At 40.1% G+C, this 60,948-nt stretch overlaps 3 protein-coding genes and 2 long non-coding RNA genes across 6 annotated transcripts; 4 read left to right on the top strand and 1 right to left on the bottom strand.

The window, feature by feature from the left end:
• The first annotated feature begins 9,110 nt into the window (after window positions 1–9,110).
• slitrk5b (SLIT and NTRK-like family, member 5b) lies at window positions 9,111–15,405 on the top strand. The gene is made up of 2 exons (XM_085384142.1): window positions 9,111–9,303; window positions 9,763–15,405. The coding sequence occupies exon 2, from the start codon at window positions 9,818–9,820 to the stop codon at window positions 12,416–12,418; it is 2,601 nt and encodes an 866-aa protein (XP_085240268.1). The 5' UTR covers window positions 9,111–9,303; window positions 9,763–9,817; the 3' UTR covers window positions 12,419–15,405.
• A 13,143-nt stretch (window positions 15,406–28,548) lies between these two features.
• LOC146651079 (paraneoplastic antigen Ma3 homolog) lies at window positions 28,549–29,379 on the top strand. Its single transcript, XM_085384504.1, has one exon. The coding sequence runs from the start codon at window positions 28,549–28,551 to the stop codon at window positions 29,377–29,379; it is 831 nt and encodes a 276-aa protein (XP_085240630.1).
• Window positions 29,380–34,174: 4,795 nt separating this feature from the next.
• LOC146651080 (uncharacterized) lies at window positions 34,175–35,587 on the top strand. 2 transcript variants are annotated; one of them, XR_014908023.1, is made up of 3 exons: window positions 34,188–34,612; window positions 34,705–34,768; window positions 35,071–35,587. It is a non-coding gene; the product is annotated as an uncharacterized LOC146651080 (long non-coding RNA). The 2 variants fall into 2 exon arrangements; XR_014908022.1 differs by having other exon boundaries at window positions 34,175–34,768.
• Window positions 35,588–48,815: 13,228 nt separating this feature from the next.
• Window positions 48,816–53,645, bottom strand: fastkd5 (FAST kinase domains 5). The gene is made up of 2 exons (XM_085385412.1): window positions 53,530–53,645; window positions 48,816–53,033 (listed from the first exon to the last, which is right to left on the bottom strand). Exon 2 carries the CDS (start codon window positions 53,019–53,021, stop codon window positions 50,601–50,603), a length of 2,421 nt encoding a protein of 806 aa, XP_085241538.1. The 5' UTR covers window positions 53,022–53,033; window positions 53,530–53,645; the 3' UTR covers window positions 48,816–50,600.
• A 3,026-nt stretch (window positions 53,646–56,671) lies between these two features.
• LOC146651082 (uncharacterized) lies at window positions 56,672–60,470 on the top strand. Its single transcript, XR_014908032.1, has 2 exons — window positions 56,672–56,969; window positions 59,054–60,470. It is a non-coding gene; the product is annotated as an uncharacterized LOC146651082 (long non-coding RNA).
• The last annotated feature ends 478 nt before the right edge of the window (window positions 60,471–60,948 follow it).

The following is a 60,948-nucleotide window of genomic DNA, read 5'->3' on the forward strand; positions in this document are numbered from 1 at the left end:
CCAGCTGTTTTTCCGTGTTACCTGGGTCGAGTTCTCTGTGCTGGGAGAACAAAAAAGACCAAAAAAACCCAACAAGATTTACGGCAATTTCAAACTCCAACAACATGAAATTCTCATTAAATCAACCATAAAAAAAGATCAAGACAAGATCACAGCCTCCGAGTTGATAATAATAATCACAGATTTGATGTTCCTGTGAAAGCATATTTCCATTCAATTTGCACGCTATTAGATTTATTGTCTATTTTGAACACTCATTACTTCCCTTCTCCCTCCCCTTCTCTCTCCCTCTCTCCCCGCCTGTCTTGTTGTGTGTCTTCGTCTCTCCCTTTCTCTTCCCCTCTGGTGGTAAGTTCAATAATTATCCCATTATTCTTTGAAGTCTTTGTAAAATCCAAGGCTCCCAAACAATCCTTCAACATGTGAATACATGGTCCTTTTAAGTATTCGGGGTCCTACGAGGTAGCCGACAGCTGGAATGCTCCCGCTTTCAAATTCCAACAGGTCAAAATAAACCCCCAAAGAACGTGGCTTTAAAGAAGGAAATGTGTGGAACATGTCGCTTCTCGGAGCTTAACTCATACACTTCTTCTCTGAGCTAAGGTGTGCACCGAGGCCGGATTTAAACTGCCAGAAATTATCTCTGAACTTAAAGCATTGTGTGCCAATTGAATCCTCATAACACCACCATTGCTTACTGGGGCGACCACGCAAACACTCACAGATGCCTCAAGGTAACTACATGCAAACTCTATAGAGCTCAGTTCTCAGATGAACAGACTGAGCTTTCCAAGAGAGCTTAGTACCATTTTCTTAATGACTTAATTGGGTGATAATATGTTAAAAATTTTAATTTGTCTCTATTTTAGGAAAACCTTGAGTTCCATTGCCGGCTGCAGATCCTCGCACATGTGCAAGCACGCACACACAGACGCGAGTTATTATCCACTCATCCTTTGAATTTGCAATTATGTATGCACAGAGTGTCACACAGAGAAATCAGGAAAAATGAATATACCGGCACATGTTCCTATTTCCACGTATATCCAGATGAAATATTGATTATTAATGGCAGCAAGAAACCTGGGCTATTAAGCAGAGTAACATTCCACAAACACACTTTCTCACTTTAATTGAGTAGAGACATTAATACGTCAGTGATGTACAAATGTCTGGGTCCTATCTGCCACTAGGTATTACTCTGGGTTACTGCCTAAGGCGATACAAATATGAGCTGAAAATGAAAGCAGCTCTATAACTGTTTGGATGGTGGATGGTCTGATAAACGTGATAGAAATACTCATGCAGTTCGTGTCGTCTCAGCCAGTGCTCTTCCCTGTTTTATTGCTAAATCCGCATGGGAGCAAGAGAGGTGATGGTCAACTGAATGATCATCGTTGGTGCGGAACATGGGACATCACACCAAGGAACAGCAACACATGTTGATACATGCATGCAAACGCATGCTCACAGTCTTAAATATACAGCAATGCACTATTAGACAGCATGCATGCAAACACATGCTGTGAGGTAATTATCATGTGTAAACAAATGAACGCCACACAATCTTTCCCATCGCTAAATGAATGCAAAAATGAGTGAAAGACATGCAACCCCATAACTTATTTAATACAGTGCAGTACAAGTTGGATGCTATCATGACTGCAAATGATCACGCAAAAGATGTGAGCAGAAGCTGTCATTAAAGGCACAATGTGTGTTACCGTGGCAACATCATAGAGACCGCCATCTTTTTAATGGCGTGGTTAGGAACAATCGACACTGCACCCAATCCCCATGTGAATTAAAGGCACATAGCTAAATAAAGCTCAAGTACCCCGCTGCCACACTTTTACAATCCACTGTTTGTCTCTTCTCTTTAGGGAATTCTGTAACAACCTGTTTCTGTGGGGGGAAAGTAGGCAAAGTGTCAACACTCCACAATCAACGTAGCTCCCTGTTAGCTGGGATTTCATTTTAAAATAATCACTGAACAAAAAGAAAAGAAAAAGAAAAAGCAAATGATGAAACTGGTAAATTTTGATTGTCACACTACTACTTGACGGTAATTGTTCGACACAATGATGTCTCTTTTCACTCCTTCACTGACTGATTTAACGCAATCACAAAGGTGACATCTTGTTTCCCTCATTTGCAGTTTCATGCAGTGTCCTTACTCTAGCTTGGTTAAATGTCTGAGTCTAACTCTTCACACTTTGCCATTTTGTACCACAATGACCTCTCTGGCCAAAGTAATTACCTCAGCTCTTGAGTCGTCCAAGTCATAGATAAAGCCCCACAGTGATATTTCTGCATCAGATTAGCAGATTGGCTTTTGCAGGCTTCTGTGACTTACAGAACAGTTGTTCATTCTAGACTAACGTGGTGCTTTCTGCTTGTTTGTTTATTCATTAGCATTTGATCTGTCAGCTGAAGAAGAGTTGTCTTTGGTTTACAGCAGTCTTGTCAGCATGAGCAACCGAGATCAGGTGAATGTAGTATTTAATTAAGACGTGGGTAGGAAGCCTTCCTGGTATCTGCGTACATACAGACACCACACAGCAATTGACCTTAGTGAACATGTCAAGACTTTATCTTGCTCCCATCAGCTCCCAGCAGGAGTTGTGAAGACAGTGAATAGCTTTGCTGCAAGGCAGCTTTTTCATTTCCACAAACAGAGGATTTTTTAAGTGTTTGTTTTGGATGTTATTTTTCAGTCAAGTGAGGCAACATTATTTTATGCTTCTTGTCATAGTGTTTCCAAAATTCCTAAATGCTAATTAGTGTGAGTCATGTTTTTTTTTTCCTGCACAGTCAAATTATCTTTCGCCATGCCTTACTTCAAAATATGTGTGGCAGACTGAAATTAAATGAAATGCATGAAGTTATTTTTAAAAAATGAAAATCAAATTAAGAGTATTTCCACAAGCTTTGCTGCTAATATCTGTCAGATTGAAAGGAAGGAATCACTGCAAACGCTAACTGCATTGTGCTCTTATTGATCAGTCAGTAACCATCACTCTAAAAAGCAAATCAAAATATCAAGACATGCATTTAGACATTTAATGCCATGGCAGTTTCTGAGCTCCCTCCGTCTGCACTCAATTAATTTTGATATTGCCGTTGTCTTTCATATTCATCAAAACTTGTTTTATCATTGGTGTCACACATATTTAATGTTTATAGCAAAGAACAACAAAGGAAGCGCGAAACAGTTCTTTCCTAAGCCAACAGTGACACCTTGAGGCTTTTCATAAAACTACAGCTGGTTTTAGATTGATCGGTTTAGATGGATTGAGGATTATCTCTCATAGTATGATAACATAAACACTCAAATGAAGAGCAATATTTGATGGGAGTAAGAGCATGGTTGCAAGCAAGAAGCAGAAATCAAAATGTAACAAATCAAGAAAAATAAAATAGCTGGTTGGACACAATTAACACAAAAATCCTAAAATCTTAAAATTGTTCCTATAAATTAAACAGTGTAATGAGGGATATTATAGCTTTTCTCTTCTGAACCAAGACAGTAAAATTAATTATCTGTTTGATCTCAATTGCTCCCATTGAGCCTGACATTACTTCAGACAAGGACACAAGTGACAAATAAAAGGTCAAATCCGAGCTCTTGAACAACACTCAGGGGATTTCATGGTTTTGTTATGCTGTTTTGGGTATTTCAACTTGGATCCACTTAACCCCTTAAAGGTGGCACTTGGTAACATATTATCATGCACAGTAAGAGTGAAACAGCATACTTCTTTACATTACAGTAATCTGCATTTCATACCATTCTCATACATAATCATTACACAGCAGCACGGGATGAACCCCTCTGCACTGATGTGTCTTTTCTGTAGCTGATGTTGCAAATGTTATGAAATGAACTATGAACCAGTATAAAAATAACAAACACACGACATGCACAAACTAAAAGCACTTGATGTGTGCATTGTTGCCTGTGAGGCTCCCAGTCATACGTTGGTTCCTTAAAACTTTATGACCCACTGCTTCAGACACAAGGGTCACCGCAAATCAATACAAAGCTGAGTCCTTTATCCTGTGAAGAAATATTCCTACCCTGGTGTATATGCTCTGTTCAAGGATGACACTGTCCCCCACACAGAGAGAGCAGAGTGGTGCTCTGAACAGTTTGATGAATATGAAAAAAAGGATGGAAATCATATGGTACTGACTTCACACTCATCGCATTTGTTAGATGATGCTTTTGGACATAGTTGAATATTTCCTTTGATGGGTTTTTTTTTGTATGTTTGTTTGTTTGTTTTTTCCCTAGTCAACTATCAATTGTAGAGCTAGATTATGAGAATGCAATAACAGCAATGACGTTAGCGCATTTTAGAGAACTGGGAGGGTAATAAACGAGGCTGTGTCACTGCATGATTCTGCTAACATATATGGATGTGTATGAATTGCAGTGTCATTAATCAGCAGGAAAGATCCATGGTTTGTTGAGCTATTTATATGCCGCCTCTTATTATTTCAACTGCACTTCTCAAATTTGACCAAGAGGTGGGGCTATAGCAGCTAGAAAAGAAAAAAATAATAATATTTTGGTCCTGATTTTGTTTCTAGTCATGATCAGCAGTATCTATGCTGATATTCGTGGAAAGTCACTGGAGCATTTCCAAGCTGCAGCTTATTCTTTCTTTCCCCCTATGATTTCATCAGTGGGGCCTTAAACTCAGTGATGAGCCCCACTGAGGGCTTAAATGGGTATGCTTATTTAGAATCAATATTCAGCTACCAACAGACCATTGATGCAAAAAGGTTAGATGCAACTGCTGACATATTTTGACTTTAAAAAACATAGAGTGAGTCCAGAAAAAACAAATGCGATGAAATAAAAGAAGGAGTAGAATATGCGGTAGATGAAAAATGAAAAGATAAAAAGAAAAACCATCATTAAGATTTTTACAATTTCAATTTTTATAAACATCATATGACGGATGTGTGCTAAAACAAAATAGTCAATAAAGTAAATCTAAGGATATAGTACATTAGAGCGGATATCATGGATGGTAATAAAAAGATCATTAGATCATTAGAGCAAATGCGGTAATTATGTAAATTGTTTAGAACAGCGGGGATGAAAAATGTGGTGTAGTATGCCTTTTATAAATGGAGCTGCCTGCCACATACGCAGCTGCCCTGGGTGCCTTGGGAACCATGTAGAAGGTTAGAGGTGTCATCCATGATGGCTGATAATGTGGCCAACATTCTCAGCCCACCCCCACCCCACCTCAAGAGAGATCAGAGATACCCTTGGAGGCATGTACACAGACTGCCTGTTGTTAAGAGTGCTTGTAGCCAGAGATGTTTTTTCATGCCCCTACAAACACGCTCACATTTTCTGCTCCAATCTGTCCTTAGTCTGTCTTCCTCCTGTACTAATTATTACTCCCATTGTCTCCGTCATTTAGTTGATCATTTAGTTCATTATCTACTTGGTGATGCAGCATGTCAGGCTGTTTGCGACATCATCATCTTGAAGTCTGAATTTTCTCGTGAAGTGTTTAAGGTGGCCTCTCAAAGTTCCATTTGTCCAGCTCTTTCCCAGCAAGCCCTCCAACCTGAACAGCCGTATAGGTAATTTGTCCCTATCCTCATTGACTAAATTGCTTGTGGAGTTGCAAGTGATTAACATGTCAGGTCTCCTGTAAGTATATTGCTTTACTCCATAAATAACTAACAAGCCCTTTTTGTTGCATTCTATATCCCTGCTGGCACAGCATGCCTGGGAAAGGTATACTACACTATAATTACTTCACAGGTTCTCAAGAATATCATTATTGTTAACCTTATTTCTCCCTAATTTCATTTAAATTTACAAGTGGAATACGCTATTGCTATCCAACTTACACTCATTGGCTGCTTCTTTAGGTAAGTAACTAATATTTATTTATAAGGAATCTTTCACAGACAAGCGGACACAAATGGAGACACAAAATAAAGTAAAATAAATAAATATAATCAAGTCATCCATACTATACAACAACAAGTTAATATAAAGAATAAATTAAAGTCAGTAAACATATTTTAAAAAAGCCTAGCTAACCAAAAAAGTTTTTAACTTTTTTCTTTAGTCAGCAAAGTCAGCTGAACATAACAGAAGTGGAACATTATTCCAGAGTCTTAGTGCAACAGAATAAAAAGCTCTGTCCCCCCAGTTTTCAGTCTCGTACATGGGACAATCGGCAGACTCTGAGCCTGTTATTGAAGGGTACTAGCAGAAACGTGTTTGGTAAGAAGTTAGAACAGTCTGGAGCCTGGCTACTTGAGAATTTTAAAGGAACTCTAAAATCTGTAATTCACATTTTTAATACTTATTGGACCTCAATTTGCCCTCAGAACTGCTTTAATTCTTTCTGACATAGTTGAACAAGGTGCTGGAAATATTCCTCATTTTGTCCAAGTTGACATGATAGCATGAATCAGTTGCTGCAGATTTTTCAGCTGCACATCCATGATCCCAATCTCCTGTTTCAGCACATCTCAAAGGTGCTGTTTTGGACTGAGATCATTGTCGTGCTCAAGAAATGAGTCTGATAAGATTTAAGGTTTTGGGTTCTTAGCTGACAAGAGTGGACTGCTACTGTAACCCATCTGTTACACTGTTGTATTGCTCTTCTGCATAACTTACTGTTGCCCTCCGATCAGTTCAAAGCAGTCCACTCAATCTCTTATTGCCAAATTTAAAAAAAAAACACACACACAAAAAAAAAAACAAGGACTTTTTGATCAGAGAACTGCTTCCCACTTGAAATTTTTCATTTTGCGAACCTTTCTCTGTAAACCCTCAACATGGAAAATCCCAGTACAGTAGATCAGCAGTTTCTGAAATGCTCAAACCAGCCCATCTGGATCCAAAAATCATGCTAATTTCAAAGTCACTTAAATCACCTTCTTTCCCTATTCTGATGCTCAGTTTGAACTTGTTTGCCTTGATCTGCTATACTTGCATAACAATCCTGAAAAAAAGTCAGTGTTGTTTAGCTGTTTGTAATGTAACGTCCCTTCTGTTGTAACAAAGGCCTGTCAGAGTCCTGACAGAAACGCTTCTGCCAGACAAAGGCAGAACATTTCACTGGGATACCGAATGTTCTTGTATGCTCCAGCTGGACACAGATGACAAAGTATGGTGCTCCATCTGTAAGGAACATACATCAGAAGCACTACCCATCGTGCTCTGTGGCACGGCGCCAACTCTGTTTGTGTATTTCTGACCTTGGAGCACATACACATTGTTAGTCATCATCCTTTTCTTCCAGTTATTTGTAATGCTGATTCTCTGTGTATGTGCATGTGTGTGTGTGTGTGTGCCTGTGTGTGTGCCTGTGTGTGTGCCTGTGTGTGTGCGTGTGTGTTTGGAGGGGGAGAGGGTGCAAGGGGCGAACACTGTTTTCTGCTCCCAGTTGGTGAAGATTATGTTCAGTGTCATGGAAGACTTGGAGAGATATTAAATGAGCCTCATATCATGTGGTGTGTGTGCCTCGTGCTCCCTCTACACATTGTGACCATGGACAGAAATTAATTATCATAGTGCAAGGAGTGTAAACATATGCGTGAACATAAACAAAATGCAAATACACAAAGTCACATTCATTTGAAAGTATATTGAATATATGGCTTTTTTAGTGTAATATGATGTAAGTCAGCTGCACAATACATCAATTAACATAAATGCTAATTTATTCAGAAATAGTGGTATAATGATGGGGTTTAGCTAATGCTGAGGGCCTAGCCTCGGATAAGGAGAAAACCTCTGAAGGCAGAGGAAACAGACGCACAAATGAATTGCACGAACACTGAATGCAGCCTTCATACTCTTTAATATGAGCCACAGGCACTGTCCCTGATGTGCCTGCTCTCCTCCCATGTGAGCAAGAGCCAAGTGGGGAGGATGATGGATATAGCTCCATGAGGATACAGCAGTATGCAATGATAGTTGACATGTTTCCACATGAATGGCACTGCATCAGGTTGAGAAGGCCATGACAGGTCTTTTTCTTTATCCTGTGCATTATCTCTAAACTAACATGAAATTTTGCACGCACCATGTGCCACCAGTTCAGATGCTACATCTGATAAATTAAAATGAGAGAAATGAATAATTCACTCTTAATTATAGCGGTGTGAGAACTCGTTCCAGAACTGTTTGGTTTTCATTAAAGCTAGGTGAAAACACAGTCAGTGAGGACAATGACTCATGCTCTGTGTGACTCATAGTTTGCCATTCAGCTTTCACCAAACAGAGTAAGTATCACATCAAATTTAAGAATAATTTAAGAATAATGATATATTTTTTAATTTTCAAGCTCTCTACTGGCAGGTGTGGGATCATAGTTACATATCCCAAAAGTGGCAAAGTCCCAGTGTGTTCATGCAGTGATGGCCAATGGCATGGTTTTTATTAAGACTGCTCTGCACAGATCACATAAGCACTTCATTGGTGTTTCAAAGAGCTGAAATGGGATTACTGTGATAGTTCATTCATGCTGTGACCTGAATTTTGCCAAAATATTTTAAAGCATAAAAATCTAACAGCCCCGTACCTCTCACTGACAGAAGTGATATGGACAGAAAGCTGATCAGTCGAGCACTTTGCAAGACACCCTGTGTCTTCATCAACCGCGTCTCCGGGTGTGATGTCCAAATATAGCAGCTGGGACGTCAGAGGGAAAACTAACACAGTGTTTTTGGAAAGCCACCTGCCATTATGGGATTGACAGATTATGAAAAGCTGATGTAACTTGGCATCCCGGTGAGGGTTTTGTTCTGAGCATGAATAACAAAAAAACGGTTTGAACACGGGGCCACGCCTAGCGCGGTGACATCGTTTGTTTTATATATTTAGATTTTTTTCTTTATTTTTTTTCTTTGGAACATCTTTTAGGTCAACATCTTTTGGGGGCTGTATCTCGGTATAATGCTCCAGTGAGCTGATTCCTTGTGCATGAAATGACTTGACATCCTCCCGACCACCGAGTGCGACTCAGTGCGCGTGTGCCTGAGCGTCCACGGAGGGAGAGAGAGAGGGAGGGGGAGAGAGAGAATAAGCAACTTTGTGACCAAGCATAGCTGTGTCTACAGGAACAGCGTGGGTCGGGAAAAAAAATAATTTGACAGTTATGGTTGATCAGCGTTTCTTTCATCCCGCATTAGTGACGACGAACGTGCTCGCGTACAATAGCGCCCGTTTCCTATTTCGTTTTGACGGATTAAAAATAAAAGACGCGCCGAAATACCCAGCGAGCCTACATCTTCATCAATGTGCGCGAGGTATGTATTTCCTACCAAGAGTTACACAGAAATTATGAAGGCTATCTTATCTCAGGCAAGGCGCTGTCATACAGAATTTCTGCTAATCTTCTGTAATTTGCAAAGCTTTGCATTTAAATCGGCAGCCTATTTAACAGCACTTCAGGTCTTAACAAGCAAGTATGATATGGGTTCCCCCCTCGCAGTGGATTTAGACTATTGTTTGTGCTTATGTCTTCCTTTGACCTTGCTTTTTTGTTGTTTGACATAGCTTGAAGGAGTTTCTTTCTTTCCTTCTTTTTTTCCTCTTTTCTTTTTCTTTTTTTCTTTAGCCGTTTTAAATCAGCAGGCACAAAGACAGAAGTTACCTCTGGGTAACAGCAATCAAAGCTTTGACTCATGCCGACTAGAGCTCTCTTGTTTAGAAGTTGCTTTCATCGCAGCCCGCCTGTTTTACATCATCCTGTCTTTTATTTCTAGATGACATTGAGGATACCTTAGCAGGACTGTGAGCTTGGCCGTCATTTGCAGGAAAATGCATCTTTGGATTCCATATGTTTTGCTGAGTGCAACGTCAGTGTGCACTGTTGAGATGTTGAGCCATTATGGAGAAATATGTCAAGGACTATGTGCCTGTGAGGAGAGAGAAGGGGTGCTTACAGTGAGCTGTGAAAACAGAGGAATTGAAAGTCTCTCAGACATAAGCCCAGTGTACTTCTCCCAGTATCATCTGCTGCTTACTGGAAATCTTTTGAAAAAGCTATCCACCAATGATTTCGCTGAGTACAAAGGACTTACAATATTACATCTGGGAAATAATGAAATATCTGATCTTGAAGCAGGAGCTTTTAATGGACTGCAGGAATTAAAACGATTACATCTCAACAATAACAAAATTGATGCCTTGAAGGAAGAGTTTTTCTTTGGCCTTGATAGTCTGGAATATCTACAACTTGATTATAATTATATCACTCATATTGTGTCAAATGCCTTCAGCAGACTTCGACATTTGGAGGTCCTGATTCTAAATGACAATTTAATATCTGCCCTGCCCGTAAACATTTTCACGCATGTACCATTGACCCACTTAGACTTAAGGGGAAATCAGCTCAAAGTACTTCCCTACACAGGTCTGCTGGAGCACATGAACAGTGTTGTGGAGTTGCAGCTAGAGGAGAATCCGTGGAACTGTTCCTGTGAGTTGATTGCTCTTAAAACCTGGCTCGAGAGCATATCATACACAGCTTTAGTTGGGGATGTTGTCTGTGAGTTCCCTTTTCGGCTTCACGGGAGAGACCTTGATGAAGTTTCAAAACAAGAGTTGTGCCCGAGGAGAGCCATTGCTGAATATGAGATGCCACCCCTGCCGCATTTGAGCACCGATGCATACTATAGAACCACGCCAGCTCTTACAGCCTCCTTCGCTTCATCTGGGTTCGCACGGTCCTCATCAAGACCCACTAAGGGACCTCGACAGTCAGCCAAATTAAAATCAAGACCCACAGCTCGCATTTCGTCCAATAAACCACAAAATTATGGCCAAATTATTTCATATCAGACCAAATCCCCTGTGCCTTTAGATTGCCCAACAGCCTGCACATGCAATCTTCAAATTTCAGACCTTGGCCTGAACGTGAACTGTCAGGAGCGAAAGATCGAGCAGATCTCCGACTTAAATCCCAAACCTTACAATCCCAAAAAGATGTATTACACTGGGAATTACATCACTGTGGTTCGCAGATCAGACTTTATTGATGCAACTGGATTAGACTTGCTTCATCTTGGTAACAATCGAATAGCCCAAGTACATGACAGAGCTTTTGCTGATTTGGCAAATCTTAGAAGACTATACCTTAATGGTAATTTAATAGATCATCTTCCAGCTGATATATTTTATGGATTAGATAGCCTGCAGTTCTTGTATTTAGAATATAATGTAATTAAAGAGGTTACATCTGACACCTTTCAGCATGTACCTAAGCTTCAGCTTTTATTTCTAAACAATAACCTACTGAAAACTTTACCAGAGGGAACGTTTACTGGCCTGACGTTAGCCAGACTAAATCTTCGCAACAACCATCTTCGATATCTGCCAGTCAGGGGTGTGCTAGATCAGCTTACAGCACTGGTACAAGTTGATTTGTTTGAGAATCCCTGGGATTGCTCATGTAGCATACTGGAGTTGAAGATGTGGCTGGAGCAGCTCAGCACGGGCACAGTTGTAAACAATGTCATCTGTGGATCTCCTAAGAAACTAGCTGGAGAGGATATGAGATACATTAAGACGACTAATTTCTGCCCTAATAACTCTGATATACTTGCCTCCATGATTCCACCGTCTGAAGAATCTTTTCCTGGAAGCACTATCACCATAGAAACATCCTTGGGCTCTGACACTCAGTACAGCACCATTCCTTTATCTGTGATGATTCTTGCCCTTCTCCTCATGTTCATTATGTCTGTGTTTGTGGCTGCAGGGCTGTTTGTGGCAATGAAAAAGAGACGTCAAAAGAGTCAAAATGAGCAGAATAACTCAATGAATGCTTGCATTAGCTCTCTCAACATGGAATATGGCCTTTACAAAAAAGGATCCATCCCCAAAGTCAGGACCTCCAGCGGACATGTGTACGAGTACATCCCACCTCCTACAGAATCTTCATGCAGAACCACTGCTCACACCCCAGCGGACAATAAATCAGTGGACGGATTTAGAGACTTTGATGAGTTGAGTGGCGCTTTTCTGGGTAACTCGGATGAAGAGCCAGCCAGTAATGTAATAAGCTCAGAATACAGTGCCACCACTCCAGAGCCTCTTAACAAGCCCTCCACCCCTCACCAAAATGACCCGTGCTTCTACAGGGATGTGCTTGAGCCTGACAAGCACGCACGCTACAGCAATACATTGCCATGCAGACATACAGCACATTCATCAAATCAGTATGCCACAGACTTTGATGCGAGGCATCAGTATGTTCCCCCTGAAAGAATACAACAGACAATACTGTATTGTACTTCGCCAAGTACTGTTTATGTGGAGCCGAACAGGAGTGAGTACTGGGAACTGAAAGCAAAGCTTCACATTGACCCAGATTACCTGGAGGTTCTTGAAAAACGAACTACATTCACACAGTTTTAAGAGACTTGGACGGATTTCTGTGATGTATCTATTTTAATCAGGACTCGTAACATGTCCTAAAAAATAGGCATAATTATTTTCTCAACTTTAGTACAGTGCATTGGGAGTTACAGCGTGCACTTCTCGGAGTCATGCCTAACAGAAGTGAGCAAGAAAAGACAACACGCTTCATTTTAAATGATCACTTAACACTTTATCCCTGTTTTGTTTAACAGTTTGGTTTAATTTTAAAAATATAAAGAAGAAAGCACAGATTCAGGGCTCATATGACTCATCTCTATCCTGGAGCTGTATCATTGACAACAATGTGAGACTGAGCTTTAACTCCCAAATTAGCTTCATTTTATGAGTGCTAATGAACCGTGCAGACGACATGTACTTGTCCCAAAATAAACCAGGTTTTTTGTCACAGATACATGTATTGCTGCCAGTTCTGCCTTTTCAAATTTATTCAAAATTAAACACGTGCATAGGACTAAAACAAATTTGTCCTGCAAATAGATTTATAGCCATGAAGTTGACCTTTTAGGTAGACAAAAGTCACTTAAGCACTGAGCCAGACCCATTTAGCTATGCAGTCCTCGAGGAGTCACAGCTCGGAGGTGATAATATTTAATGCATTAGATCATGGAATAAATTCTAAAGTAATGTTTCAAACCACAGATTATGAGACTCATAAATCGCAGCTCACTTGTTGGGAGGTTCTAAAGAGAATAATCACAATAATTCATATCCTACAAATGTATTGAACTGAACCAGTACAGTGAAATCCCTCAAAGACTACCTATCTCCAGCCTGACAGCACTAAGTGATTATGATCATGAAAGCATGTTGGGCTGGAGTTAAATTTAATGCATTGTAATTGTGCTCAAAAATGTTGTAACTAAAACATTATACTCATAACTGTATTCAGGTGTATTGTAAAGGAAAGAAAATGAGCTTTAACTGCCAATGTTTGTCATGTGTTACAAATGTGTGCAAACAGTGTGTCTGGCATTTTACATAAACACACGCTTACACCTTCATCTGTTACGTACGTGTACCACTACCAAAGCAGTCCACAAAGAATAACATATAGTTTACATCAAAACACAGTCCTGTGAAATATTGAACCTATAATAACTCTTTACTGTAATTGTCAGAATGTGTCTACTGTAGTATCCCAGTTACAACACATTTGAGTGAATTTACAATACAATGAGATATATCTGCAAAGTATTCTATCTGAAACTCAGTTCAGATTTTTCAGTGTTTTGGCCTTAGGCTCATACATTATAAACATTTGAGTAACTTCAAATTCTTATGCAAACAAATACGGTTATCGAGCTTTTTGTCAGTTATTTGGTTTATTATGTTTTATTTTATATAAAAAAAGAATGCACTATGACTTTTACAGGTCAAAAATGATGTCACTTTCTGAAATGCACAATGTAGTAGTGTGCATATAGCCATAGAAATAGATTTAATAATTTCATACATAAAGATTACATCTGTCAAAAACTCTTGCACTGCACTATGCATAGATATGGATTATCCTTAGACAATCTCTGCAAACCTGCCCACTGCTCACCCCTCCGTCACCAAAAGCATCCATAAACACAAAATTTAATAATACTATCACATCCCATAACTCCTCATTTGGAATTCAGCACACATGAATATTCAGAGGTACTTTTGTGCCACATTTTGGATAATTCATTTATTCGCAAAAGTAATATATTTTTAATTACATGTGTTTTTAGGGGAATACTGAGTGGATTTGCTTGGCATTGTTTGTCTCATTTGTTCGGTTCGGGGTCGCAAGAAATTAGACAGTTTTTCTGCAATTAGCAGTCTCTGCTTGTCTCTTTCTTAGGGAGGGATTGATGGTTAGTGTAACAACTGTGTAAAAATCTGCAAGTGCTTTAGCATTATTAGACTGAAAATCACAACAAATGAATGCAGCGATTGAATGGATAAAATGCATAAAATTTTGAATGCTCTAAAGGAAGCTAAACACATCATGTAGGCATAACGCCACCTAACCAGTTTCTGGGTCAATAGCGAATGCCTAGAAATGTGACTTTCCCTGCAAACATGCAGCAAATTCACATCATATGCAGTATTATGCACTGAACCTGTCATTTTAATTCAGCTAATTACAGGACATGGTGTTTCTGGACCTGGTCTGCATGTCACCAAATATTACACTGCAGTATTAGTCATGCTGTTTACCATGCTGTTTACAGTCTGGGTTTGTTGCCTTTCACGTGTTCAGTCATTTTGTGATTCTTTTGTCACCTGACCTGTCTCTGTGCTTTAGAAATTCAGCAGAACAAATGAACTGAAGTCTGCACAGAAAATAAAAAAGCATGTACCTACACAGCAGGTTTGTTTTTAAAGACTACATTGCTGTGAGTCAGTGTTGAAAACAATGTAAAACTGCAGACATGCACAGACTGATCCACAAAAAATGTTTGTGTTGTGAACAGTGGCTGGCATTTAATTGATTGTGTTTCAACTTTTTTTTTACACGTGTCAGTTTTTACATCCCAAACTAATGCGACAAAAGAGTGGATAATCCAGTATTAAAAGGAAAATGTATTGTGTGGGAGATTCCATACTTTATTTTATTTATATATATATTTTTGGTTTATTTATTTTTTTACAGAATCTTGCAAAAAAGAAACTGCATAATCGAACAACAGGATCTGCTGTATATAACAGAAATTTGTAATCTGTTTTCTCTTGTTCAGATTTTTGTAATCCTTGACCAAATGCAGATTTTTTTGTCACATGTAAGACTACAAATATTGATCATCCAAAATTGTGTTAAATTGAAATGTGACTGTCCTGTGTATATGTGCAAATGTTCAGTTCGCAAAGAAGACACGGTGAAGTCAGTGTCTTATTCGATTGTGTTTGTTTTTCATATGAAACAGTGATTTCCTGTGTAAACCTTTGATTTGTAAATAGAACACTTCATCAGCCTTTTCATGCAAACTTGCATCTTTTTTTGAAAAGCAAAAACCTGGTCTCTTCTTGCAAAAACACAGTACAACTAGGAATATGTGGGGTAAATATATCTACAATGTGCTGTTTCTTTAGTTGCTAGCTAATGAATAAAACATATGCATTCATTTGATACACTCGTGTTTGTTTTCCCTTCACCCTTTAAACCATGTTCTTTGCAGCAAATGTCATAGTGCACACAGAGGAGAGAAAGTGTTGCGCAAAGCTATTGGCAGTTTTTTTTCCCTTTTTTTCTCTTCTTGCTAAAATTGTTATATCTAATTCAAATGTCTCGATCAAGAGGTGTCATAGTTTCATTCGGACAAATTGGAAATAACGAGAAGGCTATGTTATATAATCAACACCAAGATGGAATATTTATTACTTCACAATGCCTTAGGATTACTCAGTCACATTCAAAGCTATTTAAACTAACTGCTTAAATGATCAATTATGCCATCTATAAATGCTTATCAGATGCCCCAAAGGATTATGACAGCTGCACAAATAGCAGTGCCAAAATAAGCCTTTGGTGCTATTGCAAAACTAGAGTTTCTTGTACATGTTTGACTACAAAATGTTTGACACTGAGCTTCTCGCAGCAGCAAAAAATGTATTTGTTGTGTTGCCGCCGTTGTGTTTAATGCTAAAAAAAAGAAATTCTTACAGTAACTGCAATATGAACACATCTGCATCCCTATACTAGCAGAGAAACTATACACTTTGCAGAAATAGCTTTCTGGAAGCCCAGTATCCATGGAAACATCCAATTACCTGACACAGAAAAACAATCTAGAGCAAGAGGTACAATGTCAGCACAGAGTTGAACACATTTGTAACTCAAAGAGTTGAGATTTAAGTGAATTGTGTCTTGCGCACATCTCTAAATTGCACACCTTTGTGCATATAGACAAAAGGTGATTTGTAGGATACATGTGCTGCTGCATTATATTTAACCATAACTGACAGACAAAAAATGTGACTGAAAACTGTCAGTTCTAATAAGACGAGTAACAACAGATCAGCGTTTGACTGACGCCATTTGTCAGACTGATGGTGTTATGTTTCTTAGCTGCTTGAAGACTCCAGTTTTTGTGAGGCAGGGGGAAATTAGGGCAGATCTACATTATGTAAGCTTGAAGAGATGTGTCAGGCACTGTGAAGGCAGCATATGACTGTAAGCATTCACCAAAGGAAAAACCTTTGCTATCTTCCATCAGGGAAGCAAACTTGATAGGAAACTGATTCAGAGCTCCTTTTTCTTTGATGGTGAAGATTTGAATCTCTCACCTTTTGTGTGGTTTTCAGTTGTTGCTCTCATTCTGTGTTTCTGTCCCAGAAGATTTTTCAGTCTTATTTGCAGCAATGCTCCTTTTCTCTCTAACACACACTTTGTATGTCTGTGCGTGGATTGGAATGTGTGTGTCTAGGCGCATAAATTATTGACTCAGAGTGTATTCATGCTTGCCTCAAGGACTTTAGCCTACCAACGTGGCAATACCTTTTTCCTCTCTTTTCATCTTTCAGCATTTTTGTCTAGAAAAAAAAGCTTCACACAACTCACCACCAAACTAAAGGTCTTTAGAAATAATTGATGTATTCCTTCTCGAACATAAACTGCCATTTATCTATGTCCAATGTGCTGTTTAATAATGTATGCCAGGGTAATGTCCGTTTTAGACTGACTTCTAAAGAAATGGCATGCTGTTGGTGGGATAAGGTGATATTTACAAGCCCAGATTTTGCTTGGTATTGCAAGTATATTTGCAACAACTGGAAACAGTATGTCTGAGACAGGCTAATATTTATGAGGGTTTATCCAGGCTTACGACTGCCAACCTAAGAAAAGTGACAAAATCCTCCCTCATCCTCCCATTAATAGTATTCACACTAAACAGAAGAGTGATATTTTACATCAAGAGAAGAGAAAAGCTTTGGCAATGGGCGAGCTAAAATCCGGTCCTGTGAAAACAGTGAATTTATGTTTTTAGGAGGTTTTCATAGCTCTTGAATTCTAACAATGCCAGACTTGCTGGCTGTATGCATAATATAATTCTCTGAGATTTCCTGCCAAAACAAAACAAATTAAAATTAATGCACTTTTTAAATGTGGGTTCCTCTGACTATCGTGTTTTTCTCCTTCAATCCCAAGCATACTGCATACTTCTGCTGCCTGCAGAGTGGCTCATCTCACATTAACCTCTGTCTGTGCCCCGATATTCAACCACTTCTTTTTTTCCAGCCCCTTCTCCTCTTGGCTCTTCATTGCATCAAGGGCATGTCCTCCTCTATATCTTGGCCTGAAGTGCTGCTGTAATTGCTATAAGAGAATGGCATGCTTGTTGACCTGTAATTTATAGCAACAACACACAAGCCATTGAGAATATCCCTTATTATGTAATGAAGTATGTCACTATACTGAAACATCTTCTTTTTGTTTGTTGGTTTCGTGATACATTTATTTAAATGCAGCACACCAGCATGAGCCACTACAAGAACGTCTCCCAGTGATTTGAAAAAGATGTGACCTGAAAGGGCCCTGTTCGTGTATCCTCCTTCAGTTGAGGAGAAGGAGAGACATAAACCTCACAGTGAAAAAGCATCCGTGTCTGAACAATGGTAATGTTCTTAAGATCAGACACTTGCTTCTACAGAAGCCATTCAAACAAAACTGTAGGGCAAGATTATGCATTTTATTTACAGTCTGGTCTGCTTTAAATGGAAAACACACATTCTCTCAGCTAAAGCGGTTTGTAATCATATTTATGATTATTTTATACAGTCTCTTCTAGATGTGTCACACTTCCAAAATTTAAAATGTCAAGATAAATCTGACTTGGCTGTGAAACTGCTCAATGGAGCTCTATGATGCGTGAGTGGACTATTATAGATTGTCCATGTACTGTGGCACTCTGAATTTAAATGCAGATGTACTTCTTCACTGCTGCATATTTCCCTCTTCTCCTTCCTGACCATGCCATCGAGTCAAATAGACAGCTGGGGGAAGTAGCTCACCCTTGCCTTTAAATGTGTGATTGTTTAGTTTGTTTTGATGAGTAACAGTGAATCAGATCAAACATTTTTAACGTTGAAAAGACTAAGGCCTCTCACGTACCGTATGCCTTTTGCATATTTCTCCTTGGACAGAAAAACATCACATTAAAAAGTGCACTTAATAACTGTGTGTAATATTACTCCAGTTATGCATTCTTTCTAATAGGCTAACATTCAATCCATAATTAAACCCTTAATGCAAACCTTCAAGTGGAACATTTTGTACCAGATTTATAAAGTGATAACAGCTAAACATTAGAAAATTAGTGTCACAAGGCTGTGCTCAGATTTTAATCTCTTTAAATGATGAATTCCCACTGAGATGCTTCTCTTTTGCAACAGAACTGTTAAATCATCACTGGATTTTTCTTTTTTATTATGCATAATGTCAAGGTTTTGTGGACAATTCAAAAGAGACTTGATCTGCAGTATGAAGGCTGGGTACATTATCAGCTGGTACAAAGGCCTCTTATCTCACCATTATGCTTAGAGGTACAGCACAAGTAGCCTGGGTAATGAACTGACTTTTGTGGTTTATCTTCCATTTATTTGGTGTTATCTTTGACATAGTTTGATGTTGTTTCATTATAACCGAGCCACAAACCCAAAGCAATATAAGCAAGGGCAATATAAGAGCTAATCTTCATTCAAATTCCAATATTTTTGCCGTGGAAAAGGGTCAAGTACAACGAGCTGCTGTTCCTGTTGAGTAACACTGCAGCTGAATAGACACTACAAGTCACAACTAAAAGTGTTGGGACGCTAAGATTTAAATGAAAATAATACAATAATTTGTAAACCTCATACACCCATATTTTGTTCAGAGTGAAAAACAGAAAATATGTCAGCTGTTTACTGTAATACATTGTGCTATTAAATGGAAAATATTAACTCAGCTTGAATTTGGCAGCAGCACACCACAAAAATATTAAGATGGGAGGAGGGGGGGGGGGGGGGGGGTAAAGAAGTAACAGCTGGAGGAACATTTTACAGTTAATTAGTTAAGTTAATTGGTAACAGGTCAATTACATGATTAGGTATAAAAATAGCATCTTCACTTCTGTCACTGCATGAAAAACAGGAATGATTCTGCATGGGAATCACTACATGGGCTCACGAACACTTCCAGAAATCATTGTCAGTGAGCACGGTTCACCATGCCATCCACAAATGCAGGTTAAAGCTCTGTCATGCAATGAAAAAACATATGTGATCCAGAAAAGCAACTTCATCTCTGGGACAAAGCTTGTTTAAGATTTATTGAAGCCAAGTGGAAACTGTTCAGTGATCAGACAAATTGAATTTTGAAATTCTTTTTGGAAAGCATGAACATGATGTGCTCTGGACTATATATATATATATATATATATATATATATATATATATATATATATATATATATACATATATCGAAGAATCCATAGGTCCGTCCGAATGACAGCAATATCAGGAAGAAGGAACACGAGAAGCTGGAGAAATACCAAGGGCTCAGAGAAGAGCTCGAGAGGATGTGGAGGGTGAAGGTAACGGTGGTCCCCGTGGTAATCGGAGCACTAGGTGCGGTGACTCCCAAGCTAGGCGAGTGGCTCCAGCAGATCCCGGGAATAACATCGGAGATCTCTGTCCAGAAGAGCGCAGTCCTGGGAACAGCTAAGATACTGCGCAGGACCCTCAAGCTCCCAGGCCTCTGGTAGAGGACCCGAGCTTGAAGGATAAACCGCCCGCAGGGGCGTGCTGGGTGTTTTTTTTTTATATATATATATACAGGTTTTAGAGCAGCTCTCTTCTCGGTTACCTCTTTTTCACAGAAACCCCTGCATATTGCAGCAAGACAAAAGCACATGCTGCATGGCTTTGTGGTTGAAGAGTCTGGGTGCTGGCCTGCCTGCAGTCCGGGCCTTTTACCAGTTGAAAATATTTGGTACATCACGAAATGCAAAATATGCAATGAAGACCCAGGATTGTTGAACAGCACACCATTCCTCTCCCAGAACTCCATCATCTGGTCTCTGCACTTCCAGACTTCTACAGAGTGTTGTTAAAAGAAGTTGGGATGCTACAGAGTGGTGAACATGGCCCTCACTCAAATCTCTGGAGACCTGCTGCTGCCATCAAATTCAAAATGAGCTTTTTTTATTTGTTTTTTTCTTCAGTGTGAACATTTGCCATGTTTTCTTTGTTCTTGTCACGGTTCTGGGTCAATTTTGACCCAGCTTTTTCTGTTTCTATTTTGTTTTTCTAAACATATGATTTGTTGGGGTTTTGAGTTGTGTTTTTGCATTTAGGGTTATTCTTGGTTTTGTTCCTTTTACATTACTTGGTGTTCTGGCCTTTAGTTCAAGTCACTGTCGTCTCTGTTTCATGTGTTATATTCTTTCAGTCAGCCTTCTGGAGTGTAGTCTGCATTTTTGTGATTTGTTTCATGCTTACTGTTTTATTTTGTAGGATTGTGTCTTATGTCAGTGTGTCCAGCTTTGCTCCTCCTGTCTTGTTAGTCCTATTTCTCCCAGCTGTGTCTCCCTCCTGTTGCCCATTCCCTGATTACCACCCTGTGTAAATTAGCCCCGTGTTTTCCTGTGCTCACTGTCACGTCGTACCATCAGACTTGCCTGTGTGTTTCAGTCTCTAGTGATTCAGTGTCAGTTCATGTTTTGTTTTGTCACCAGCAATAAAGCTGAGGTTTTTGAGTTTCAATTTAGTGTCTGAATCCTGCATTTGGATCCACCTCTCCATCCACCTGCACACAGAGCCCTGACAGTTCTGATGTAAATGAATTATTGCTTTGATATTTGGAAATCACTCCAATCTGTTTTTATCAACTTTTTGCACAGCATCCATATTTAAATTGTGGTTGGACATATAATGTACACATAATCCCAATTTCTAAGTCATGTTTGTTCAACATTGCATTTCTAATTTTTTATGCATAATATCGAGGTTTTGTGGACTCACAGAGCAAACTTGATATACAGCATGAAAAAAGGAAAAGAAAAAAAAGTATGGCACACAGCAGCAATTAACAGCCTCCTATCTCAGCAGTGTGCTTAAAGGTAGAGCACAAGTAGCTGTAGATTTGGGTTCAAGGGTAGTAAAATGACTTGCGTAGAGCATCTTTGCTTTATCTGGTACAAATTGCATGGATGAGGGGGCTTCCTGAATCTTTTACAGAGTCATGTCTTCTTTAATTATAACCAAGCTGTAAAGTGAAATCAGGCAATATAAGGATGGGTCATATAAGAGCTAATAAGTACTGAAACTGCAATATTTTGCTCTGGCACAGGGTCAAATAATGCTACACCCACTGATCTTGCTCAAGGACACTGCAGTTGACTAGACACTATGGGTGACAGGAGAACCTACTGTGGCCTTCATCTCCACATGTTCTTTTGGCATCTGGTTCAGTAATTTCACAGCACGAGGCATGGCTTAAAAAAACTGCAACATAACCCCTGGCATGTCAGACACAGGCTAGTGTCCACTTAGATCACTGTTCTCTTCAAGTTGTTTCATAGAAAAAAATGTAAACACCTTCTAGATATTATTCTGTTTTCATCTCTTTTTTTATCCATGTGTTGCAGTTTCTGAGCTATTTGTACTTAACCTGACTTGGTACGAAATGTAAGAGCAATTCAAGCACCAACGTTTAATTAGGTGTCACCGTTATTTTAATCATCATCATATTTTTGCGAACAGCATTTCTCAGTGCATTTCGGTCACTGAGAAAGGCGTATTTATGTGAGTGCCACGAACACCGCAATAAAGTTGGTGGCTGAGATGCTTTTATATTTAAACTTGAAGATAATTTTTTAAACAGTGTATAGTTCAAGGCATACTACTCAAAACTCTCGTGACAGGCTTATGGTGTACTGTGGTTCCTAAAAGCACTTTTCTATGTTTCTGTCTCTCTTCCCTCTGAGTATCCTGTGGGATTTACAACAAGCTACAATGGATCCAGACAGATGGCAAGGTGGGGGTGTTGGGTAACCATCTACTGAACCCCAGGGAGTACTGCCATATACAAGCTGTCAAACAAATGTCTTCACTCAGAATTTTATTTGTTGTACTATAATGAGATCCTGAATTTGATGTTAATTTTGCACAATTGCGCAGACATCCAAAAGAAAGTGAATGCAGTGTTATTGCCTTATTGTGTGCTCTTGTTAAGAACTTTGTGAATATACTCCCTTATTAATTATTTTCTTGTTGTGCCAGCAGCATTTTCATATCGTCTATGAATGCATCAGGGCAACAAGGCCATCAGGAATTTCCATAAAGTAAAGAAGCAAATAGGTCATGAATAACATTAATATTCAAAAAGAAGCACTTCAAAGAGTACTAACCCAGTGCCTCAGCATTAACTACATTTGACCATTCATATCTTCCCTCATTAACCACCCTGAGAAGCTTTATTTGCTGAAGGCTGTGTACTGTAGGCTGGTGGCAAGTGCATCAAAACAGTTCTTTCAAGTTTCTCCTTTGTGTTAAGTATCGTGCAGCTACACAGCTCTTAACAAGTCAAAAGACTGAGAAGGCCTTCTGAAAGCATGTGTCAGCTCTGCTAATACTGATGAAGCTCATAACAATTTATGTAAGACACAACTTCAGTCGTTCACTGTTGACTGGATAATTGACAGGCTATTGTTGGTTGACTGCCAAGATTTCCCAAGAGATGTGTCAAATTTGTCCAGTCAACCACTAAAAGACTTCACATATTTTGACAAGGATTGTTTCTTTTTTTTTTGACAAAAGAGTATGCTTTTAGAATACTTGGAAAGATGTCATAAGAACACAAAACCTAAACAAACAGCAGCCCGGAAGTGTGTCATGCTCTTTTGTGAATAACTTTTTTAACAGTATGTGCTTTCAACCTCAACTTTATATTCTCACATTCAAAACTCCATCATCTTAGTAAATCTTAAAGGCTCTCATTTGTTAAATGTTTATTATGTATATTTGCTTTCTTTTTTCAGTAATATGAGTGTCTATCTGTACCATTACTCTCATATTATCACTTCCGCTCCAGCCTAGAGTGAAAATGTGGATATTTAAATGATAATAATGAATACTTTTGAAAAGGCTGGTGTTATTGTTTTCTAGGTTGCAATGTTAGTGTTATAAATCCTTCAGTCTACCCCTTCTCTAATATTTTTCACACATCCATGGTCCTCAGATGATGGATCCTAATGAACTGTGTGGTTTTTGTGTGTGTGTGCAGTTTTTGCCCCCAGAGTACAGGTTTTAAATTGACATTTGTGGATTTATTGACTCTAACAGCCTCAACAGACAGCCAATAACTTTCATACGACACCTTTGTAACAATTATAGCTAACGGATGTATTTTGTGTTGTGTTGCGCAATCATTTACACTTTACCTGTTAAACACTGACATGTTAGCATTGTCACTGTGTGCATTTTTCAGTAGCATTTGCCGTAAAACACAGCCATATAAAGATTATCACAGTTACAGACTCCAAGTCTTGTTCTAACATGTAGTGTTTGCAGAGTGGAGAATTGCTACTGAAAAATGTTTCTTATCTGAGTAGTGCTTTTGAACAGCATTAACCCTGACATCTATTTCTCCAAGCAGAGCTTGATTATAAGGAGCACCTGTAGCCGATAAATCTGTCTTGACTTTTTGGTCTTATTCTGGTTGCTGATGGCAGTGATGGTTGCAGGTATGTGGAAAATGGATTTAAAGTGTTTAGAGTACATTTAGAAGCTCTCTTGCTGTTACAGTCTAATCCTTATGTTTGTGAATCTGATTTTTCATTCTCTTTGTGACTGTCTTTAGCTGCTAAATGCCTGCCTGTGGTTAGCAGGATCACAGCATTAAGTTTGGGACTAGTCAGGTGGACCCAGGAAAACAATTCTTTTTCTACTCTTTATAGATTTCCCCTGCTGCTGTCTTGTTTAGACCTTGTTTATTGTATTTCACCTTTATTGTGTTTTAACTTGATTCTTGTATTTGTATTGGCCAAAATACAACCACGCAAGTGTTTTGTATTTTAAACTGAGTTTCCCTGTCTTGTTTTGTTTATTTGGCTTTATTGGAGCTCTCAGTTTGTCTTTATCTACTTTTTCCTATTATTACCATAGAGGGCAATGTTGTTGGAACGCTGGTCATATTTAGTGAGGTCCCCTTCCTACTGGGCACTCTGTGCAAATTGTCTTCTCAAGTGGCCCACAATTAGTTGTATTTATATAGACAGACAGACAGACAGACAGACAGACAGACAGACAGACAGATAGATAATAAGGGTTCTTTTCCTGGGGTGCAGTTCCCGAGGCAGTATTATTGGTCTTTCATTTTTTGTTACTGTTACTTATTACTGTAACAAGTAACAGTAACAAAACAACTGAAAGACCAATAATACCATTGCCTCGTGTGAGGCTACACGACACTGAAATGATTGTTCACATGAAACAACAAAAGAAAAAGCAAGCAAAAAATAACTGGGCTATTACAAAAAAAATGACACATAGCTGAGGTTAGCACTAAAATGGGTAAAAGCGCATTAAGAGAGAACATTGACAATCCCTGCTGAATCCTGAACACAGCTGGATCTGCAACTGCAGCATCAGCGAACAGCAACTGAGGTGACTGCAAGCCTGACACCACACATCCAAAAAACACATAAAAATCAGGACAATGTTAAGAAGAATTCAAAAGGATGTGAACTGTAGTTTAAAAAAAAACATTTTTTGAACACTTTAATTAAAAGGCCTTAAGATTACATGTCTCCCAAGGCAAGTTTGTGGACTCTAGATAGACCCTTTGAAAATATAGTAGATTTGTATTGCTGCACACATAAAGTAGTAGGCAGGAAAATTGATATTTGCATACACTTTGGAACATCAAATCCACCTGCTGCAGCTGAGACCATTTTGTTTGGTCAGAAGACATGCTGTTTTATGTCGATACCACATTCAGCTTCTCTGAATGGCAAACAAATTAAAATGCAATCATTTTAAACAGCTGTTGTAATTATTAAAGCAAAACCTCGGCAATGTGAGACAACAAATCAATCCCTACACTAGTTTACAATATGAAACCCATAAGAGCTTGGGTAAATTATTTAAAGGCACTATTTTAGATCTCACAATGTCTGTTAATAATTCATCACATATCCTGCATACTTGAAAACACCTGAGTTTGTGTGGGGCTTTACATGCATATTCAAAATTCCAGATTTGACACAGAAATGCAGCTAAAAACAGAAGACAAATGTCTTTCTTGTCACTGGATGTGATGAGCATCTTGTGCGGTGAATGAATCGAGGCCTCAGATGAGCAGATTACTGAACTAAATTCCCTCCTCCTCTTCTCTTGAGTGTTTGCGGTGCCGATAGCAATTGCAATCTTGATGGGTTCTTGTTCCCACAGCGAGATTTCTCCCACTAGTTTTAATACAGTTAAACTCCCCACCTAGCCACTGGCTACCAGATCAAAGCAACATTCATTCAGAGGAAAACAGTCAAGCGTGGAAAGTAGCTGCTGTAGAAACACACACCACTTCTTTTACAGTACGCACTTGTAACCCACATAAAATGGGGGTACCACTTTAAGGACTGATATGAGGAGAGATGGACAGCCTGCCCAACCAATCGAAATGCACAGGTCCCAGTATGTTTTGACCAATGGGAGAGCAGTCTGCCGCTGTATGTCCCACCTACGTGCTCTGTGTTTGCTGCTATGTGTGGAGGTAGTCGCGTGCTGGCAGGAGAAAAGAGAGACTGAAGCTTTTGAGCTGGGAAAAAAGTATTAGATATAAGTTGCAACCAACTGTGTTGCACATAAGTTCACTGGTTATCAGCTACCTTTCATGTTAAAAGTAGCCACAGTGAGTAAGCAGGCAAATGCTGCATTTTTCTGGTGACTTTAAAAAGTACCGCGTGGAGCTAAACTGTTAGCCTTTGTTAGCTCTGGTTGCTATCAACTGCCTGGAAGTTCATCTCAATCTGCTTCCAGAAGCAAGGTAACACTTGAAGCGCAACTTATGTTTATTTTTCCTTCATGTCATATTACGGTTATTAAAGAGAAAACAACATGTCCTGTTACGTTATTTAGAGCCCTGCATTTTCCGACCGAGAGACACTATGCCATTGTCTTCGGCCGTGATGCGCTGAGATCGGTGAGCACATGTTGTATGTCTCAGTTAGTTCACGTCTGTTTCACATTTTATCGTTGAGAAACTGAATTAATCTCAATTGTTTGATTAATAATTGCCACATATGCGACATATATGCATATGCACTGACTTTACTTGGTTTAATGCATAGTTTGTGTAAGAGAGATGTTTTATTTTTGCAAAATTGAGTATTTTTATTGCAAATTTATGTTGAATGTGATTTAAACAAAATCCTAAGTTGTGAATTATAGCTAGAACAGCATAATTAATATTTGAATTGCTCTTCTGACCCTGTCTGTTGACAGGTCAGGTTTTTTTTTGTATGCTGAATTGTTCCTGAGGTGGATTCCTCCAGTGAAATAGGATTCCTCCGGTGAAATAGATGGCGAGCCTTCCCACCTGGACTTAGAGAGACTGAGATTCGCTTCTTTTCCACTTGATGATCTGCTGCACCTTGCGGTGTGGAATTTTTTGGACTTTACCCCTTGGACATTTTTTATTTGGGACTTTAAATAATGAGCTGTTGTGTAGAGCATTCTCCACATGTGAAAAGAGTGTGAGATTTTCATTTGAATGTACATTGGATTTGTGTAATCTGTTTCTATAAGAGTTAAGGAGTCAGGTTACTAGGGTGCACCCGAGCATTGAAACCCGAACATTGAAAACCAAAAATAACACTTGGCCAAGTCATTGCTTAGTAGTTTGTGTTTTACTTTTCTTTTAATTTTTGTAAGTTTCCTTTCTACCATTGTAAAGTGTCTTTAACCTGTGCTTGTCAACCTTATGGTTTATGTCACTAAAGTTGGCTGGTTCTTTTGAGTTACATTCTTGTCTCTGTGTCTCATTTGAACACACCCCTGTGCTCCTATAGTCGAGCCTATTGGCCCATTGATATATTCTTTTCAACAATTCCCCTTACTGTGTTACAGTGAGAGCTTTGGCGAGCCAGCCAGGAGCATGGTTGTGTGTGTTTAAGTGCTAGACAATTTGTGTGTGGTGTTTAAAAGTGCTTAATCTGAGCTACAACTTCTAGAGAGAAAATGGATGTTGTACTAAGTGAATCCGTCAGAATTCCCAATTCTGTAGTTGTTAGTGGGCTCACAGGATCAGAGACTGATGAGGAAGTGTCCACTTTCCTCCAAAAATATGGTTCCATCAACCGTTACTTTCGTCTAGACAATCCTGAGTCAGATTACCATAAGCACATGATCATCGAGTTTACACATGAGACTGCCATGCACACATTGGAGCCACTGTTACCTCTGCGGCTTCCAAGTACAACCCAAGCAGGCATCGTGTATGAGTTAAAGGCCTTAGGAAGTGTTTACTCCCTTGATGCCAGAAACAAAGCCACTAAAATGTACATGGAACAGCTCCGTGAAATTGCCAAACTGAGTGGAAATTCATTAGAGGAGATGTTAAAGGAAGAACTTAAAAATCTGGTTTCATCGGCAGGAAGTGCTATTTCCCAGTCATCTCAAACTGGTCCAGAATCCTCAACTGTACAGAGCCCACTTCCACAGAAAGACTTAACCAGCAAGGGAGACGTTTCATTTTCTGAGGACCCTCAATCAGGTGTACCTCTAGACTCCACAGTTTTGACATCACCAAATAACGCAAGTAAATCTCTTACCTCTCCCAATTTCAGTGAAAACCTGACTGATTTCAGCCCCTCACAGACTCTTCCAGCTTCTTCTGGGGCCGCTTCTAGCCCCATAATTGATGTTAATCCAACTGCTGTTCAGCGAGTAGTTGTTGAGCATGTAGTGCGCAGCAATGAGAGCTCACCCCAGTTCGCATCATCTGGTAGACTCAGGGCTTATTCGGGCAAGAGCCCACGTCCTAGCCATGAGGCAGATTATGATACGTGGCGAGCTAGTGTTGAAATCCTTATTAGAGATCCTTCTGTGTCTGATCTGCACTGCACACATCGTATACTTGACAGTCTGCTTCCGAGATGATTAAACATCTGAGTCCACAGTCTAGACCCTCTGCCTATCTTGAGTTGCTTGACTCTGCCTACGGAACAGTCGAAGATGGTGATGAGCTGCATGCTAGGTTCATGAGCACATTTCAAAATGATGGAGAGAGAGCTTCTGTTTTCCTGCAGAGGCTGCACACTGCATTAAGTAGAGCCATGAGACGTGGTGGTGTGTCCGCTCATGATTTTAACCAACAGCTCTTAAAGCAGTTCATTCGAGGTTGTTGGGAGAATGCACTAATAATCGATCTTCAGCTAGAACAAAAAAAAGAAAACCCACCTTCCTTTGCAGAGCTGCTGCTTCTTCTTAGGACAGAAGAAGATAAACAGGCTGCAAAACTGAGCCGCATGAGGCAGCATTTTAGTCATGCTAAGTCTGCCCAAAACTCTAGAAAGCAGCACGCCACGTCACACGTGCAACTCGCTCACACCACCAATAATCTGGTGGACAAATCTGATCTTGAGACGCTAAAGCAACAAGTTGCTGACCTCAGCATTCAGCTTAACAGTCTTGTATCTGAGAATCATAAGACGAAACAACCTAAGCAGCAAAAAGCGAGGTCCGTCACACCTGACACCCACGGTGTGAAACCAAAAGTGGCCAGTCAGCATCCCTCCACATTTAAAGCTAACAGTAGACCACGTCCATGGTACTGTTTCCAGTGTGGGGAGGATGGCCATGTCGTCTCAGTTTGTGATAAAGCGCCAAACCCTTCCCTTGTAGCAGCTAAGAAAAGACAGCTGAAAGAAAAACAGGCTGCTTGGGAAGCCTCTAATGCTTCTCGAAGTGAGGCACATTTAAACTGAAGCCTACTCCCATAGAGGGACATATGGGAGTGGAGTCTTGCAATGTCAGTCCCAAAATCCTGAAACCTGCCATTAAAAACATTAAAGTGGAAGGATCAAAATTTCCACATGGCCTTGTAGGAACTAAGACCACAGCTCAAGTAACTATTGCAGGAAGAGACACAAACTGTCTTTTGGACACGGGTTCACAAGTCACAACTGTACCCCAGTCTTTTTATGAAGAACATCTTGCAGATCTGATCATTCATCCCTTAAATGAGTTGCTTGAAGTGGAGGGTGCCAATGGCCAGTCTGTCTCTTACTTAGGATATGTTGAGCTTACCATCACCTTTCCTAAAGAGTTTGTAGGCTCTGATATTGATGTTCACACTCTGGCCTTGGTTATCCCCCATCTCCGCTCTACAACCCATGAGCAGGTACTCATAGGCACAAACACCCTTGATGCCCTCTATGCTAATTACCAGAAGCTTTCACCCTTTCAGCCTTTGTTTAATGGGTATCAAGCAGTTCTCCAAATACTTGAGATGCGACAAAGAAACTTTAACTCTGGTAGCCTTGGTTGTGCAAAACTGACAGGTAAGATGCCTGCAGTCGTTCCTGCAGGACAGACTGTTGTCCTGGAGGCCTCTGTCAATGTAAATCCCGTGAACATGCAAAGAGATGTTGTCCTTGAACATCCTTCAGCCTCTTCACTACCAAATGGCTTGCTAGTTTCAGCAATTGCAGTCACTTTACCACGCAAACGTCAGTGTCTTCTCCCTGTCGTAGTGAGAAATGAAACCAACCATGACATTGTCATACCCCCCAAAACACCTTTGGCAGATGTTAATGCTATCTTGCAAGTGCTACACAAAGAGCAAACTGTCAGAGAACCAGACTGCTCTAAATTTCAAGCTAAGTCTTCCTCAGAACTGAGCTTTGATTTTGGAGATTCGCCCTTACCCACTGAATGGAAGGAGCGAGTTACAAACATGTTAAACGACATGCCAAATGTCTTCTCTCAGAACGAATTGGACTTTGGACACACTGACAAAGTCAAACACCATATCAAACTCAGTGATGCGACACCCTTTAAACAGAGAGCACGTCCCATACACCCCAATGATGTGGATGCTGTGAGACAACATCTACAGGAACTCCTTGATTCTGGTGTTATACGAGAATCTGAGTCCCCGTTTGCTTCCCCCATTGTTGTCGTTCGTAAAAAGAATGGCTCTGTTCGTCTGTGTGTAGACTACAGAAAGCTGAACCTGCAGACCATCAAAGACGCTTATGCCCTTCCAAAATTGGAAGATGCATTCAGTGCTCTTGCAGGTTCTAAGTGGTTTTCGGTCCTAGACCTCAAGTCTGGATACTACCAGGTCGAGATGGAGGAAGCGGACAAGAATAAGACCGCATTTGTTTGCCCACTTGGATTTTGGGAATTTAATAGGATGCCCCAGGGGATCACAAATGCGCCTTCGACGTTCCAGAGATTGATGGAGAAGTGTGTAGGAGATATGAATCTCAAAGAGGTTCTGGTGTTCATTGATGACCTGATTGTCTTCTCATCATCCCTGGAGGAACATGAACAGCGTTTGAAACATGTCCTGCAACGACTGATGTCATATGGCTTGAAACTGGCACCAGAAAAGTGCAAATTCTTTCAGACCTCGGTAAAATACCTTGGTCACATTGTTTCCGCAAGAGGAGTAGAGACTGACCCTGACAAAGTTGAGGCCTTAAAGACCTGGCCTATCCCCACAAATCTTAAGGAACTTCAGTCCTTTTTAGGATTTGCTGGATATTATCGAAGGTTTATTCAGGGCTACTCTATCATTGTCAGACCACTTAACGAACTAACCTCGGGCTACCCACCAATTAGGAAGCGGAACAACAAGCCAAGGACACACGCAAATTCAGAGTATCGCAACCCAAAGGAACCTTTTGGTCAGCGTTGGACACCTCAATGTCAGGAGGCCTTTGACCAAATAATAGCAAAGCTAACCTCCGCTCCAATCTTGGGATTTGCAGACCCCCAGCTTCCATATGTTTTACATACGGACGCCAGTACCATTGGCCTTGGTGCTGCCTTATATCAGGTACAAGATGGACAGTCCAGGGTCATAGCTTTTGCAAGTCGTGGTCTTTCAAAGAGTGAGAGAAAGTACCCAGCCCATAAGCTGGAGTTTTTGGCCCTTAAGTGGGCAGTCACGGAAAAATTCTCTGACTACCTATATGGTACAGACTTTGTAGTAGTGACTGACAGCAACCCTCTTACATACATTTTGACCTCTGCAAAGCTTGATGCAACAGGGTATAGGTGGCTGTCCAGTCTTTCCACCTATTCATTTAGTCTTCAGTACAGAGCGGGAAAACAAAATCTGGATGCTGATGCGCTCTCGCGCCGTCCTCACAGTCCACCAGAGGATGATTATGCATCTAAGAAGGAGAGTGAGAGAATCCGGCAGTTCACACTGTACCACCTGAGCAACCCTGAGAGTCCAGAGACTGTTCCCTTGGATGTAATTCAGGCTATTTGTGAGCGCCATATGGTCACCTCAGCCGTAGCTAATGTTGGATCCACCACTTCTGGGTTGACCTTAGTTGAATCCCTCACTCACCAGTCCACAGCTATTCCTGACTGCTTCCAACAGGAGCAAGTGGATGGGCTTCCCATTGCCCACTCAATTTCTGAGGAGGAGTTGAGGCAAAAGCAGACATTGGACCCTGCTATCAATGCAGTGATTGTACTCTTGGAGACTGGCGAAACTCCACCTCCCAGCCTTAGGTTAGAGCTACCAGAACTTCCCCTGTTACTCAGAGAGTTAAATCGGCTTGAAATACAGAACGGAGTGCTCTACCGTAAGCGGCAAGATGGTCCCAACACCTCATATCAGCTTGTGCTCCCTGAGGAGCTAAGAGCCACAGCACTTACAAGCCTTCATCATGATATGGGCCATCTTGGAGTCGAACGAACAGTAGACTTGGCAAGGGCCAGATTTTATTGGCCGAAAATGCACATGACCATAGAAAAAATGGTCAAATCTTGTGAGCGATGTATTCGTCGAAAAACGCCTCCAGAGAAAGCTGCTCCATTGATAAACATTAAGACCTGCAGACCTCTCGAACTAGTGTGCATTGACTTTTTATCAATAGAGCCAGATCGCTCAAACACGAAAGATGTATTGGTCATAACTGACCATTTCACAAAGTATGCTGTGGCAGTGCCAACTCCAAATCAACGAGCACAGACTGTAGCAAAGTGTCTCTGGGACAACTTCATTGTCCATTATGGTTTTCCCGAAAAGCTTCTTAGTGATCAGGGTCCTGACTTTGAATCAAAGACCATCAAGGAACTCTGTGAACTTACTGGCATGAAGAAAGTGCGTACAACCCCCTACCACCCTAGAGGGAATCCGGTTGAGAGATTCAACCGCACTCTTCTCCAGATGCTTGGGACACTGGATCGGTCAGATAAACTCCACTGGAGAGACTTCGTCAAGTCTCTGGTACATGCTTATAATTGTACGAAGAGTGACGTGACTGGATTTTCCCCCTATGAATTGATGTTTGGGAGGCAACCAAGACTGCCCATTGACTTAATCTTTAGGTTGCCCACTAATGCTACTAAGCAGACTCATTCCCAGTACGTCGGTAACCTAAAATCTCGTTTGGAAGAAAGCTACCGGATTGCCACCAATAATGCACAAAAGAATGCAGGTCGCAACAAAGCCAGATTTGACCGACGAGTGGTTGAATCAACATTGCAGAGTGGAGACAGAGTTCTTGTACGAAATGTGAAGCTGCGTGGAAAACATAAGCTGGCAGATAAGTGGGAAACGGATGTTTATATTGTCCTTAAGCGAGCTGGAGAAATGCCGGTCTACACAGTTAAACCTGAGGGTAAAGATGGACCTGTGCGAACTCTACATCGTGACTTGCTTCTCCCATGTGGATTTCTGTCAGCAGCTGCAGAACCCGAGACAGTCAAAACCCATCCAAACAGGAGACCCAGAACAAGGCAGTGTTCCGTTGTCGAGGGTGAAGATGAAATTCCCTCTGATATGGATGATGTATCTGATTGGACATTTCGCCCTCTCATTACATCAAAGTCCGATGTATATGTCCCAGTACATGAAACTCACAAGTTGAGTAAACCTCCTTGTGTGGTCAGACAATCAGCAGAACCAGAGGTGCCTACAGTTTCACTTCCACCTGATCCTCCTGCCACTAAATCCCTTGTAGAGGAAGGTGAAGGAATGATTCAGGATGTACCTGACCGTGACAACTCACCTGAACGTGACAACTCACCTGACCGTGACAACTCACCTGACCGTGACAACTCACCTGAACGTGACAACTCACCTGAAGCAAACATACTGCATGGGCTTGACTCAGCCAAAGGACTTCCTCAAAGTTCAGAATTGCAGCAGTCTGAGGAAGCTCCTCAAGATGATGGGATGAGCTCTGATGCAGCATGTGAAGAAGGATTAAGTGATGTGAACAGACCTGTTACTGAACAGCCTGAACCTGTGATGATCCAGAATAATGGACTTCAAGATGCTGAGCCATCTCTTCGTCGTTCTAACAGATTGCAAGCAAAGCCCAAGAGACTGCATTATGTGACACTTGGGAATCCTCTGATAACGGTGGTGAATTCTCTTTTTCAAGGCCTAAGTGAGGCATTGACTAGCTCTTTAAATGGATTTGAAGATCCAACTAGTAATTATGTTGGAAAGGTCGGAGCAGTGTAACTCAGTGCTACCCTGCAGATGCCCAGGGACGGGCATACCATCAAGAGGGGAGGGTGTAACCCACATAAAATGGGGGTACCACTTTAAGGACTGATATGAGGAGAGATGGACAGCCTGCCCAACCAATCGAAATGCACAGGTCCCAGTATGTTTTGACCAATGGGAGAGCAGTCTGCCGCTGTATGTCCCACCTACGTGCTCTGTGTTTGCTGCTATGTGTGGAGGTAGTCGCGTGCTGGCAGGAGAAAAGAGAGACTGAAGCTTTTGAGCTGGAAAAAAAGTATTAGATATAAGTTGCAACCAACTGTGTTGCACATAAGTTCACTGGTTATCAGCTACCTTTCATGTTAAAAGTAGCCACAGTGAGTAAGCAGGCAAATGCTGCATTTTTCTGGTGACTTTAAAAAGTACCACGTGGAGCTAAACTGTTAGCCTTTGTTAGCTCTGGTTGCTATCAACTGCCTGGAAGTTCATCTCAATCTGCTTCCAGAAGCAAGGTAACACTTGAAGCGCAACTTATGTTTATTTTTCCTTCATGTCGTATTACGGTTATTAAAGAGAAAACAACATGTCCTGTTACGTTATTTAGAGCCCTGCATTTTCCGACCGAGAGACACTATGCCATTGTCTTCGGCCGTGATGCGCTGAGATCGGTGAGCACATGTTGTATGTCTCAGTTAGTTCACGTCTGTTTCACATTTTATCGTTGAGAAACTGAATTAATCTCAATTGTTTGATTAATAATTGCCACATATGCGACATATATGCATATGCACTGACTTTACTTGGTTTAATGCATAGTTTGTGTAAGAGAGATGTTTTATTTTTGCAAAATTGAGTATTTTTATTGCAAATTTATGTTGAATGTGATTTAAACAAAATCCTAAGTTGTGAATTATAGCTAGAACAGCATAATTAATATTTGAATTGCTCTTCTGACCCTGTCTGTTGACAGGTCAGGTTTTTTTTGTATGCTGAATTGTTCCTGAGGTGGATTCCTCCAGTGAAATAGGATTCCTCCGGTGAAATAGATGGCGAGCCTTCCCACCTGGACTTAGAGAGACTGAGATTCGCTTCTTTTCCACTTGATGATCTGCTGCACCTTGCGGTGTGGAATTTTTTGGACTTTACCCCTTGGACATTTTTTATTTGGGACTTTAAATAATGAGCTGTTGTGTAGAGCATTCTCCACATGTGAAAAGAGTGTGAGATTTTCATTTGAATGTACATTGGATTTGTGTAATCTGTTTCTATAAGAGTTAAGGAGTCAGGTTACTAGGGTGCACCCGAGCATTGAAACCCGAACATTGAAAACCAAAAATAACACTTGGCCAAGTCATTGCTTAGTAGTTTGTGTTTTACTTTTCTTTTAATTTTTGTAAGTTTCCTTTCTACCATTGTAAAGTGTCTTTAACCTGTGCTTGTCAACCTTATGGTTTATGTCACTAAAGTTGGCTGGTTCTTTTGAGTTACATTCTTGTCTCTGTGTCTCATTTGAACACACCCCTGTGCTCCTATAGTCGAGCCTATTGGCCCATTGATATATTCTTTTCAACAATTCCCCTTACTGTGTTACACACTACATTTTATAATTAGAACAGAGGATATTAACTACATTAATCAAGGTAATCCTGTGCTCAACCAGCACCTGCTGGGATGATTGAAGATTGGAAGCAGCAGGTTTTGTACACCTTGCTGTTTAAAGGGTAATAATGGATCTGTATCACTGAAATACTGGGTGGTATAACTTAAATTCAGGTACTGCAGAGGAAAAAGAAGAACATGGAAAAGAAAAAAGTAGCAGTTTCTCTGGATCAAATATTTCAAAACTGGAAATATATAATGTAGTATAGGTTCCTATAGGGTACAGTGGAGGAAACAGAATTGAATTGCATGGCTCTAGGTGTGAATGTGAGTGTGACTGGTTGTGTGTCTCTCTGTGTTAGCCATGCAACAGACTATCGACCTGTCCAGGGTGGAACCTGCCTGAGTTTAGGAAGATGGATGGACATTTCACTCCTTCATTATTCTTAAATACAGTGCTATGGAGGGCTCCTAGTGCTGTTCACAGAGTAAAAAAAAACACCATATTAAACTAACATAATCATTTTAAAGGAACTAGTAATTTGTGCTTTGATTCAGAACAGTAAGGTAATATTAAGTTGGGCTTTCCCCTTGTTTTGCACTTTCACCACATTGGAATACTATTTATTCTTCCTAAGCTTCAGTTTTGTGTGTCATTACTAAACCCTGAAGGCTACTCAGACCACATCTCTGTTATGCTAATTCCAGCATACAGACCACTCGTCAGGCGATCAAAACCGGTTCTGAAGCAGGTGAAAACCTGGCCAGCAGGAGTCATCTCTGCTCTTCAGGACTGTTTTGAGAGCACTGACTGGAACATGTTTAGAGAGGCTGCAACTTACGGCGACTTCACTGACTTGGAGGAGTACACATCATCAGTGTCCAGCTATATCAACAAGTGCACCGATGACGTCACTGTCTCCAAGATCATCATCTCACGACCCAACCAGAAACCGTGGATTACTGCGTAAGTGCGTGCACTTCTAAGGACCCGAGACTCTGCCTTCAAAGAGGGAGATAAGGTGGCGCTTAGAAGAGCGAGGGCTGAACTTTCTCGGGCCATCAGAGAGGCGAAGCGCGCACATGCCCAGAGAATCCACAACCACTTTAAGGACAGCGGCGACACACGACGCATGTGGCAGGGCTTACAAGCCATCGCTAACTACAGGACGACACCACCTGCCTGTGACAGTGACGGCTCCCTCCCAGATGTGCTTAACAACTTCTATGCTCGGTTCGACAGGCAGAACGACGTGGCGGCAAGGAAGACCACCCCTCCTCCGAACGACCAGGTCCTGTGTCTCACTACAGCTGAGGTGAGGAAAACTCTACACAGAGTCAATCCACGTAAAGCTGCTGGACCAGACAACATCCCAGGCAGAGTGCTCAGAGAATGTGCTGATCAGCTGGCAAATGTTCTCACCGACATCTTCAACATCTCTCTGAGCAGTGCCGTTGTCCCCACGTGCTTCAAGGCCACCACCATCGTCCCCGTGCCCAAGAAGTCTTCTGTGTCCTGTCTCAATGACTACCGCCCTATTGCACTTACACCCACCATCATGAAGTGCTTCGAACGGCTCGTCATGAGACACATCAAGACCCTGCTGCCCCCCTCACTGGACCCAATGCAATTTGCATACCGCCATAACCGCTCAACGGACGACGCCATCTCCACTGCACTCCATCTTGCCCTGACACACTTGGACAAGAAGGACTCACACGTCCGAATGCTGTACATAGATTTCAGCTCAGCATTTAACACGATCATCCCCCAACAACTGATCGGAAAGCTGAGCCTGTTAGGCCTGAACACCTCCCTCTGCAACTGGATCCTGGACTTTCTGACCGGAAGGCCTCAGTCAGTACGGATCGGGAACTGCACCTCCAGCACCACCACACTGAGCACTGGGGCCCCACAAGGCTGTGTGCTCAGTCCTCTGCTGTTCACACTGCTGACTCATGACTGTGTAGCAACACACAGTTCAAATCACATCATTAAATTCGCTGATGACACGACCGTGGTGGGTCTCATTAGCAAGAACGACGAGTCAGCGTACAGAGAGGAAGTGCAGAGACTAACGGACTGGTGTAAGGACAACAACCTGTCTCTGAATGTTGACAAGACAAAAGAGATGGTTGTTGACTTTAGGAGGACACGAGGCGACCACTCACCGCTGAGCATCAACGGCTCCTCTGTGGAGATCGTTGACAGCACCAAATTCCTGGGTGTACACCTGGAGAAGGACCTCGGCTGGTCCCTCAACACCAGCTCCCTGCACAAGAAAGCCCAACAGCGTCTCTTCTTTCTGAGAAGACTGAGAAAGGCCCGGCTTCCACCACCGATCCTGACCACCTTCTATAGAGGAACTATTGAGAGTATCCTGAGCGGCTGCATCACTGTCTGGTTTGGGAGCTGTGCCATATCAGACCGCAAGACCCTACAGCGGATAGTGGGAACAGCAGAGAAGATCATCGGGGTCTCTCTACCCTCTATTGAGGACATCTACACCACACGCTGCATTCGCAAAGCCACCAGCATTGTGGCTGATCGGACACACCCTTCTCACACACTCTTTACACTCCTGCCATCTGAAAAAAGGTACCGAAGCATTCGGGCACGCACATCCAGACTGTGCAACAGCTTTTTTCCACAAGCCATCCGTCTCCTCAGCAAAAAGGGACTGACTGATAAACACGCACACACACACATACACTAACATTATCACTCAGCTTAACTCAAATACCTCAAAACATTGAGACTGGACTGACTAACCAACACAAAGCGCAAACACACTGACCTACACCACCAAACCATCGCACACACCAACCTGTAAATGCTCTTTTGCACAATATTATTACTAGATATATTATATATATATATTTTTTTTTTTTTTGCACTAACTTGTCTTGTAGCACCTTGGTTCCTGGAGGAACGTTGTTTCGCCTCACTGTGTATTTTTAAACTGTATATGGTTGAAGTGACAATAAAGTTGAACTTGAACTTGAACTTGAACTTGAGGTGCTGATTTAAAAGAAAAATGATAAACCTCTGAATGTATTGATTTATTTATTATTTTTTGTCAATTGCTTAAATATATACAATATAGTTCAATCTTTAAATATAACATGTTTTTTAATAATTAAAAAAAGCTTTATGTTAAATGAATGAACTGCATTTTGCATGCATGTGTTTCTGCCCCTCTCATAAAACCTGAACTTTTCTGTTCGTGGTGGCAACATCAAATATTGACATTGTGCATTTACCACACTGACATCCTTGGAAATCTGACATCTCCTGTATAATTAAGTTGTCCAGATTAAAGCAGGAATGGATCCTAATCAGCAGCAGGATATGTTGATAAGCATTAAAGACAGAAGCTTGAAAACATCTGATCAAAAGGTCCAGCAGCGTATCAATCCTTAAGAATGACGTCAGTAACTGGATTGGCATGCAGTCAAATCTATTTTAAAAAACTGGCTTTACAGGTGATTTTATAAAGTTGCATTGGCTTGGTGAACGTGCAGAGAGTAAGGGAACAAAAAGAAAAGTGACTCCCCCCCTCCCCCCCATTCTGACAGAAAAAATGTCTGTGCAATACAAGACAGCTTTGGAATAGAACCTGACATTTATAGCTAACCTAAAATTATTTTTTCAATCTCTTTTTTGAATGTAAATCTTCCTTTTTTATGTTTTGTTGTTGTGTCGTGACACCTGTCCCCCTCTTTTGCTATATCCTCTTATTTACTGCTCACTTTGGCCTTTTTGCTGACTGACCACTCATTTTATTCATTATTTATTTTCCAGTACGACAGTAACATTCTGGCACCCACTGTTGCACCGCAGGAAAAAAAATTGTCCTTCTTGCACACCACTTCATTCAAAACGCCCATTAGTCATTTCTTGCCATCAGGCGATAAGGTGGATATAATTCAGGAAGGAAGCAACTTGTTTTTGATTTAACTGAGGCTACCCTTTAACGGAGCTGCACCGACAATACAATACACTCTCACACTTTACATCCTCTATTTCTCACAACGTCAAGGTCATGAAACGGAAAGGCTCTTCAATAATGTGCAGCAGAGCACAATGTTTTGCAGTTGTCAAAGCAATGTGAATGCGCTACAATGTACAACTCATCACTTATTTATGAATAGAAGTTGGAACACTGGAAAGATTTTAAATTCCACTATCCCTTTCATCAACTGTCTACGGCAGCATACTTCTTGATGATATAATGCAAGCAAGGACAGAATTCATTAACCAGCCGCGGTGGGTGTAGCGTTTTCAAGTGTGTGTTTATTAGTGTGCTGCTCTGTCTCTGTAATTACCCCCCTTGCACATCTCAATACCTGATCCCTCAGTGTTAAAGATAATATAATTAATCATTACGCAATTGTTAGCGCATCACTTTAAATGTGTCTATTAGGGTTACTGGGGTATAATTACATGCTAAAATATGAATTTCCATCAAGCAGAAGATTGTTTCCTTATGCTTAAAAGCATGCGGACAAGTTTAATTTCCTCTCAAAGGTTGCATGTTCATTAATCTGTGGTAGACCACTAAAGAATAATATACCTGTGCATTGCATGAGACAGATAACCGTGATGCTTTTGTGATGTTGTAATTCTATCCTCATGCAAACACAAGTTGAAGTCCAAACAGCTCATCCATTGAAGCCGAGAACAGAGAAAAGGGTTTTATATCACAGACATGTAGGATTAAACTTTCAGGGTTCTATGTTTGCTTCAGTTCATGATGTTGCAACATTTCATCATCACTATGTAGCATTTCCCCCTTCTATTTATGACAGCATTAATATTTACAGTCACAGTGATTATCGCTAGTTGTACATCCCCCTCTCTGCCTCTGTATCCTCTGTAATCCCTTTCCTTTTGTCTCTTGTTTTGTTTCCCTGCACTGCTTTTTCTCTCTCTCTATGTGAGTCATAGCCATGGGACTCCCTTCAACTTTCCCTATTACTGTTAGTGGGGGAACTGTGCCCTGAGGTCTTCCTGCCAAAAACCTTTTTAAATGTTTTTTTTTTTCAAATAATATTTAAAACTTTTCACTTTTTAAATTATATTCTCTACCAGTTTTTAGAATGGTATCTTTTACACAGCAATTGTGCAGCATTCTTAACTAACTTATAAAAATTAAAATTAAAAATTCTAATATACTAATCTACTACACTACTGACAGGACATTTTTAGGCAGCTCCCAATGATAATAATGATGCTGCCATTCATATAGTGGATTGCATTTATATATATATATATTAATAAAACAAGCATGGTTAATAAATTGCTCTTAGCATCACGGGTTTTATGCCATAAATAATTTTTAAGAACATAAATAATAGCATATGCTGCTAGCAAACATGTTCAATCCATTACATCTCTGCAAACATTAATTCAACTGAATACGTATTGCAATGTTTCTTTCAAAAGCAATCAAATTACTTGGATGGCTCATTGTAGTTTCTAAGAATAATTCAGGAAAATAATTGCAGATTCAATTTAATGGGTTGGTTTGTCAGTGGACCCTTTAGTTAGCAAGCCTGAGGCAAAGGCCCCATCATGTGTCCCAGAATTTCCCAAAGCAAGTTAAAGAACTATTTGCAGCAAAGCAGATGAGAAACATGCACGGAATGATTTCTGCTTCTTAACCACACAGAGGCAGTGCACCAAAACATCAAGCAAATAAAGTAAACATTTTACAGTACACACAGTGGAAAAACTAGACTGCCACACACCTGGACCAAAAGCAAAGTGGCAAGAAAGCTGCCTTTACAAGCACTTCGCAACAGTGGGAAGGAAAAACTGCCTTTTAACAGAAAGAACTCAGGCTCAGAGAGGTGAAGCCTTCTGTTGTGACTCCTTAGGGACAAAGACAAATAATACTAAAATGCATTATCATTGCAACAGTTACTACAGTCATTTTTAAGTGTGCTAAGATGAACTTTAAAAATACTTAAAAAAAAAAAGAGTCAAACCTTCCAAGTGCTCTTGGCAGAAAACACTGACAGAAAACTTCTCCCATGTATCTTGATTCTCATTAACTCATCAACGGCAGTATATCTAACTCAGCATTTCAGTCACTCTCTGCTTCTTCCTGGCTAAGTGATAGAAACTGCAGGTCTTTCTGCTTGTCTTGATTCATTTTCTTCTGTTCTTTTTTTTTTCTTTTTACATTTGAACAATTCTGTTAGATTACTCCACCACCTCACCTGCCAGTCCAGCCAAGCTTCTCCACATAGTGACAGCTTCTGTCCTCTTCCCAAGTCTCAGTTCTTCTGCTCCTCTTCCTTCCTTGTCATGGTGACTCCTGCCACCACCATCAGCCCTGTGAGCTCTGCCAGTCCCGTTTCATCTTCAACTCAGCCACCTTAAATATACTGGGTCCAGAAATTGTCACTGACTTCAACACACATGACATAAATGGAGTTCAAGTTTGTCAAAAAGATAAATGGCACACAAGCTTTTGGGTGTCAGCATTCATTATATTTTGGCGACAAAGTGCCTTCAGTATTTCAGCATTTATTTAAAACTGTAAATTGTAAAATGTATACCTCTTCAGTCAAAGTGCCCAAATGGGACACCAGAAATGTCACATTTAGAAGCAGTAATGGTGATAAATGCACTGGCTAGTTAAACAGATGGCATGTGAATGGTATATGATTCCTTCACATCCTTTATCTGAATCCTTTACGTGGCAACTTTGAACCAACTCACAACAACAGAGTGAGCCCTGGAAACAACAAGATTTTCAAAATGAGAGCATTGCTGCAAAGTTCAAGAGTTTCAACTTGAATGTGTATGATACCGTAGTGATGAGCAGTATTTGGAAGGACATTTTGCACATAAATAATTAATTGGTAATTTCATTGACTTTTGATGGTGTGCCAGGTCGAATATTGAGGGATTGTGCAGGACAGCTGGCTGGGATCTTCACCAGGATTTTCAACAAATCCCTCGCACAGGCGACTGTCCCACTCTGCCTGAAGTCCTCCACCATAGTCCCCTTGCCTAAGAAGCCCCACATCACCGGCCTGAATGACTACAGACCGGTGGCACTCACCCCAGTGGTAATGAAATGCTTTGAGAAGCTGGTCCGCAGACACATCACAGCAGCCCTGCCCCGCAGCCTGGATCCACACCAGTTTGCCTACAGAGCAAACCGATCCACGGAAGACGCTGTAGCCACAGCACTCCATGCTGCATTAACTCACCTGGAAGAGCATGGTAGCTATGTGCGGATGCTCTTCGTGGATTACTGCTCAGCTTTTAACACCATCCTTCCACACAAACTGGTGGCCAAGCTACAAGACCTGGGGCTTCCATACAGCACCTGCATGTGGATCAATAGCTTCCTCTCGGGCCGTAGACAGAGAGTCAGAGTTGGCCATCACACATCCTCAGCCCTGAGCCTCAGCACTGGCTCACCCCAGGGCTGTGTGCTCAGTCCACTGCTCTACTCTCTCTACACACACGACTGCACTCCTCGCCACCACAGCAACATCTTTGTGAAATTTGCAGATGACACCACGGTGGTGGGGCTCATTTCCAAGGGAGACGAGTCTACGTACAGAGACGAGGTGGAGCAGCTGACGTCATGGTGTAAGGCCAATAACCTCCTCCTCAACACTTCAAAAACCAAAGAACTCATAATAGACTTCAGAAGGAAAAAGGCAGAGATCCAACCACTATTCATAAATGGGGACTGTGTAGAAAGGGTGGCAAGCTTCCGCTTCCTGGGAGTCAATATAGAGGAGAACCTTTCCTGGAGTGTGAACACCTCCGAGCTGCTGAAAAAGGCCCAACAGAGACTGTACTTCCTGAGAATTCTCAGGAGGAATAACATCACACAGAGACTGCTGGTGTCCTTCTACAGAGCCACCATTGAGAGTGTTCTAACTTACTGCATATGCATCTGGTACACTAGCTGCACAGGGGCTCAGAGGAAAGCACTCCAAGGGATCATTAACACCGCCCAAAAGATCACTGGCTGCCCTCTCCCCACACTGGAAGTTCTACACAACGCCCACTGTTTTAAAAAGGCCCAAAACATCATAAAAGACACCTCACATCCTGGCCACTCCCTGTTCGAACTGTTGCCCTCAGGCAGACGGTACAGGGCAATCAGAGCAAGGACTAATAGACTCAAACACATCTGTTATCCAACTGCAATAACACATCTGAATACTACAAAAAAATGTCCATCACGCCACTCTTGTGTTAATCTATGCACGGTCTGAAGCATGTGTGTGGGAATGTATGTGAATGTTTTACTGTTATATCTTATTAGTATTTTAAGTATTCTATCTATTTTATTTATTGAATTTTATTGTTTTATTTATATTTTGATATTGCTAGGGATGATGCAATGATCGGGGACCATTCTTAATTTCGTTGTTCTCATGACAATGACAATAAAGTTTCTGATTCTGATTCTGAACATCTCTCAAGGACTTTGATACTTAAAACCTGCAAGTGATCTTTATCCTTGTGTATAAGCTGTTGGTGCACTGAGCTTTTGCTTAATGCGCCCAAAGTAAGGGTGTCATTGATTCGTGCCAAAATTGCAACTCCTGTTCTGTTTGTTGCAGCTGTTTCTCTTCTCACCTTCACCCATCCTGCACGATAAGCAGCCTGAATCCTGATATGTGTCAGGCTGAAGTTTCAGTGCTGTGACTCAGCTTTTGTTGAAAGTTTTTAGGCCCTGTTAATTGAAAGAGAATAAGTGAACCCATATAACCACGTAAAAAAAATACATCAGTCTTTTAATTCAATGTGAAGCTTATAAGCTCTTGGATTTGTAGATATTGCTTAAGGCTTTATGATTTCATTGTTCAAAAGCAACAAATGAAAATGTCTTTTACCTTGTGGCAGTTAAAGAACTCACAAAATCTGGTGTTCCAAACGAATATTTTTTTAATTGACTCAATTGGCTTTAATGCTTTTTTTGTTCATTATTCACACGGCAGTTATCTATGTTTTATATTAACAATAAAAATAAAAGGCTACATGTAATATAAAAGATGTCACACCAATAGATAATTATAACCAGTCTCCAGTTCCCCTCAGGTCAAAGGAAATTTTTTGGATCTCTCAGCTCACTGACTGCTCTCCTCACCCTTGGTTCCTGCAGCAACAGTCATCTGTGCACTACCTGCTTCGTGCCAAAAGGCAGACAGGCATACTTGGTAACAAGCTGCTGAATATATGATGACTTAGGAGCATGTGTGGTTCCAAGACTATTTTTATTTCTAGAGGAACTTGAACAAACCATGAGCTGCATGCTTTTTTGATAAAAAAAGACACCGGCTTTTGTCACATCATTCACAAAATATAGGCTATGTCTATCACTTTGTTGTAATCATTTGTGTGTGGGTAGCCAATTTTACACCCATAAAGTGGCAATCTTCATCAGTGTTTACATAAATGGTATTAAAATGGGGATTTGAAATCGCTTTATTAACAAAACAAAAAAAACTTTCAGGGCCGTTGCAGTGCAGTAAACCAAAACTGACCTTGAAATTCTTTGTGACGTGCCAGCCAGAATTTGCATGATTACGAAGTTTTATAATGCCATGACCCCTTTGCAAATTCCATGGTGCGACTGTATTACAGTGACTCTGCTGTACAGTTCCACTGACTTTGTGAGCTTGCATCAATCCTGCTTTGGGCTGTAATGATCTGTGTGACCAAGTGATGAGTGTAGAGGGACAGCGTTGTGCTTATGCAACTCTGTTTGCGCAAGTGTCATCTTGAACTTATCTTTCACAGGGAGGAAGACAAATAATATTAATTAGCATTGAAACAAAGAACCATTTTCCCCCAGTACCTTATGCTTTTACAAGCTTGCTAAAAATAGTCCCTGCTGTATGATCAAGGAGATTTTAATTGCAACATCATATGCTTTAATTACAGGAGTTTTTCATTTGCAAATGTTTATTCCCGATGAACTTTTGAACTGAATAACCAAGCTGCATATTATCATTGTTTTGCTTCTCTTATTCAACTGTTTCCTTGTAAAGGCCCTTCTAGTCATGATGGATCTTTTCTTGGGCTACTTGCAATCTTTTTCTTTGGAAAGGAACAACTAACTGCTACCACCATACATGAGAAACTGACCTAATAGAAATCGTAGCATCCCAGAGCTTTGTCATGTCAAAGGCTGAAACAGAATAGTATCACCTCTTGTTTAGTGATTATTTTTCTCTGTCCATGTGAAACTAAAGCAGAGATGGGAAATATACATTTTACCAGAGGGCCATACTGACATAGCTAAAGTAAAATTAGAGCCACACATTGTGTAACAGAGCATAACATGGAATATAGCTACAATGACGATATAAAACAATGTTGAACAACATAAAAACCATCCATCTATATCAGCAATTAAATTAGGCTACATCTTGTCAGTTCTCTGACTGCTACACAGGTGGATGAGAAAAACAGTGGAGTGGATTTGAGTATAGCCTCATTCATTAGCCTCAGGATTTCTTATCATAATCAGGCTTCTTATAGATTTTTTGGAGGGTTGTTTTGCTTCAGTTTTAGAATATTCCTGGGGACGATTTAAGATGGTCCGTGGGCCAGTGCTGGCTCGTGCAATTGCATGGATTAAAGCTTGTATAGCCCATGAAAAACATTCTCTTTATTTTCTTAGGGATAAAAACGAAATAAATAAATAAAAATAAAGAGAAAATAAAGAAAATTACACCACACATCAAACAAAATTCACCGTGTTCTTCAGGCGAAAACATTTATCTCCTAATAAATGTGGAGCCAAGCAGCAAACCCTCACCTCGTTCACTTTTTTTTAAGGTCTATCAATAGCAGCTGAGACGAGGGGGGAATGCAAACACTCCCTATCAGCCATGTTCCTGAAGCAGTTGGTTAAGCGCAGTCTATGTGTTTGGAATCTTAAAGGCAAGGAGCCACACGTGCTATTGAACACTGAAGAGGTCAGAAAGGAAGTGACAGTGAGAGAGAGTGATACAGAAACACTTAAGACACAGGCAGTATTTAGTCCTTTCAAAACTGTGATGGGGATCATTTGACATAACGCCGCAGGGGAAATCATTTGCATATATCTGGTTAATCCACACCTATTCCCCTCACTTGACAATGTCAAGGAGCCAATTCAAGACTCGAGTCTATGAAATAGATTTCTCCCTTGGCTAGTAACTGTAAGGTAATTCATCAATTTTTAAAGAATATGTGACACTAGGATTTGTCTGTTTATACTGAAAGGTAAATTAAGGAATTATAGCAGACAGAGAGTACTATGCCTATGTTGAGATAAGTTAAGAAATGTTGATGGAGCTTAGGCTACTTTCAGACTGCAATGGATTAGGTTGAGAAAAGGAAAAGAATTGAAATGCAAATAAGACGGGATTACTGAGAGAGCATTCACTCTACCAGAGCCTCCTCGATTAACTGCTGAAATACTGGTTGCATTTGAAAAGTGTCTAAGCCTAATGATTATTCTCTCTTTACTTACTTTTGTTTATAGCAGGGTAATGACTCAATAAATATCTTGTTATTGGTGAGATATGAAGAAAGAAATAGGAGAATTTTTATCACTTTGCTTTGACTGTTACTCAGAATTCATTGTGCATAATCATCCAATCTAAGATGATAATAATTGTACTTTTTCCACACAATCTATTAAACTGTGTCTCTGTGGCAGAGAGCGCCTATTTCTGAAACACGTTTGCACTGGTTAGGGTTAACCTGAAAACATTATTTTCGTTATCTCCTTAGATGGATAAAGGATTTATTTGACTATCCAATGAGTTACGTTTGAATCCAGAGAAAATGGTGCTAAATGAGAAACTGAATCATATCAACTTCAAAAGCATGCTTCCTGCAACCCCAGAACTGTGAAATTTGTAGCTGCGGGCATGGCACTGACTTGAAAGTCCCAAAATGTGAATTCTCTTTATAGTTTTTTCAGATCTGTGAAGAAAAGGGAAGGTATTTATTGACTCCTCTCTACCTTATGACAGAACAGCAACTCCCTTTGAATGTGCTTCTTTTATCTTTGATGGGTGTGTAGATTGGGTATATTGTTATAAGCACTATGTGCTGTTGATCGAATGTAAATACATTTTCCTTGTGTGTTATTTTAACTTTAAAATTGTGTTTCCAGTGATCTTATGACATGCACACATTGTATTTTAATTATTTATTTAATGTGAGTGTCTTGCAAATATTCAAATGCTCAAAAATATCAAGCTGCCATGGAAATATTGCACGATTGCTACTCTGTCAGAATGTGATGTTTCCTAAGGGAAGAATGCTCTCTGCTGGCAAGTTTCAGGCATAGCACAATGCTCTCCCTCCATTCATTCACTTCTAATTCCCCCTGCAGGAGGCAGTGGCATAAGAGTGGCCTGCTGCGTCCTCCAGCTCCTCCTGGGACATCATCAAGTGCTCCCACACATGCAGACAGATGTAGAGTTGATTGAATTTGTCTTTTATAGTGCTCATTTCCGCCCCTGTCACCCCATATCACTCTTCTCTCCCCAGCAAGTGACTTAAAGGATGTGACAGAATGAGAGAGAAAGGAATTAGGGCACTTGCTTGTGGCCTGAGCTTCACTTCAGGTTTATTCTGTTTTCCCCCTTAATTCCTGAAGCGGAAAAATTCAGATAATCACACACTTCAATTTTAAATCTGCTCAGTGCATCTGGGAATTATTACTGTTAAAATATTTCAACCAGCTGTGGGGTTTTTTTGCCTTTCTTTTTGGCACTGTCCAACAAAGAGTCCTTGAAGCGGCTTTTTGTTTAGGGCAGCTGGCAAGATTAAAGCACCAACAACATTTTCAGGGAGCCACAAAGAAAAAGAAAGATAGAACGGGAAGGAACAAACACTTTAAGAATGGTCAGCACACCTGCAGTCTCACCACACAAGGGCTCATTTCAGCTTTTTTTTATCATGTTCCTAGACACTGATATGTAAGCAAAAATTCCGGCATTGCACTGATTTCCATGCATGTCAATAGATTGCAGGAATCAACTTGCAAATTCGTACAACATATATCCAATATGAAAATACTCACAATTTAATCATGTTTTATTAATAATTTTTAACCGTGAAAAGTGATGCATACACTGTTTTTCCATGAGTGGGATTTAGGAAATTGCATTGAAATGCCATACTGTCAGTAGCAAACACACTCTTGAGTTACAAGCAAAGAAAACAGGAATGTAAAAACTCTGCAATAAAAAAATCTGTTCCGCAAGCAACTCTGTACTACTGCTACACCACTTTGTGTTTACAGCTACAAGGCAAGAAAAGGTGTCACAGAAAATAGTTCTAACAATTTCTTTCATCCTTAAAAAAAAACATAATAACAAACATGACCTGCGGAGCAAAGCCATTTTAGGATAGCTCGGAGGAGTCAAAAGTAGCTGAATTTGAGAACATGAGTTCTATTAGGAATAATTTCCCAGGTTTAGTGGCTATGTGACTAGTTTATGACTTGTAGACTCAAACTTATTTATTAGGTAACACTGGCTGAAAATTCTAAGCAGTGCCAGATTTACATTAATTCTTCATATTAATGGGCAAATGCTTAAGAATGGTGTATCCTACTACTCTAAAATGTCGTTTTTAAGCCAATCAGGAAGGTGGTTGCACAAATCGTGGCTTAAAAGCAAGTGAATATAGTTGATTTCATAGTTATTTAAGCAATTGCTGAGCAGCTAAAGGCTATACATTTTGACTTACTCATCTTTTACATAACTGTACTTAATGTTCTATCCATACAGGTTAATTTCATTCAAGGTTTTCACTCACTTTCAAAAAGTAAAGTGTATTTTATTGACAGTTTAGGTCCATCATCATTTAATGATGCCAGTTTGTCTTGTTAATCTTTTGAACTTTGTTTAAATTTTACTTTAAAGTTGTTTTTTTTTAAAGTTGAACTACAACATTATAGAAAATGATATCCAACATGAGGCGTTCTTTAAAAAAAACTCACCAAAGATGCAAAAGATAATTACATCGCCCACATGATGAATGAATCATAGCTGAATTTCCTACTGTCATGTTTTTGTTTCCACTTAATTTACACTGTAAATGTTTCTAGCATTTGTTTTTGTATGTATTTCTCCTGTTGTGTATTTATTCTTGTTGGCTTTAAATGGGACCTAAAATTCTGTTTGACCTCATGTGAACAGATGTGTTGAAATGACAATAAAAACCCTTGAATCCTTGAACACTTTTTAATTCACTGTCACAATGGTCTTGAATAAACAAGCTGCTTGCATGAGCAGAACAGCTTTGCTAAGGAAATGAAAGAAGACCCAGATCCATGTTTGAATTTGAAAAAACATGTTAGACATAAAATGCTGTTATTTTTGGTTTTCATTTGCTAAAAGGTTGTGGCATCCCATTTTAATCCTGTCTTTATTAAGTTATATAACAAGTTTTGGCTTTCCAGGTGTCGTAATACAGATTCCTAAACAAGCATTGCCTTTAATTCTGTATTCACAGTGACATATTTAATGTGCAAACTGGGCAGGTTCATACTTGAGACAGAAGAACTGACCTCTAAAAAGACTATCATCATTGATTTGAATCAGGAAAAGCTTAACATTTAAGTAAACACACAAGAACATACAAATGTTAAATGTATTTTATACTACAGCCAGGCATTGAAAAGCTGATGCTTTAGTTTTCATGTCAAGTTTTTACAGTCTTGAAATGTAAATGTAAAAATATATTTTTACAAAAATCTCAACAAAAAAACATCTTTTATTCTGCAATGTGCAGATATTTTGCACACTGTAAAGATTTTCCAGAAGCCTGATGGTTATATAGTTTGCAACGGACTCCACATTTTCTCCACTTCACTGTGTCTCTTACAGGTCTGAGAATCATTATAGATTGTCGTAGAGTTTGCAGTGCAGATATGCCAGCTTCTCGGCTCTGCTTTTCCTCAGCAATGGAAACCACTCTTGATAACTAAGCTCTACAACCCTATAGCCTGCTATCTTTAACTGCCTTCTCTTCATGGCATGAAGTCCCAGGAGCTGCTGTGACTGGGAGCAGAAGTGGTTCCTGTTCGAGACCTGTACGGCAATTTTGACTATCTCATTGGAGTCCTTGCGAGAAGACCCAAGGTGACTGGGTTTGGTCAGAGTTTCTATAATATCAGTGGTCAAGTCTAGCACTGTGTCAAAGAGTCTCCCACTTTCATCGGGCCGTAATCTTTGAAGAGATGTAGTCTTCACTTTAGGTGATTGAGCCAAAGGCGCTTTTGTGTTGTTGTTTTTATTTATCAACTGTGCTAAAAGTTCATCAGTTATTGTAACTCCTACATTTAATTTCCCCCAACCCTGATTAGAAGGAAATGTGGATGGGCTTTGTTCTAGAGATGCTTGGTTCACAGGTACAGGCTGCCCAGTGGAGTTGAGGTGCACTTCCAGGTCAATGGAGCGAGTATGGGGAAGGATCATTCTTTTACATACAAACTCCTCTCCACCAAGCAGATCTTTCAGAGCAGATTCTGCCTCCTGAACCTCAGGTTTCTGGCACACATCTGACTGAGCAAACGTCCACAGCATTTCTGTAACCTCATCTCGAAGTTCATTGCTCAGTCGAGGGCCAGTCCACTGAGGCAACTCCAAAGCTACAACTCCATCTAAAGTGAACAAATCCTTCTTCAGCTCAAGCTGTGTGCATTTCAGTGCTAAGTTGATAAAATCAGGGCTCAAGGCTAATGCAATTAGGTCCTCTGGGAACTGTGAGACAAAGGCCAAGCCTAAAAGACCAGTGAGCAGATGCTCTGGGTATCGTTGAAATTCAGCTTTCCTTTGCCTCAGGGATTCTGTAAGACTTGGATAGAAGCTTGGACTCCGTGATGGGAGAAACCCTAATGTGCCATAAGCCCACAAGAGTTTGCATGAGTCTTTACTTCTGCAGTGTGGCACTAGCAAGGGTACTCTGTCAGCGACAGCAGTAAGGATACTGTCATTACTGTAATGAAGAGCAGAACAGGTCAGTGCCACGTGCATTAGCCCCTTGACACCCATTCTGTGGGCACGCTTAGGAACTTCCTCTGCCATGGCCTCCAGCCATGCCCTGTGATATAAATAACTGAAACGCAAGTACTTCAACACATTCACCATGGCAAAGTCGCTCATCTCCTTCACAAAAGAGAGTGCCTTATCGACAATGCGAGTCACTGCACTCTCAGATATTGAAGTTTGGGATTTAAAGAGTCCTAAGCATATAACACCAACCTCCTCAGGTCGCAATTGTAGCAAATGATGCATGAGAAGCTGCTCCAGAGGACGGATCAAGTCTTTTGGACACTGCCTACCCTCTCCCAATATATACAACAGTTGGACCAGCTCGGGCACGCCCAATTGTCCCAGATGCAGACGAACAGAGTCATAGAGGTGCAGTAGGAACTGAGGTGCCTGCTTCCCTATACAGCGCCACAAATCAGCAGCTAAAATCAACTGATGCAAAGTCATCTGACTGGACCGGCGACTCAGCTCAGTCTCGTACAGTTCGAGTACAGTGTGGGCAGAGGGCATGCCCAGCCACACAAACGACTGCAGCACCTCCAGCAGCTGAAGTTGAGTAAAGTAGCGAAGGTGTTCCACGGAATATCGGAGGAGCATGATGAAGCGCTGGTCACTCCTCACTAACGGCATCTTGTCTGGGTGCAATCGACTGAGCTCCATAAGAAACTGAGACACATCAGATGCTTTCATGCTGCCCTTTAAAACAGCCACTTTTTGGAGCAGCTGCATTGCCTCCTCCCATTTGAATGGGTGAGGTCTTTGGTTAAGGTCTAGGCTCATTGAGGCATACTCTGGTCTGCATTTGTGGAAGGCACGCGTCTCTACTTTAACATCTGGTAGTACAGGCTTTCTCTGGTAAGAGGACGCTGAGGGGATCTCCGGTTCAGAGCTTTTATTGAAAGCCAAGTCCAGAAGAGTGTTCTTTGAGCTGGAGAGGTGTCGTGAGCAACTCACACTGTAGCGATTGCTCCGTTGCCAGAAAGAAGGTGCGAGAGTGGGTAGACACTGCTCATCTTCATCGTTGTCTGTTTGGCTATGGGAGGCTGCAGAGTTCAATGCAGAGTGATGATATGAAGAAGGGCTGTAACGGAGCCTGTAACCTTCTAAACATACTTCATTGTGCTGCGACAAGATTCTCTTTTCCTCCAGATCATCAGCTTCATCCTCTGGTTTGATATACGCATGCTGAGCCCTGGCAAAGCCTTTTCTCAGGCCTGGGAGGTGGCGTAGCCTGGGCATCCAGCGACACACCACACAGGTAGCCATGGGTGTACCACACTAGAAAACATAGCAAAATACAGCAAAACAAAAGTCATGTGCCAAGTCAAGTAATGTGCCAAGCAAAAACATATCTTACAAATGAATAAATTATACATTGTTTGTATTAAAACCACAATTAAAAAGATACAGATTCATACAGATGAGCTTCCTTGTTAGTTTTTAAAGGTTGAAACTTTAGACACAAACATAAAGCTGCTTGTCAATAGTGACATACACTATTTTTTTGTTATGGTGGCTATAATAATGCACTTTGTAGCTCTTTCCGAGACTGACTACAATACATGATATTTCTCTCTTAAAATTACAGTTTAAACTAAACGATAAACCTAAATTATTTAGAGATTTACATGTTAAAGTAGTCTGTCCATCTGTAAACCAACAGAGGTCGGACACGTTTTAGAATGAGACAGCAGGAAACACGATGCTAATTTAAACTACACTAAACTAAAAGTGCACAAATCTGTATGTATTTTAACCAGATCGTTGAACTGACCTTTTACGATCCAAAAGCAACACGTGCAACGGTGAGAAACCTCAAGAAATCATGGCAGGAACACACAGCATTAGTCTGTTAGAACGACTCTTCTGACAGACCTACGGCAACCCCACCGGAACTCGTGAATTTGATTTTCAAAATAAAATAAACTTTACATTATCAGCTACATTGTTATACGCATACATATTCTAAAACAAATTAATACATCAATTTGAAATATAGAGCACTGTATTAGCACGCCGCATTTTAATTTAATCCTTAGATTTAATAATAATTGCCTGTAAAAGTACCGTGTCTGACTGTATGATATTATTATGGCAGGTTGATCTAACTTCCGTGGAGAGCAGCGTGTGACCTATGGCAGCTGGGTAGGTTCAAAACTACTCATTCAACGAGCCGCAATGAGAACACATCAGCAATAACACAAGTTGTGTTAACTGAAACTAATTAATAATAATTATTACATTTGATTAAAACAAAAAAACACCCTACCTGACCTAAGATGTTCGCATACCATAAAAACCATTCATGTTTAAATCTTATTTTACATCAGTACCCAGTAGTACATAAATAAATGTGATTCTGGAACTAAGAAACAATATAGATATACAACAATTTTTGTGATAATTACTTTTATATTTTATGTTGATTCAATGGTTACAGTACTGTGCAAAGGTCTTGAGCTACCTTGTTTTTTAATTCGTTGCTAGGAAATGGGAAAGAGCTTGAAAGTCAGTATTTGGTAAGACTAACTTTATGCGTCAACATAACTTGGACTATTTTTTTTTCTTATTTGTTAATTACATAACTTTCATGTACTGTTCATCTGCTCTAACATTTTTAAGGCCTGCCACTTCTTCTTTTGTGTTCCAAGCTCTTTGGGAGTCAACTTGTTAGTGCAAAAATACTATTTTATATTTTATGTTTTTATATGGCAGATATTATTTATAGATTTTTTTCATATTTATAATTCAACAAAAAAAATGGGAACACATTCTGTGTTTTTTGACAGGCTTCTAGTAAAGAAGATGCAGAAAAACAATTTAAAAGTTCTTTGCTAAGTTGTCTGTTTTTTGTAGATACAAAACTGCTTCAGCCTTAGAGTTTGGTAACTTTTTTTTTTATGTTGGAACGATTCAGGACGGAACTGAAAATGAATAAAAACATCCAATGTTCAAAGAAAAATTTTAGCATATCTTCAGAAAACCTGGCATTTAATTCATTGGAAGCAAAATATTAAGAAAAAAGGGGTAACTCTTTTTCGTATTTGTTGTGTGAGAAGCTGAGCTATCAAACTAGGTTATACTGTAAAACATGTTTTATTTTTAAAATCTATCAATTTTTTTCTTTTCTTTTTCCCTTTCTGTTCATTTAGGTATGACCCACGTTAATTATTATTGCCCTGTTTAGATGTTCCATATTTTATTCAAGTGTGTTTATTCTAATATTTCTACACATAATAATTTCTTAATTCCAAAATGTACTGCCCAAGTCTAAAACAAGTTGTATATCAGAAGATATGTAAGGGCCCAGACACTTGCTGCCATTTGAAGTCTTTAAGTTTTTTCACTCTATAGATCCTGTCTTGCTCCTCCTTACTGTTGTTTCAAATTTTTATTCTTTTATTAATAAATTTGTTAATTTATTTTAAAACAGCAAACAATTCATGTTCAGTTAACTTGAATTGTTTGCGTTTTACAGATAATGAAAATGACCAATCTAATCAATTTGATTTAAAAAAAACAAAAACATAAAAGTTGGTTGAATAGAAAAATATCTGGTTTTGATGTTTTTCTTTCTCTTAAATGCAACACAACTTGTTTCTGTGAAAAATTCATTCCTAACACTAAAACTGTCTAAGATTCAGTTTAATTATAAAATTGTGGTGAGTAAATTCTAAGTGTTTTAGTTTAGTTTTATCACACTTAGGCAAGCTCACTGTCACATTTTTACCACATGAGATTCTACATATTCTCTTCAAACACCTCGACTTTAAACAACAGTTGTTGCTGTTGTTAGTTTTTGAAGATTTCCACTATATGCTGTATCCATTCTATGCCTGCAAAAAAACACTGTTAGCAAAATAAAAGATTGATTTGTAATGTTGCCACCCCCATGTTTTTGTTTGCTTGTTTGTTTTTTGAATCCTCAAAGTGAATTTTAGGAAATGTTAAATATGTCACAGAAATAACAGTTGAAGTGAGACTTCTTTGAAATAGTTATTGTATCTATTTTATTTGTTGTTGTTTTTTTCATTAAAGTGCAACATCATAATCGTTCATATGTTTTCAATGCAATGCTTTCTGTCACTGAAATTAACATTTGCATTTCTCTTCTGTTTGAGCAGAAAAGGCAACTTCAAAATCTGTGCCTCCATTGTGTGACTTCACACATGAATGAATCCAGGGGTTAGAGGTGAACTACACTGACCTATGTGCAAGACAATTCTCTCATTTCTGCTGGGAACACTTCTTATGTCCTTTGAGAAGGTATAGCCCCAGCAAAAGACACTGAGCCATGTAGGTGGCCTTTTGATTCCCTTTGTAAAACTTGTTGCTGACATTAGTGAATATTTTTATGTTACTAAATGTTACAGTTCAATTGTATACAGAAGCATGGTGGTATAGTCTTTCATTAAACTAAAGATAAAAATCTATTATAATATTTTTTTAATTTATCTAATATTGTAAATAATGGCAAATAAAAAACAAAACAAAAAAAAACTAAAACATAGAAAGTCGAAAAATTGTATCATCATTATTATTCGTTTAATTTCTAAGGTTCTGTTTTGGTTACACTGCGTCAAATTCTGGTCAGCTACAAATCTGAAAAGCCATCCCAGAAAATTCCCCAAATAATACGTTTTATGTAGTAAACAGATTTAGCACACAGACGTATACTATCATCCAGTTTAAACAAATAGAAAACATTTATTTTTCGTTAGATCGAATTATTTTAAGAATGTATTAAATTTCATAAAACATTTTTATTCCACGTGTAAACATCACCAAAATCAACTTAGAGAGCCTTAAGGCGTCCCGTCCAGTGATTATAATGGGAGGCAATTTGATATATTTTCCCCTATTGAAACGGCTTATCTATGTGACCACCTTTGTATGTATAGCTACAATATGAATTAAGTGAGGAAACTTCAGAGTCCCACTTGGAGAGGAAGTAGAGGATTTATGCTAATGAAGGAGTTGAGGCTCCGCTACGCTGGCTGGGAACCGCCCTTCATTCACCACATGGTTAAAAGGAGAGTCTACTCGCGCCACTTTCGCAATCTTACTACGATTCCCAAAATCCTAGCAAATCATAATAGTAGCACATGGTTGTGCACTTTTTGGAGGGGGTTACACGTCTTAGCCGATGTTTAATCTGTGAAGTCTGTGTTCTTTTTTTTAAATTTTGCAGATGTCCAAGAAACTGGGTAAACGGTAAGTCTGAACAAGTGAGTGAAGATGGTGGATTTTTTTAGTGTCTTATAAGGCGCGTGTTGTTGGCAAGAAACCTGTTGTTAGCCTTTTTTTGGGAGATGCGGTAAACGTCGGGAAAGTGAAATTCGCTGGGTTGACTTCGGTACGTGTGTGCGCTCTAACGTATATGCGAGGAGGGGAGAAGAAAGCGTTTTAATGGTCAAGTTTCCGCATTTTTAAAAACAAATGTTGTAGGAGCGCATGGCAACCTCTCCTCCATGGCAGGAGAATGAGGGAGATTTGAAAAGCATGTGTTGCCGCTGCTGTTGCACCTCTTGTCGGTACCTCGGAAGTGGTCCACACTCGTAAAACGATAAAATTAAATAACCGCTACAAATTTTGGCAAAAGCCCCAAGTTGTAGACTCACGTGCCCGCGCTGTCAGCCGTCTGTTTGTAGAATTTTTAAGTTTTCAGTCATTTCGGGTTGCAGTGGTGTACATTTAAAAGTGCCTCCAGAACAAAGCAGCAGCAGCACATGGGGTTCTAGCAGGCCGCGCGCCTTTGCTATCCCGCGAGCTGCCGAGTTAGCGGCTAACGCTAATATGCCAACAAAAACATTGTGATTTTATAATAATAACATAATTGTCACTAGCTGCGCGGGCTCTCTTATGTTTATTCAAATGCCGCTGTCGGCGTTTACAAGCACCTGGGAGCACGTGTACTGATCTCTAATTAGCATGTGTGAGTTAGCCATACTGAAACAACTAAGTTGGCTAAGACAAGGGGCAATACAATGCTTAGAAGTGGATGGGGAGTGGAAGCTAATATCCAAACATTACCAGCATACTTCATGAGATTACTAGGGTATTGGATTAAGTGTTGTCTTTAAGGAATACTGATAGGTGAACAAACTTTAATTGGATAATTATCTAAACAACTAAACACACTGTAGCAAGCTGCACGCGTTAGCCTGTTTGGCTAGCGCATGCTTACAGCAGACTGTTTTGATGGAGCCCTCGCGTAACTACTAGCTTGTGTGGTGGATTCTGCGTTTTAAGTTTGGAGCAGTTGCGGTCTCACGCGTGGTCCACAGACTAGTCATTATAAGCGAACGCCTCACGTGCGGCCAGTTTTAGCTGCGTGTGTGTGCACGGACACTGTAACATCGTCGATGTAGTCCCATGTGCTGTTCTTGCAGTGGCTATTAGGGTTTTTTTTTTTTTTTTTTTTTTTTAAACTGTGGACTCCTGGGCGCCATGTTAGCGGGTGGGGGAGGGGTACAGAAATGTGGCTGGAGTACAAGTGTTGGTATCCATGAACAGTCCCGGTTCAGACTCCTGGTTTATCATTTAGCTTTAAGGTGTTCGAGGTTATTGGCGTCTCTGACGCTATCATCTCGATTGCCATGCGGGAAGCTTGGCTGCTTGAGATTAATTGGAACAGAGTTTTGGGTTTGGGGGGGGTTGTAAACGGACGCATGGTGTATAGCTACTCTTGAATAACAGTTTTTGCAGAATGTCCTGAACGTTATATGAATGCAACGATTGAAAGTGAGTGGGGTGTGCATACAGAGGGGGAAAGTCTTTCATGGAACCTCAAAATATGTGCAGAGATGGCAAATAATTGTCCAGGATTTGCAAGGACAATTTAAGCACTCAATAAATGTGCATGTATTTGTGTAATTTAATGATTTCTCCAGCAACTTAAAAAAACTTGATGCCTAAAAGGGTTTATAATATCTTGACCACTAAAAATCGTCATGAAGTTTAGCCTTACAAGGACCATTCTAGTTGGGAGGGAAATGGTCTTTTCTGAGTGAGTTCATACACCACACTAATCACAGTACTCTTTGCCCGTTCAACTTTGTCAAGACTCTGCAGATGTATGAGATCGTTACTGTATACTGAGTTTGATCTTTTGAATTTTTATTAGAGAAAATTACCTACGTCAAAACTTGTCAAACTGCAGCTAACCTCTAACATTTGGTAAACCACAAACTGATAAATGTTAGGCTTGAGTTGGGTATAAACTTTCTTGTACAATGTCTTTGTGTATCTTTTTTGTTATTCCTACTGTTAATGCTACATCTTATTTATCCCTACAGAACCCCATTCACATCTGTCTCCTGGGCAGTCGTCACTGTGGCTTTAAAGGCACAGTAATGCAGTCTGTGAGGAGAACGTCACACGAGCAGTTTACAGTCACTGTAGTGCCAAAGTGCTTACAGTGCAGGTAGTTTTGTTCAATTCTACTGCAGTGAAGGCACTTTCAGCACTCTTCTGATAATATTAACTGAAGGAAGCTGACTTGTTCATAAACACAGCCTTTATGTTGCAAGTCCTAAGTAGACTGAATCCACATACACTTGTAAATAGACATCTGGCAAGACCTTGTCGTCTTGCTGTGAGGCTCAGCCCCCTGATGTTCTGGAGCAAAGCAGCTGTGTAAGAAGCAAACATGCTAAATGGTTGTTAGATGTTGTATATCCTGTCACTGTGGAAAAGTGCACAGAATTGGAGCAGCTGCTGATTTGTTTTTGTATTTTTATTTGACTTTATGTATGAGGAGAGGAGTCTTAAAAAATTGTTACCTGGCAAAATGTGACTACTACTAGTACTTATGCTAAGGTGCATCTAGTGCAGATAGTGAAGTAGACTAGCACCTACTGCCCTAAGTGCTCCTTCTGGCATAAGGGGCTGGGACTCTCATCTGCCATGTATCTCTGTATGCATACATGTGAGAGTGAGAGTTTGGGTTTTTTGAAGTATATTTGCATGGACACTCTTAATCTTAATTGTGGCTGTCCTCCGTTAGTTTTGCGTAGTTGCGCTGCAAGAAGAAATAAGTTGTGCAAATCTATGCAAAACTGACGGTGGCCTGCGTTTCCATCCAAATCCTCTTTGCGCATCGTCTATGAAAGAACAGTCACAGTCTGGTTTCCAGTGCACCTCTGTCAATAATGTAAAGACAAGGTTTCAGTAGTATTAAAGTGCTTATAGTGCAGGTAGTCTTCTTACTGTTTAAATTCTACTGCAATGTGAGCACTTCAAGTACTCCTAGACTACGTCGTCTTGGGAAAACTGCAGGGGTAGCTTATGCACGTGGGTCTCTGGTTAGTTTTGCTGGTTTGCTTTCAGCTTTTAAATGTACTGCTGTGCAAATCCATGCAAAACTGATCATAGAACTGAAAATAATCTATCAGAAGTGATCCCTTTCTGTGCAGGTTGGGAGAGGTGGCAATGCTCTGTGCTTGTGTGGTATTGCACTTGTCCCGGCCTGTTGAGGACACTGGGAATTGTTCTGCAAGTTCTCCCAGGATACTTTCTTAAAATCTGAATTTGATTATAATCTGTTTTTTGTTTTTTTTTTTGTTTTTTATGCGCACCTATTCCTAACAAGCTTTTAAATGTAGGTCACTTGAGAGTTGAGGAAATTTCTTGCTTAGAGCACCTTGTCATATATCTAAGGAAATATTTACTGTATGCAATGTAAATACAATACTTTATGAATAAATACTTAAATGACTCCTTTGTTCAAGTTTTTCTTCAAATATGTAATTCATTGTTGGTTTGAAAACTTGCCTTCAAAATGAGTTTTTGCTTCATGGCACGTCTTAACTGCAGGGTGTACAAATTTCAAAGTGATTTAATCCCACAAGGGTCCTCCGGTGATGATCGCTACACACACTGTCAGGAAAAAGGGGTTTCATGTGTTTCACGCAGTTGCCAGTAGGTTGTATAACAGGAGCAGCTGCATTAACTCCAGACATGCTTGCAAAAGCATGGAGCAAGTTTGTCTATATGTACACTTACCATGCATACAGAGGGGTACACACAAAGTAGTTTTAGATGTCTACTTGTTTGGACAAATATGTAAATAGATGTAAAATTGCATTGCCTTACAAACTTCCCAAAACTTGAACTTAATATTTGTCCTTTGCCCACTGATTTGTGGTCGTTATGCAATCTGTTTTATATGAAGTAAAACAATCAAGTCAGC

This window comes from Rhamphochromis longiceps, linkage group LG16, assembly GCF_057381845.1.
Source record: "Rhamphochromis longiceps isolate RC_006_pf linkage group LG16, R_longiceps_female_GT1.1, whole genome shotgun sequence".
NCBI lineage: Eukaryota > Metazoa > Chordata > Actinopteri > Cichliformes > Cichlidae > Rhamphochromis > Rhamphochromis longiceps.

Bases quoted from the DNA above. Each gene is read 5' to 3' on its own strand.
- slitrk5b (XM_085384142.1), top strand. From the start codon at position 9,818: ATGCATCTTTGGATTCCATATGTTTTGCTGAGTGCAACGTCAGTGTGC.
- LOC146651079 (XM_085384504.1), top strand. From the start codon at position 28,549: ATGATTAAACATCTGAGTCCACAGTCTAGACCCTCTGCCTATCTTGAG.
- fastkd5 (XM_085385412.1), bottom strand. From the start codon at position 53,021: ATGGCTACCTGTGTGGTGTGTCGCTGGATGCCCAGGCTACGCCACCTC.